This window comes from Oncorhynchus mykiss, chromosome 3, assembly GCF_013265735.2.
Source record: "Oncorhynchus mykiss isolate Arlee chromosome 3, USDA_OmykA_1.1, whole genome shotgun sequence".
NCBI classification, from domain to species: domain Eukaryota; kingdom Metazoa; phylum Chordata; class Actinopteri; order Salmoniformes; family Salmonidae; genus Oncorhynchus; species Oncorhynchus mykiss.
In genome coordinates, this window is record NC_048567.1 from 27,759,877 (window position 1) to 27,816,536 (window position 56,660).

The 56,660-nt window shown below is 45.3% G+C and overlaps 1 protein-coding gene across 1 annotated transcript; it reads right to left on the reverse strand.

Moving 5' to 3' along the window:
• Positions 1-10,007: 10,007 nt before the first annotated feature.
• Positions 10,008-27,604, reverse strand: si:ch211-107n13.1 (FAM110_N and FAM110_C domain-containing protein). The gene is made up of 2 exons (XM_021595258.2): positions 27,338-27,604; positions 10,008-14,005 (listed from the first exon to the last, which is right to left on the reverse strand). The coding sequence occupies exon 2, from the start codon at positions 13,236-13,238 to the stop codon at positions 11,853-11,855; it is 1,386 nt and encodes a 461-aa protein (XP_021450933.1). The 5' UTR covers positions 13,239-14,005; positions 27,338-27,604; the 3' UTR covers positions 10,008-11,852.
• Between the last annotated feature and the right edge of the window lie 29,056 nt (positions 27,605-56,660).

Consider the following 56,660-nt stretch of genomic DNA (forward strand, 5'->3'; position numbering starts at 1 on the left):
TTACTGTTTTCTCTTGTTTTTATCTCCATTTCTTTAACCTGCACTGTTGGTTAGGGGCTCGTAAGTAAGCATTTCACTGTAAGGTGCGTCACACACTACGCATGTGACTAATAACATTTGATTTATTTTGAATCCTACGACCCCTTTAGGTATATAAAACAATTTTGGGATAAAATATTGATTCAGGCCTTTAGAGAAACGCATTGAATAACATATTCATAAAAAGAAATCAAAAGCAACAATGTTTTGAAGTGTTTGTCCTTGTATATGAGATATAAGAAAACTCAGGAAACGTTTGTGTTGGAACAAAACTACCTTCATACTCCCATTCATTTAAAAAAAAAAAAATCAGGTACCGGTTACCTTCAGACGAGTCCTGTGATACTTGTGGGGGTCGTAGAGCAGAACGGATACCACCATCGTGCTCGCGAGAGTCTCCCCTTTCCATAGAGTGGAAGTCCGGATGTGGCGGATTGAGATGGCAGCAATGCAAAAAAAGATATCTCTAGTTTAAACTGACGGATTTTGATGGGGATTTTTGTATTATATTACTTAGATTAACGCACCGCTGCGTTACTCTTAAGGGGAACAGCTGCTCTTTCTATGACATAGACTGACTGGTGAAAGCTATGATCTCTTATTGATGTCACTTGTTAAATCCACTTCAATCAGTGTAGATTAAAGGGAGGGGACAGGTTAAAGAAGGAATTGAGACGTGGATTGTGTACGTGTGCTATTCAGCGGGTGAATGGGCAAGACAAATATTTAAGTGCCTTTGAATGGGGTATGGCACACCTGTTTGTGTCAAGAACTGCAACGTTGCAGAATCTTTCACGCTTAACAGTTTCCTGTGTGTATCAAGCATGGTCCAAAGGACATCCAGCTAACTTGACACAACTGTGGGAAGCATTGGAGTCAACATGGGCCAGCATCCCTGTGGAGCACCTTGTAGAGTCCATGCCCCAACTGACTTGAGGCTGTTCTGAAGGCAAATGAGGGGGTGCAGCTCAATATTAGCATGGTGTTCCTAATGTTTGTTATTCTCGCTGTATATTGTTCTTAACCAGACTGTAAGCCCAGTTTGACTGGGCCAAACATTGGATAGAGCGACTGATCTCAGAGTTAAAAGGCCTGGATTAATGCTGTGCATGTCCCTTCAGTCAAAATCCTTAGGTGACATCATGCAGGTGACTTGCTTTGAGGAAGGCCAAAATGAGTCACCCAAGAACTTTACACCTGTCTGAGTGACAGGTTAATTGACCAATTAGACACCTGGGTTAAGCCCTGGCCCCTCAGGGCGGTCTCTAGCCCAGCCCTCCATGTCATTTGAGTACACCACAGGACCACACAGAGCCCAGCCTGTCCGTACTCTGCCTGAGGGTCATTTGCAAAAAAGGCCTATATTAAGACAAAGACAAAGTCATCTCCTGTCTGTAATTTGAAGACTTAAATGTCCTATATTCATTTTAGAGGGAATAATTATCTTTGGGCCACTTTGCACTGTTGTTTGCTCATTTGGGTTTGCCATGGAGCACGAACATCACAGGCAATACATAACTTTTGATTGAATAAACATTTGCTCTCCAATTCAAATGAACGATTCTCCTGCAAAGAGGAACGTTTGTTGTTATTTACACGTTAATGAGGGATATTTCTCAGCCAAGCAAACAAAATTGCTCAGAGGGTTGCATATAAATAGACTTCCCTGCAAAGCATTATGCATCTCCTCTTCCTGTCCTCTCTGTGCTGGTTTCCTCTCAATACCTGGAGGTTCGGGGTGTACAGTTCTCCTACAGTACATGTTCTCCTGCCGATCATTGTATAAGTGCTGTATATAAATGTAGAAGTAAAAATAATCTGATGTGGTTACTCTGAAAAACGTGATAATTATACAGTTACCCTCTATATGACACCGTAGAGCAGTCTTCACTGGCCATCCAGGAAAATCTAAAGTAAAAAAATGTTGACTTCTAATCACCGATACACAGTAATTAGACAGGAGACTTGACTCCGCTCTATATCAGGATCCTACTCCTCCCTGTCAGTGCCTGCAGATGTTCAGATTGTGCATCCCTATACATCACTCATTCACACACATCACTTGGTCATCAATGACTTATGACGGACAATTGGAGTTTTGCCTGAGAACTGATGACTTCCTACTATGCCATATACCGACTCTAGCTAGTTTCAACAGTGGACAGAGTGGTGAGCAGATATCCTCTAATATTATGGTCACCATATTTGGCTGCTATCTCAGGGGAGGTCCTGAGCAGCATGGCGCCGTGGTGGAGGGCCGTTCCTCTCCCTGCCAACCAGACGGGGGTTAAATAAGGAACTGCGAAACCCCGCAGCAGTGGGCGACTTTGGGCGAGGTCACACACACAAACACTGGTCTGGTCTGTTTTGATGTTGGTCAGTCGGCGCTGGAGCACAGCAGGCAATCCCACAGGAGCCTAAGGAGAAACCCCATTCGGGAGGCGTGACACTACACTCTGCTCTCCGTCTATACTCTTACTCTCTTACCCATGGGGATCATACGCAGAGCCACCTCCACTACCTGTCTCTAAGTACATCTTATTAAAGGGATACCTGGGGATTTTGGCAATGGGAACCTTTATCTATATCCCCAGAGTCGGATGAACTCATGGACACCATTTTTCTGTATCTGTGTTCAGTGTGAAGGAGGTTAGAGGTCGTTTTGCGAGCCAATGCTAACTAGCGTTAGACAATGCCTGGAAGTCTATGGCATCTACTAGCATGCTAGCAGATACCCATAGACTTCCAGTTATTGCGCTAACGCCAGTTAGCATTGGCTCGCTAGGAATCCTTTATCACACCTAGATTTCGAGGCTTCCTCACATTTGTTTGCTCCAGAAGCTGAGTAATTCACTTAAATTGGACAGTGGACAACAGATCCACTTCCCTGTAAAAAGCCTGGGAGTTGTATGTTTTTAGTCCGACTCTCTAACCCCTATCCTGGGCCATAATTTGGTCTAGCTTCCTGCTTCGTGGGAATATGTGCCAACTCGTCCCATGCGGATAAACAGTCGGCAATTAGAGGGAGAGAGACAGAAGACAGTAAATTACTACCAAATCCTCCCTGCCGGCCAGTCCCCTGAGTCTGTCTGCTTTCTAATCAGGACGTTCCAGAGTGGTTGACCTCCTTTCTCTCTCACACACACTGCCCCAAGGTCACAGTCTTAAAGAGATATTTGGAGAGTTTGGCAATGAGTCCCTTTATCTACTTCCCCAGAGTCAGATGAACTCGTGGATACCATTTTTATGTTTCTGCGTGCAGTTTGAAGGAAGTTGTTATCTAAGAGTAGTGCTAACTAGCGTTAGCGCAATGGCTGGAAGTCTATGGTATCTGCTAGCATGCATCGCAAAACGACATTTAACTTCCTTCATACTGGACACAGAGACATAAAAATGGTATCCACGAGTTCATTTGCCAAAATCCCAAAGTATCCATGTAAGTCTAGACGGATTCTCCTCTTATGAGCAAAAATATTGTTGTTTTCCCCCCCCCATTTTTTTATAGGAAGACTTTATATTACAGTTTCTCAATCAGACCTGTTTCATCTTTGTACATTTCACAAACAAATTGACCGGCTTGGGCAACACATCAAAGCTCAAACCAAGAAAAGGAGCAAGTCACTCACTAGTTATAGCTGGCCCATATTGTGAACACATGGGGATAAGAGACAGTTTAACCCGTCTCTGAGAAAACATCAAGAACTGGAAGTGAAATAGAGTAAACGAAAACAGCGGGAATACAATAAAATGGGCAATAAGTAAGATTGTATTGTGAGGGTTTTAAGTATGAACTTTAAACTCCCCAGGAGTTGAATGTCAAAGCATGAAATGTCTAGTTGAATGTTTCTACTAACACATCTACAGCAGCTGTCTGCTGATGTTTTCTCCACGTAGGTTCCCACATGACTAGGAATAGATCAGAACATATGATTAGCCAACTCTCCTCACCACAGATCCTCTTTTATAAACAATTAGGTTTAAGAATGGTGCTGTATATTTTAGCATTATACTGTATAGTAAACCCAAGTTGCAATGAATATAATAGTTTTTGTATGTCTCATAAAGAAAATGTATATTATTGCTGACAATTTATGTGTGAAATAACCCAAACATAGCAAGAATTAGTACATTTAAATAATATTGTTTTTTTCTTCCGAACATTCAGTTGTTCATGTTTCATAACCAATCAATCAAATGTATTTATAAAGCCCTTCTTACATCAGCTGATGTCACAAAGTGCTGTACAGAAACCCAGCATAAAACCCCAAACAGCAAGCAAGCAGGTGTAGAAGCACGGTGGCTAGGAATAACTCCCTAGAAAGGCCGGAACCCAGGAAGAAACCTAAAGAGGAACCAGGCTATAAGGGGTGGCCAGTCCTCTTCTGGCTGTGCCGGGTGGAGATTGTAACAGAACTTGGCCAAGATGTTCAAATGTTCATAGATGACCAGCACGGTCAGATAATAATAATCTCAGTGGTTGTAAAGAGTGCAACAGGTCAGCACCTCAGGAGTAAATGACAGTTGGCTTTTCATAGCCGATCATGCAGAGTATCTCTATCGCACCTGCTGTCTCTAGAGAGTTGAAAACAGCATGTCTGGGACAGGTAGTACGTCCGGTGAACAGGTCAGGGTTCCATGGCCGCAGGCAGAACAGTTGAAACTGGAGCAGCAGCACGAACAGGTGGACTGGGGACAGCAAGGAGTCATCAGGCCAGGTAGTCCTGAGGCATAAGTGTTGTCATATAAGGTTCCCGTCTTCAAAAAAATCCCTTTTGACTTCACTGTACATTCACAGAGCCGATAAACCCAACACACCCAGGCTACCCCAGGTTAGATCCACGGTTGGTTCCAGCATTGTTTCCACTGACCCACTCCCTACCCTGTATCAATATGCTTTAATCTGCCATGATCCTTGGGTCTTCTCAGTCACAGTAAAAACATCACCGAAACAACATGGAATTAGATGAAATTAGTCAAAATATCAGGCCACTTTTATATGACGTGTTTTGGATGACTAAGTAAACTGTTTGTATTGTACTTTGACTCTTGAGGCTTTCCTGCTGTCACTAATGTCATTATCACCTTCTCACAGCTGACGCAATGCAGCGAGTGTGAGGGGGTGTTACTGAGTCTGAGTGGGACATTTTAACTAAGGAAGTCTGTAGCATACTAAAGTTTCAGAACTCCTGACCGCCACCAAGCCAACACCACCAGCATCTCAATAACCGTCGGTTTCGGTTTCAGTTCAACAAGAACTAGTCAACCCTTGCCCCACAATGGGCTCCGTTGACCTCGCCACCAGACACAGAAAATACAACTCATACAACTCGTCTGCTCTTCCTGCAAGTTTCCACCCGCGCCAACCCATCCCCCCTCCATCCCCCATCGTTGTTGTCTTTCCTGACGTCAATTCGTCTTGTGGAGAGGAGCTAGCCGTGTGTGCTGGTGTCTCCTGGTCAGGTTTCCCACAGGGGCGCACTATACCTCCTCTCCCTGACCCCAGGGAGTGAAGGTCGCATGAGAGAAGGGAGTGAAAAGAGCTGTCTTCTGATTTATGGCCCGGTGGAGCCATTGGATCCCCCTGGTTGCTCCAGCATCCCATGGTTTTTGTTAGGGGAAGGGGCACACTGAAACTGAACCACCACCCACCCCCACTCACACCCCATCTACGGGTTAAGGGTATAAGGTTTCAAACCTCCATAGGGACAGGGTTGGGTATGGGGAACGGGTGGGTGGGTGGGTGTGTTTCTTACTTTCTCTGTAGGTGTACAATGTAAGTAGTTTGGGGTGTTGGAATCAATCTGATCAGGTTTTGGGAGCTACATTATATAACCCTTGGAATATACTGTAGCCTACATCACAGCATGACTCGTCAATCACATAAACCCAGGGACGTGCACAGACCTTTCAGGGGCAGGTGCTCAAAATGAAAAAGCTGACTCACCCAATGACGTGCAGCTCACTTGTAGGCTTGGCCGATGTGCTCGTGCCAAAAGCCTCCCAACGTAATTTTGTTGAAATGTGGAAAAAACGTTGATTCAACCAGTGTTTGCCCACTGGGCTATCTCTCTGTTGTAAACAATGTTTGCACAATAGGTCTATTTGGAAGTTAATCAAATATTGTTTTTTACAGCAGACAGATTAGAGTCCTTTCTTTCAGCCGGGTCCATTTGCTTTCCAACTTGTGTTTTCCAGCAACTTTATTTGAAATATTGTGAAAGGCATGTTTGTCTCCATGCTGTTCACTGACAGATTTTCTGTGCGTTCCCGACTGCTATGCCTTGTTATTGGGTCACTCACAATCCAGAGCTAGGCAATAAAAAATAAAAAGCTATTGATCCTTACAAGCCATGCATGTTTGGATACTGGTCACGCAAATTCTACATAAAGGGCACAGAGGGAGTAAGGTATAACCGGGCTCACGTGAGCTCCGTACAGGGCAGACAAACAGATGGGGTAGGGGTAGGGGTGGGGGTTGGGGTTGGGGTGTGAACTTGACGACGTCACAATGACTTGGGGACAGTGGGTTCAGAACAACAACAACAAAACTGCATACACATTTTTTCTTTATTATACCACCACCCAAAGTGGCACTTAGTGAGTGGGAGGGCAAAGGGGCAGGTGCTGGGGCACAGGTAGACCCCTATCTGTGCACGTGCCAGCATAAATCCCAGATAAATCATTGCAGGAAGTCATCATGTGTTTGAGTTGTTTCTCCCCCCTGTTATGGAGTAGTTTTCCGTCAGTCGGAAGTTTGTCTCAGGTTTGTGTCACCGGGTACTCGGGCCTGAGCTATACCGGACTGTGTGGTCATGTGTCGACCCCTCTGTTCCCAAGCTCTCTGACCGTCTGACCGCAAGGACACACACACACACACACACACACACACACACACACACACACACACACACACACACACACACACACACACACACAACCATTTGAGGCCTCCAACTAACTCCCACCATTAGTTTGTATGTTGTTGTCACTGACTAAGACATCCCTTAGGAAAACGTGCCTCAGGAATGCCTCTGGTCTCTGTGCCATGTGCTAGCACTATCATAGTGATCCTGTGCCCCTGTGCCCCTGTGCCCGTGTGCCTGTGTGTGTGTGTGTGTGTGTGTGTGTGTGTGTGTGTGTGTGTGTGTGTGTGTGTGTGTGTGTGTGTGTGTGTGTGTGTGTGCGTGCGTGCGTGTGTGTGTGTGTGTTTGCATGCTCTGGTGTAAGTGTGTGTGTGTGTGTGTGTGTATGCTCTGGTTTAAGTGTGTGTGTGTGCGCGCGTGTGTTCATCCCTCTTTCCCTATATCGCTCTATGAGTCACGGATCGGGCTTCACTCCAGCGTGCTGGATGGTTGCAGCACGCTGGAGCTGCTGGCCCAGAAGAACTAGGCCAAATTTGACACACTTCACAACCCTTGCTAACCCTGACACACATTTCTATTCAGAGTGCAGGGAGGGAAAACAGAGCAGGAATCGCTATCCAACAGTGCAAGAACACACACAAATAATATCGGCAGCAGTAACATACAGTATGTCTTTTTGAGGGGGGATACTGTACGATGTAAACCTGCCCGAGCAACTTGTGACCATGCCTTGGCGCCCCCCTCGGGTTTGTGCCGTGGGGGAGATCTTCATGGGCTATATGTAGCCTTGTCTCAGGGTAGTAGATTGGTGGTTTGTGGATATCCCTCTAGTGGTGTGGGGGCTGTGCTTTGGCAGAGTGAGTGGGGTTACATCCTGCCTGGTTGGCCCTGTCCGGGGGGGGTATCGTCGGACGGGGCCACAGTGTCTCCTGACCCCTCCTGTCTCAGCCTCCAGTATCTATGCTGCGATAGTTTATGTGTCGGGGGCTAGGGTCTGTCTGTTATCTCTGGTGTTATTCTCCTGTGTTATCCGGTGTCCTGTGTGAATTTAAGTATGCTCCCTCTAATTCTCTCCCTCTCCCTCCCTTCCCGGAGGACCTGAGCCCTAGGACCATGCCCCAGGACTACCTGGCCTGATGACTCCTTGCTGTCCCCAGTCCACCTGGTCGTGCTACTGTTCCAGTTTCAACTGTTCTGCCTGCGGCTATGGAACCCTGACCTGTTCATTGGGCGTGCTACCTTGTCCCTGACCTGCTGTTTTCGACTCGCTCTCTCCACCGCACCTGCTGTCTCGAACTCTGAATGATCGGCTATAAAAAGCCAACTGACATTTACTCCTGAGGTGCTGACCTGTTGCACCCTTTACAACCACTCTGATTATTATTATCTGACCGTGCTGGTCATCTATGAACATTTGAACATCTTGGCCATGTACTGTTATAATCTCCACCCGGCACAGCCAGAAGAGGACTGGTCACCCTTTAGAGCCTGGTTCCTCTCTAGGTTCCTGCATTTCTAGGGAGTTTTTCCTAGCTACCGTGCTTCTACATCTGTATTGCTAGCTGTTTGGGGTTTTAGGCTGCATTTCTGTATAGCATTTTGTGATATCAGCTGATGTAAAAAGGGCTTTATAAATACATTTGATTGATTGATTGATACAGTGTCTATATCAGGACAGCCTCAGTCTCAGCAGGACTTCTGCAGATAGATAGAGACGGGTGCTGGAGACTACATTTTTAGAGGTCTCCCATTTCGAGACAAAAGGGATTTCTGATCTAGCCTGGTCCCAGATCTGCTTGTGTCATCTTCCCAATTCCTATGGTCATTGGCGTGACAATGACCAAAGAAGTTGGCAAGACAGCACAAACAGATCTGGGACCAGGCTACCTCTGAAGCAGTCCTCAAATAAAAAAATGAGGGCAGCTAACAGAAAGGATTTGGTGGTGCTGGGTAAACACATGGAGGTCTGGTCTGGTTCTCTGCAAGGCCCCCTGACGTTTAACGTTAGGAAACACTCACATCAGCATCAAAGCCGTGGATGGTAGATCCCTGCCAGGTTATCGCCTACTTTCCACAGGCCAGCCACATTTTTTTAGAAACCCTTTGATGTCTAACAGGTAGAAACCTTTCATTTGTAGTATTGTACATTTGGAAAAGCAACATTTTGTGGCAGTGTATTTCCATCAATATAACTTGATATCATCCAATTCAAACGGACTGAAACTAGGTGTTTGGTTTGTTTATCCCAGAAAGGAGAGGAGCAACCGAAAACGTGAACATGTGTTAAAAACCTGGTCCTACGAACCAATAACAGGATGTAACAGCAGGCTCTGTAGTCAGCCCTGACTGACACACACAGACAGACAGGATACCTATTGTTCTCCTCAGAGAGAGAGAGAGAGAGAGAGAGAGAGAGAGAGAGAGAGAGAGAGAGAGAGAGAGAGAGAGAGATAGTTGGATGGGAGAAGGGTTTGGAGGAAAGAGCCAGGCAAAGACAGAAAGACAGAGAGAGGGGGAAGAAAGGTAGACAGAGAGAGAATTAGAGAGAGGGAGAGAGAAAGAGATAGGTATACAGGCAGAGAGAGAGAAAAGAGAGAGAGGGAGACAGAAACGGAGAAAAGGAAGCAGTTGTCCATGGACGTCTCAACCTGACCACCCAGACTTAGAGCATCAGGCCACAGTCTCCTTTGTGTTGTCTGTAAACAGGACCTGTTGCAACTCCCTCAGGGTTCTATATGCTCAGGATGCTAAAATTATTACCACAGGCAGCCTCTTGAGCTAATGTGAAAAATGAGATGTCTGTCAAAGGCCAGACAACATCAAAACACTGACTCACTCACTCTTTTCCATCAGACATTCCTAAAACAACTATTTACAGAAGGTTTCTTTCTTCTCAAAAGTAGTTGTTAGCCTACTGTAAACAACAGGTTGCCTGTACCCATGAAATGGTTAGCTAAGTTTGTAAGAATTAAGACTACACTTATGCAATGTTAAAGAGTGGATGAAGTCATCATGTACTGTTTCTGTGAGACAGAAACAGTCCATTATGGTATACAGAAATGTGTGCTGCTTAATGGAGCCAAAAAAACTATAAAAAATGAAACATTTTTGTTGCACAAATATGACTTTATTCTTAAAATGTTCGGTGTACAACATCATACACATTTCTCTTTGGAATAAAAACGGAACCTCTCATATATGGAAAATAGAACATAGATCAAAAAATGTACAGAGCCGTTTTGTAAACATGCAAGAGAACAGTTTTCTCCGAGGAGTTTCCAACACGAGTCCAGTTTAAAGGGGTGGTCCAGTTGGTTTGGGCGCAATGCTACATACAGAGAGAAAATGCTATGGCTCTAAAAGGGGATTGGTTGTTGATTTATTACATAGCCCATCATGTGACCCTCCTCAGGTCCAATATTACTCCACCCAATGCCTCTCTCTGTCTCTCCGGGTCACATTCTAACCCGTACATACCACCTGTGGACCTTCAGTTAATTTTTCAGGGGTATCTCTGGGAGAACTCTGATCAACGTGACATTTTCATTTAGATAAAAGGGGCATCAATGACAGATTGATGAAGTGAGGTAGGATCTATGGCTATTAGAGGTAGAGGGGGAGAGAGGGAGTTCTTACCCCCCTTTACCATCCTCCCTCAGGCCTGGGGTCTCCTGTGGGGGAGAGCCAGATGACCATTGGCCCCAGGGGGAGATGAACCCCAACCCCCACCCTCGAGGGAGTCTGGGGGACTCTGTAAACGTCAGCTCTGTGAAGGTGTCACTCTCAAATACTTGGCAACCTGATAGATCATGGTCCCTTAGACTTTGAACACCTACTAAGGTGAAATCTGTTACATGAAAATAGAAACAAAATAATCTTTGTTTGGTGAGGAATTTAAAATGCCCTTGAAGTTAATATTTTGTGGAAGCGAAGTAAAAAAGCAACTTTATTCCACAAGGAATTGACCAGTTATCCAGTAAAAGAACACTTTATCACACTTTAATTTCTACCTGCAATGGCAACAAGGTAGCTTACACAGTGGCAACAGGGGTGAAGGCAATGCAGAGTTTGCTGCCAGCCAATTACATAGCAGTAGCTGTCAAATAACAATTGTATCACAACTAACGTATCAGTGGTCAGTAGCTGCTGTGTCAGAGTTACCTCTCCTTGGGGTAAGGTTCAGGTGATGTATGATCAAAATAACCGACCCTGCGTCCCTCCTTGTCAAATACCACTGTCCCGGCATTACTGCCTCTAGAGTATTATGCTCAGTGTTTAATGGGTGAGGATTCTCTCTAAAAAGTCCAAGCTGTTTCTCTTTCTCTCTCTCACTCGTTGCCTCTCTCTCACACTTCTCGTCCAGTTCAGTGCATTAACAACCCCACAGGGGTCCCTCGCGTGCCTGTTCCAACGCCTGCGTTTTAAGAAGGAAAAAAAAGAAAAGCTACACACAAACTAAACTGGCACAGTTCGGAATGAGGTACTCACGGTTCACTCCAGTTCAGAAAAAAACCCCTCTGTGGTTTTCCATTCTAAATTATTGATATGTTCGAGAGAAGAGTGTAGGGTTGTGTTGTTGCGCGTCCACGGCACTAAATACAGCCTCATCTGTGCCTGTTCTTTTCTCACTGATGCGCCTTATTGTTGGTTGTAGAGTCAGAGCGGAGCTTAGGGGGGGCTGTCAGTCACTATAGATCCGACAATACCTACTGGTTAGGATAGGGAGTGGGTGGGACAGCCGTATCCAACACAATCACACACTCACTGACAAAACGTATGCAGGGGTAAATGATTCCACTTGAAAATAAGGTGTAGGCCATCCACACCCCTCACACTTCCCATAGGACCTATAAATACAGCATATCAACCTGGGAGAAGACTAAGGATTACGGCACAATAACAAAGTCTCTGTCCTTCAGGGGAACATGTCTTCTTTTAGAGAAGTGGTGTCTAAACAGTGGACTCTTTGGGCCCCTCCTGTGCTGCGTTCTTGCAGCTGTAGAGCCACTTGATGACACGGGCATTCCTCTCGATGATTGACACCCCCGTAGTCAGCTTCTCGGCCACCTCCTCCTGGAAAAGCCCTGCCTCTCCTGAGTGGCGGGAGAATTCGCTGGGCTCCGAGCCACCGCCCCCTCCCCCTATGCTCCTCAGCACCAATGAGAGTGTGTCTACGTCGCTGATCCCACCCAGGAAGTTCTCAGGCCCCAGCCGGTCCACCATGTCCAGGTCCAGCCCGCAGTAGTCAAAGAAATGCTCCTGGTCAGACAACGCCACTGAGCATCGCAGAAGTAGATCTGACTTGGAGCGTTGTAGTCCTGAACGCAACCGCGGTGGTGGTGGTGGCGGCACCCGCTTCCAGATGTCCGCCTCGTTGTCAGTGTGGTCACTTACATCATTGCCCTTGGTGATGCCATTGCCGTTTCTGGTACCATTGGTAGTGCCATTGCTAACACAGCTAACACCATTCTTAGTCCGCTCCGATGTACAGCTGAAGCCAGGGCTGGGAAGCGGTGAGCGCTCGTGGTCTGTCTTACTGGATCTCCGGCTACCTGGCCCTACCTGTCCCCCGTCCACGGTGTCCTTGTCATTGGTCCAAGACATGCGTGAGTCACCATCCCGCGACAAAGCCTTCTCCTCGCTGATCACCATCTTCTGGGTGCCCCCCTCGCCCCCGCCACTCTTCTCCCGCATGGAGCCCTGGAAGAGGCGGCGGACAAAGTTGTACCCCTTTATCTCCATGTTGGAGTTCCCCAATATGATGCCACCACTAGGCAGGATTTTGCACTCTTTCTTCTGCCGGTAGATGACCAGGGAGTCAGGACGCAGCATGCGCTTACCGGTGCTCCTCCTCAGGATGGGGGCACTGTGAGGGGCTACCAGGGGTATGGAGGGTGGAGTCCAGGGGTTTCTGGGGCTGGGTGGGGTCACCTCGTTGGCGTTACTCCTGTTCCGTGCTTCCACATCCACCGACGTCCTCCGATTCTCCTTCCTCGAGTCATCATTCTCGTTCTCATCTCGTACGGTGAGGGGGGCGGTCAGGGTGGTGAAAGGAGCAGAGGATCGGCGGGGTGGCAGTCGTGGTGTGAGGCACCCAGGCACGGTGTGGGGACGACGGTGTGGAGGAGGTGGTGTGCAAGGCACCAGGACTGGCTCCTGTTTGGTGTTAATGACCTGCTGGCTCTTAACATACTTGGCCTTGTCTGCCTCGAGTCTCTCTACAGCGCTGATGGAACGGCCCTGGCCCCCACCCTCCATCTGCCTACGCAGGTAGTCTGGGCCCTTGTTGAGGAGCCTCAGAGGTGAGGGGGATCCTATGGGTGTTAACGGCTTCATGGTGCTCCACCTTTCTGGGTAAAGACATCAAAACAGCAGCCCCAAAATGGCTGCCTTCTCCTGCTGCTAGTTGCCAAAGGTGTTCCCCCTGAATCTATTGTTGTACCTTTCAAGTTCTAGTCTGGTGTGAGCTTTTCAGTAAGCTTTCTGCTTTAGAACTAAAGCATAGCAGCTCCCATCCTCACTCACAGTTCCTGGATCTCTCTACTGAGGAAATAACTAGGTGGCAATTCTGTGACCACAGAGGCCAAGTTTGTTGTGGAGCTTTCTATAGATAGCTTATAGTCTCTTTCTGGGCACTATTGGAGCCCAGACAAATTGATATCTCTATCCAGTATTTACACAGGAATTTGGATAAATGGGCAGGGTGCAGGGAAATCCTGTTGCCATTGGCCAACAGCACTCCCAAATGGGACGTTCTCCTGCCCACAGCGCAGCAGAAATAGCAGGCAGAGTTCACTTTGAAAGGGTTACTATTTTTCACCCCCCCCTTACTTTCTTGTTCTCTCTGTCGGTCTCTCTCTGAGCGATCACTCCTTTTCCATTGATCTTTTCTCTGAAGGTTAAACCTGGGAAATGAGATATAACGGCCACAAATATTTGCTTGGTGAAGGCAGGCAGTCTGAGGGACGCTGGGTCGAGAGATGCCTATTTGTTCGGCCGCCGTCGTGGTTGAGGTGACCTGAGGGTGGGCGGCACCGGGACACTTCTGACGTTGACGGACGGATGAAGGACTTGCCCTTGTCCTCACCTGCACCCACAGTCCCCTGAGAGAAAAACATCAAAAAAGAGAGGTGTTAGCACGGCCTGCTTTTCTCCAGGGCTGCAGAGACGGAGAAACAGAGAGAGACCATATGGCAGAGAGGGACAGTGTTCTCTAAAGCTCACTCTGAGCTCCTTTTGCACTCTGGAATGAGTCCTGTGTCTGCCAGGAAAGAGCTGGGCCAAGCTCCCACGCATGCACTGAGCTGACTGCTATTGGGAATACACAAAACATGCCAATCCAAGTTTTACGAGGAATTGAATATCTTGAAGGCTACAATAGGAATAGGAATCATACTTCTGCATTGATATTCACAGCACCCTGTAGCTGTGAGAGTGTGTCTGTGTGTCTATGTGCTCAAGGGGAAGGAGCTCAACACATCTCCCGAAACGATTTCTCCTCAACATGCAAGGTTGACAGAAAAGAGGCATCGCTCCTAATATAAAATTGCATAACCAGCTGTGATGAGTTGAACCACATTTGCATTCCTAAACGGTTGTACGGATTGCTTCGCTAACGCAAGACCATCAAACCAATACACCTCCAACGCAATAACTCTCTCACAGTTGCGGTGAGGCAGCTTGTTCTCCAAATTAGCGAGCCCCAATGAAAGATACATTCAACTTTAAAACAAAAGTAACTGGAGTTGTTTGAAGTGGTACATATCTCAGTTACATGTTGCATAGAAAGAGAAGTCTGTTATTTTTAGGGGAACGCATTGCGATGACTTGGGAGTAAGGAAGGGAGGGGTTGTCTATAGGTTGTGTGTCTATAACGGGATGGTGTACCTAAACCAAGGAGGGTGCTCTCTATGATTAACCTGTGTGCATGTGTGTGTCAGCACGTGGCAATAAGGCCCTGCCCAGTAAATTAAAATGTTTGTCTGCAGAGTTGGTTTGCAGATTATCCGGCCTTTTGGAGAGCCCACATTCTGTTACTTTTCATATGTAAAAACAGAAGGCCCATTTAAAAAAAAAATCTTTATTTAACTAGGAAAGTCAGTTAAGAGCAAATTCTTATTTCACAATGACGGCCTACCCCTCCTCTAACCTGGACGATGCTGGGCCAATTGTGCACTGCCCTATGGGACTCCCGATTACGTCCGGTTGCGATACAGCACGGGATTGAACCAGGGTCTGTAGTGACACCTCCAGCACTGAGATGCAGTGGCTTAGACCGCTGCACCACTCGGGAGCCTACATAGGCTACCATGTGGGGTATAGCAGTAGAAAGACCTCGTCTGTAAACCCCAGAACTGCAACAAAAACCTGGGGGCACAGGTGGTGACTGTTTTTCATTTACTTTCCTTCAAAAAGTATTAAGAAACTGTCCCAGAGAACCAAACATGCTCCTTCTGCTGTGTGACAGCTGAAGAGTCAGAGTGGTATTGTTCTCAGAGTGGCCTGAGGTGCGATACAAATAAGTCTATTTTGGCACTTAGTTTTTATGAGGCAAAACAATGTGTGACCTCCTGGCAGGAAAAGGATCTATGTCTGTGGTTTTGTGTACACATTGCATAATAGTATAAGGTTAGTATGTTGGTACGGTTCAATAGCAAAGAAACAGAGGCACTTTGCAAACAGCAAGTACTTTCCATAAGGATCCTAGCCCTAATGATCACCAAAACAAACCCTCAAGACTTTAAACTAAGTCCTACGAATTTGTGAAAAAGCTAACTACTGGCAGCATGACATGAAAACGGGGCTTACCTCCCTACCTCTGTCGTTTAAGTTGGCTCACTACCGTTCAACCTCCACACCTAGATGGCCTACTACTATAAATTCCGTCTAGAGAGGAGGGGGGATGGCTACACTTTCCAGATGTCAAGCAGGCAAGGCCCGGGAAAGGTACCCATTGTTTGGAATAAGACAAACATCAACAGGTGTCAGAGGAAAGAGTCTAGACAGGGGTAAAAACAGGGGTAAAAACAGAAAGGGTAACTCTTTATTTGTATGGTCCATCTACAGATGCTCTGCAGACGATCAGTGACCTTTCAACCAACTAACCCAAATTCTAAATCTAACCCTAACATTAGCAGGCAGTTGCCTAGTTTGTTGATAGTTTGACCATCTGTATCTACAGATGGACTATCCAGACCGTCCAATAAAGTGTGACTACAGAAAGTAAGAGGGGATGAAAAATGTAGCGTAACTAAGGGTAACGGTGGTGGAGGTGGTGGGGGCGCCATATTTACTACACACCGTTCTTCCGGAGCATATGTGCTCCATCAGACAGTAGGATTGCCGTTTCAACTGGCAGGATCAGGACACTGGAGCGTAAAGCAAGATTAGTGCCTGGCCTAGGAACTCAAACATGGGGTACTGATGACAGGCAGCCTCTAACCCTCCATGGAAGTGTGAGTTCTTCAATCCAATCTGAATACGAGTTCTATAGAGTTTGTGGCATGGAGTAGATCCTGGTTTTAGTGATGACCAATGGAAGACAAAAACGGGTGACCACAGGATGTTGGAGTCAAGAGTTAAGCAAATAGTAATATTATATGACAAAACAAGGGAGAATGTTCCGTATATGAAAGTATAACTCCAGAGACCATACATCTTTTGAAAACCACTGTCTTTTTACCACTCAGACCAAGTTCAAAAACCGTGTTCCCCGCTGAGATTGACTGTGTTCATTTGAATGTTCTTCTGTTGTTTGAAATGTAAACGTCTTCTGAAGGCATTGTATTCATTGGATGGGACACGAGCCATTTAAAGAGAGCCAGCCAGTCTCTGATAAGAGGTTATCTCTTGCTCTGAGCACTGTGAGTAGTATCACAGAGAATAATTCATAGATCAGTGTGAATCACAACGCTAGCCGTTGGTTGTTTGGGACACTATTTATTACTTACAAGCATAGTCCATGCAGACAGTCGCCCAAATGTAAGTTTGCTCATATTTCTTCTGGACACACATGGTGATTGATAACTGAGAGAAGTAGTAGAAATACACAGGTTTCAAGCCACAGAGTAAGAAAACAGGTTGGATCTGAAAACACAGGGTGAGGTCAGTAGACCAGGTTGACGCTTTCGCACGTGCGCACACATACACCGTGAGAGTGAGGGGGTGATCCCAACCTGGATTTACACACAGACAACAGCCTCCAGTAACTCCATTGACTCTTATGAGACTAATTAGTACCCAGCACCCTTTACCGTGATCCTCCCTCTTTTGAAAAGCGTGTGACGGCCACAGTAGAACGTTTCTCCCATTACACTGCATCGCCCCTGCTCCCGCTCTGGCTTCCCCCTTCTCTCACAATGGGTAAATATGAACCTCTTCTGTACCCCTCTCCTCTCCCTGGCTTTCATACGTCACTGTCCATCTCTCATCTTTTTCTACCCCACTCGCACTCTCTCTCTCTCTCTCTCTCGCTGTAATTGTCTCACTCTCCCCCCCTCTCTCTCCTGCTTTCTTTCTCTCTGTTTTTCCCTCCCACCCTGTCATTTCCCCCCTCTGTCTGCCCCCTCTCTCTCTCTCTCCCTCTCTCTCTCTCCCTCTCTCTCTGTGAAGCTGCTCGCCCGCCTGCAGGGAAGGCTTAACCAGGCGCCCCCATGTAGCCTATAAGAGGAAGCAGATGTTTTGTGTCATGCTGCATCTGGGCCGGACAGACAACTGTCCGGCCCAGTGCGAGCGCGAAAAGGGTCCGACGTTCCGTGATCACCAGGGTCGCATTGCGGTTGTGTGCACAACAAATGGATCCGGCTCACTCAATTTTGCTTTTAATCAATGCTATTATTTGGGATACTTGGTTGATGAGTATGACCCAGGTTAGATAAACCAAAAGCAAAGGTCATGCCTATATGTCTCTCACTCCAGAGCTCAGAGGACAGACCTAATAAAAAAATTTAAAAAATTCAATTGATTGTTAATTTAGCTACTGTTTCAAATACAAATGGTGCTAGAGGTTAACTATATGAGTTAGCAAAGACATTCGACTAGGAAGGGTTAAAGGGCGCTGTTGATTACTCTGGTGGGGAAGATAAGGCTCCAACCCAGAGAGTGTTTGTTTGGTTCATGAGGACTTCCTCGTCTACCCACCAATGAAACAGCTAGAGTCCAGAGGTAACAAAGCATATCCAAAGGAAACCGGCTGTCCTCAGTTTAGAAGGTTAAAACAAGTTCCACTTTGAAATATGCATTCAGAGGGATAAAACACAAGAGAAGAGGTACATCAATTCTCGGAGAGACCCCCTTTGAAGCATTTTAAAAATGTGCTGACCCTCTTTACACCTGTCAAAGAAATGAGGGGCATCTGCTGTGAACTATCTATCAGCAGAAGGGTAATCTCTCAATCTTCACCCCTATATTTTCTGCTTTCTCTTTCTCCTGTATTCCCCTTTTCTTTCTGTCTTTTGAAACACCTGGCTCCTCTCTGTAGGTTGAAACAGGCAGAAGCTGGAAGACCATCACCATTGGACTCCAACTTTATAAAATTGTAACATTTTAACCAGGACCTATTCAGGATTCTCTTGCGGCATCTGTAGATTCTATGGACGCACAACACGCCCAGGTTGACAGCGCCATGTGTGAACATAAAGACGATGACTATTAATGGTCCAAATTAACGGTTCAACCCTGTTCGGTCATTAACCAGCACCACAGAAACATCTCTAGAGGGTATGTTCTGAGGATGGACAGAGAATTGGCTCTTCTAGGGCCGCAGACATTGGATTATTAATGGCTCTAAACAATGGCTCTCTCTGGGTCTGGTAGATAAGAAGGGAAAGACCTGGACCACTCCATCTCATTAGCTGGGGGAGGACAAAAAACAACAACATGACAATAAAAAATAACAGAGATGGAGCCAGGGGGACAAACACCCCTCCACTGGCCCAACAGACAAAGCCAGTGACACACCGTAAATCCAATCACAATTGTGAGGCTTCAAGTGCCATCAGGCCATTAGCTACTTGATGTATGGTTGTGGGGCAGGAGGTGGGGGATGTTGCAGGGTGGGGTGGGGACCTCAGACCCCTCCACTGTCATGCAGGGGGGCATCAGGTCACAAGGGGGACGACTTAAGGGACCGCCACCTCAATAGACCTCCTCCCAACCATAAAATAGATGAGATGGCCACTTAACTCACTGAATGTGGCTCTTTTGTCATTCAAAGTTAATCACTGGAAGACAGTGAGTGGAGAGTCGAAGCCTATAAGTGCGAAATAGAGACAGCCTGTACAGACGAAAGCAATCTGTCCTGCTCTGTATTATTTTATTTTTTTAAATGAACCTTTATTTAACTAGGCGAATCAGTTAAGAACAGATTCTTATTTACAACGACGACAGTGGGTTAACTGCCTTGTTCAGGGGCAGAACAACATATTTTTACCTTGTCAGCTTGGGGATTTGATCCAGCAATCTTTCAGTTACTGGCCCAACCCCCTAACCACTAGGCTACCTGCCGCCCCCTTTACAGTATGTACAGTATGTAAGTCAAATATTTATATTAGCCTATTCAAGGTTGGGAAAGTCCTACAAGTCTTAGGCTAATTACAAAAACCTGAAGTACAGAACGTCGCTTTAAAAAAAAGCGTCCTTGATTAGCTACTCAAAGGACCACACAGACTACGTGATTGTGGCACTGGAGGTGCAAGACTGCCGGCCCTGGTCAACCTCTTATCAGCTCTCACACCCCTGCAAAACTAATAAAGGTTGAAACGGTTGAGATAAGACGGCCAGACTTCCTCGACTATTCTAACTTCTAACTTTTTTTCCGACAGCAGGAGCAGGCACCCCCTCTGGTTGAGCTGATAACCACAGCACACTTGACCTACAGCATGTAACCCAATGACTCAATACGGACTGTTTGTGTGTTACACATTTTAGGCCTAATGCATGGAAAAAGACAATTAAGCATGCGTTTTGCCCACATAGACAATTCCACAGATGCAGAAAAAACATAGCTCTCTTCATTGGCCTTTCAGTATTACATACATTCAGATATCTTTCCATGTAACTTTGATTTGTGGTGAGGGACACGTCCCCCCTGTCCTTAGTGGAAGTTACTGCCATGGATGCACCCCGTGTTCCACTCTGGCACCATCCCCAGCCCCGGACTCCCTAGTAACCCATGCCACATTATAGTGACACCTGATCCACTCTCTGTCTACAGCTCAGTGGTGGAATGTTAAGCCTCTGCTATGACGACTCACGGTTGACGAGTGAACCACTGAAGGGTGAGCTCATACACACGGAAGGAGAACATGTATACTGGGAACCTATCAAGAAAATGTTGGGAAATGTATTACATATTACAATAGTCCTTCTGGTCAGGAACTTGGGGGATGCAGCTGAGGTCAAAAGGGAGATGGGAGAGGTTGGGGGGGGGTGTGCATGCTTGCTTGTGGTTATGTGGGGCCTCCATCCCAGGTCTGGATATGTTGGTGTACATATTCTGAGCAATGACCACCACTATTACACCTATAAATGCCAACATGTCTTTATGTAACTAAACAAAACAAACCCTCTGTCAAATATACTGCTGAATGCTGTATATGAGAAAGAACCCTTTTGAGTAGCAGAGAGCATCCCCCCAAACCTCCCAAATACACCATCCTGGGGTTGTATACACAGTACTGTACACACACATACATCTGGGCACATCCCCTGGAGTGTTAAATTATGAAGGCTGTTCTGCCGGAGTAAGCCCTCATTAAGCTCTCAGCTGGTGTCAAAGCTCTATCTAGAGCTCTTGCTGGAGACGAGCCAGATGTTTGATTTCAACAAGTCGGAAGAATTCGCCCTCTCTGAAGCAGCAAATGCCAGTTTCTAGTGGTTTCATGGGGTTAAAAGAGAGTTTGAGGCATGCGGCCCATTTGCAGAACCCGTAAGGGAATGTCTAACAAGATGAGAGGTTTCATGTCTTTTCTCTTTCTACTTTGTGTCAGTACACAAAATACACTTTGTCAGTGCTGCAGTTGTTCATGTAACCATGTATCGACTTAATAAAAGGCAGACTATTTAGATGCTACATTATATAATAAACAACTAAGTTTAGCACAGCTGGGCATCTTGTGTGTTAGTTCTGTCGAAACGTTGAGGGTGTCTGCATTTGCAGCCTCTTAGCACTCTAAATAGAAAATAACGGGGACCACAAAACATTCTCACAGAAGTCTTACAATGTTGCTGGGATGTTCCCACTAGACCTTTTTCTCTGTAAAAGCATCATCCAAGTGTTGAAGGGGGGAGTCCTCCAGCTATGCCTCCCTCCCCAAACATCAAGTCATCTCCGAACACACTGATACATCCTAGCCAACCACCGTGCCAGAGGGCACCCCCTACCACCCCTCACAGTCTCACACTTTCCATTGATTAGCTATCTGTCCCCGTATGGATGAACCATGGCCTGAATACGATGTACCAACCTACAATGTAGGCTACCAGTCACTTATCACCAACCCACCACCAACGAGACGGCCACAGTTATCAACTGAACGGAAAAACCAATACGACTCGATTAGCTTACATTTCAACTTACCCGGGGGAAAATAGAGAATGTCAGCTAATGTGTTTTTCATATTTCCCTGCGAAAACATGCCACATTTACAGAGGCCCACCAAGCACTGACCACTTACGACTTGCCCTACTTTTTTGTATTTTTCGGATATTTCCGAACCGAATAAAGGAGTCAACCATGGGGAAAACTAGATGAGGCTTAAACCTCTCAAACACAGTCCCGGAACAAGGCCCAGTGTTTTCCTTCCTGTCATATGTACTCTTAGTGTGTCACCTCTACTGAACCTGCCAGCTGTCTTCACTCATTACCCAGTCGTCAGCCTACGTCTCCACAAACAGGCCCCAAGTGCCACAGAAATAGACCCCTCGTTCCTCCTCCTTGCCCTGTCAGAGTCACCAAGACTCCCCATAGTGAGTCGGATGGAATGGATGGCAGTCTCGGAGGCCGTATCCAGCACTGCCGTGTCCTCTTAATTGAAGGGTCCAGACTGTCATGCGTCAGCGACTGAGTGAATATTACTATGGGTGATTCTGATCACTATGGGTGATTCTGATTGGATGTGGCAGAGCCACCGAGGTACCCAGCAGGGCTGTGAACAATTACAGGGATGTGAGAGAGAGAGGAGCTCCCACAGCTGTCACCACGACACAGGGGACCAGTAGGAGATGGAGGGGCGGACCACCTTTCATGATTTAGTTAGCAATGATTCATTATTTATTGGGTTAGGGGCTGATAGAGATGGGTCTATGGATGCTACAGTGGGAGGGTGGTTGAGAATCGTGAAAATTACTAGATTCATAGGTATAATTATCTGATTTGTGCCTCCGATGAAGATTCTGGAGGGGCACTTTTAGCTAATGCACTCTTATAAAAAAGGGTCCCCATAGGAGAACCCTTTTTGGTTCCAGGTAAGAACCCTTTTGGGTTTCATGTAGAACTCTCCGTGGAAAGGGTTTTACATGGACCCCAAAAGGGTTCTACCTGGAACCAAAAGGGTTCTATCTAGAACCAAAAAGGCTTCTTCAAATAGTTATTCTATGGGGACAGCCAAAGAACCATTTTAGGTTCTAGATAGCACCTTTCATTTTTAAGAGTGAAGGGCTGGGAATTGCCAGGGATAGGACATTTATCGGGATTTTCAGGATTCTATATGTATTGTAATTAGATGCTGCGATTTGACTGCGATTCGATGATCCAAACATATTGCTCATCATATATCTGCAGTAGGGGGAGCCATGAGGGATTTGTTTTAATCAGTTATGGAAATAAAATAGCTGAAAACAAATTGGCTCACTATTTAAAAAGGAGATGGAGAACAAGCCATGAAGGAAAAATACAGGAGTTCTGGAACAGGTGCAGCCCAAAACACCAATGTGGTTTTTGAATAAAATAGTTTGTACATGTTGTGGAAATGACTTACTGAAAGAAACTACAATAAATAAGCATCCTCAAGGAAAGATGAAGCCCCTGATGAAACTTTGTGCACAAAGTCCTCTGTTAGGTGCATTTCTAGTTTAGCTTCGGAGGAAGCTAGCTGTCTCAAAAGCACCTCCTCAAACACAACACATTTAAAGGAACAATAAAGTCAAATTATAAGCTCCGATTCTGACAGTTTGTGTGAAGACTGAGGGTGTTTGAAGTCTCACACAGCAGTGATTGTCAAATGTCTCACAACAGCTGCCTCTCATTCTCTCATACACACTCTCTCTCCCTCACATACACACACACACACACACACACACACACACACACACACACACACACACACTCATAGTGCCAGGGGGAAGGTGATGTCACTTACAGGACCCTTTACCCTCTAATTAGGAACCTGAACTTCCCTCCGTAACTAGGGGGCTTCACCTTCTGTAACTAGTGGGCTGTACATGGCAACCATGCAACGGGAAAGGGTTTTGGCAAAAAAAATGTCTTATTTTTATTTTGGAGAGTACAGTATGACTGACACACACAAACCAATGATTTTCATTTGGGGAAATTACTTGATTACAAGACTGGTCTGTGAGAGAAAACATAAAAGTTCAGTGAAAAGTTTCATGAACTTTAAGTGATAAGAAACACATGAGGGGCCTATTGTGAACTAAAACCATGAAAGGCCCTGAGGCTTCCACTATATTGCAGCAGATCAGATTGATGTGGGTCAACACCAATGAGATTATACATGTGGGGAGTCTCAAAAAAGAGTGTAAAGATAAATGACAGAGAGAACTGAAGAATGAGACTGAAATAATGCAGAAATAATAAGAGCATGTGTCCCATAAGTGGCTCAGCCCGGTCCTACACCAGGGCATACATGGGTCAATGGCATACCGCTGGTAAGTTTAAACTGCTATTTGTCAGTCTAGAACGCAATGTGTGTATTTCTACGTAATGTGTGTGTGTGCTGCTGTATGAACACGTGGCTATGCATTCACACACACAAACCTCCAGAAAAGGTCACTGTGGGCAGTGTGACATTTTGGGCCCTGACTCGACCTGCTGCTGCCACCAACACCGCGGGTGATCTGAGCCGTTTAACCCGCGGAGGCCCGGCCCATGTTATATTTAATCTTAGTCATCCTACTGATGTCAGGGCTCCTGTTGGAGGTTGGCTTTGCCTGCTCTCTGCTCTGTTTGTGCCGCTGGGCCTGCCGTAGCAGAGCACAACTTCCTGCCTGTCTGCTCTGGTGGGATCAACTTCAAAGACAGACAACAGCCTTATTACAGCGGCTAAATTAGCAGTGTGTGAACCCACTGCCATAGGTGAAAAATACACTACAGATGTTTACAACTGTTCCATGATGCCAGACTGTTAATTTGCAGGTAGTCAGTCAGATCACTGCTGGTTCCCGCAGACTGAAAGCCATGAGCATAGGAAGAGATGACGCATACTGGTGTTCTCATACATGACAGATCTCAAAGGCCAATTACATCAAGGAACTACACAGTTATCTGTATGATGGGACAAGGTTGTCTATGGGTTATAACCTTCCACAAAACACTGGTGAATGTCCTAAATCTGCCAGGCTCCTGTCCTCACAGCCAACAAAGATCACCTCATCTCCAAAGAGCGACCGGGAATAGAAAATGCCACTGAACGTGAGAGACTACTGCCATGACTGTGTATACAATTGCTGAGGAGTCACATTGAGCTTAACATCACGTTAACTGCATTGTGGTGGGGCAGATCATGTCGGTTCACTAGCGAGGAAGTAAGAGCACATTAGCATCATCACTACTGCATGATATACTAGCATAGCTGTCCATGTCCGCATCTTAAAACATGCAACAGCCTGTCAAAATGGAACAACACCACAAAGCTACCACAGTGCATGATTAAAAAATACCTCTGCTGCTTTTCTTTATAATCGGAAAGGGAAACAGACTGCTCTATGGACACGCGTGCGCACGCACACACACACGCACACACACACAAACACACCACAGCACGTGTGTTTGTGGTTGCAAGACAAAAGAGTGCCCTTTGTTTGGTCCAGAACTCCATGTTATATGGACTGACCTTCAGTGGTATATGCTAGTGACTCCACACTAATAATCTACTATCTCCAAATATCAGAACGAGATGGTGGGGGATGAGTAGAACATGGGCCACACAATGCTCTGGCCCAACCCTAGTCTAAGGGAACTTGAGCATCACCCAAGACTTGACTGTGAGATACAATAGGTTTTGACTTTTATCTGGTAAGATTGCATAAGAACCTTGTTGAAGAACCACTGGTTGTGAGATCTCAGGTAGCGCAGTCTTCTGCCCGATGTCTCACTTTTTAGGGCACTTACTTGGCTCATCAGTGTCTATCTAATATCTTCCCTATAGGTTCATTGCCATTGGCCTAATGTCTAAACCAGGTTAGATTACAACCTGAGGCCACATAAAATGTTGCCATTGCAGGTAAACAGATTGCCACACAATGGCTTCAAGGCAACATACACTGAACAAAAATAGAAATGAAACATGTAAAGTGTTGGTCCCATGTTTCATGAGCTGAAAGAAAAGATCCCAGAAATGTTCCATACGCACAAAAAGCACATTTCTCTCAAATGTTGTGCACAAATTTGTTTACATCCCTGTTAGTGAACATTTCTCCTTTGCCAAGATAATCCATCCATCACAGTTAGTGTGGCATATCAAAAAGCTGATTAAACAGCATGATCATTACACATGTGCACCTTGTGCTGGGGACAATAAAAGGCCACCCTAAAATGTGCAGTTTTGTCACACAACACAATGCCACAGATTTCTCAGGTTTTGAGGGAGTACGCAATTTGCATACTGACTGCAGAAATATCCACCAGAGCTGCTGCCAGAGACTTTAATGTTAATTTCTCTACCATAAGCCACCTCCAATGTCGTTTTAGAGAACTGGTCTCACAAAAACAGACCACGTGTATGGCGTTGTGTGGGCGAGCAGTTTGCTGATGTCAAAGTTGTGAACAGAGTTCCCCATGGTGTTGGTGGGGTTATGATATGGGCATGCATAAACTACGGACAACGAACACAATTGCATTTTATCAATAGTACTTTGAATGCACAAAAACACAGTGACGAGATCCCGAGGCCCATTGTGAGGCCTATTTTTTTTAAAGGTATCTGTGACCAACAGATGCATATCTGTATTCCCAGTCATGTGAAAGCCATAGATTAGGGCCTAATTAATTGATTTAAAATGAATGATTTCCTCATATGAACTGTAACTCAGTAAAAATCTATGGAAACATTGTACTCATTCATGGAAAATTCCAGGACTTTACAACGAGATCAGATGTTTTGAAGCTCATCCATAATTTCTTCTCATGCTTTAGTTTTTATCGGGATGAAAATGTGATGGTCCAAGGTAGTATGCCTCTTGTCCAATCAGCGCGCGGATGTTCAATCTTATCAGGAAGTAATTTTACCCGATCTCACTTTTATCTCGACCGTAGTCACAAGCAGTCGTGAAACGGCAGTCTTAACGACTAGAACAGTTCACGGTCGAGTCAGAGGGGCCTTCCTGTATAGGTTACACGTCATATGATGAATTATAGTGCATGTCAACTTCTCCAACAGCGCTGGCCTCAGAGGCTGACAGTTAAACTTTAAAACGCCATGTAGCACTACACAATCCACTTTATGCGCAAAAATACATTACTGGTGCTTGAAGTTTATATAAGGCATATTACATGTGAGGGTATAGCCTATCCATCTGGAATCACAAACTGACTGGCACACTGCCTAAAATAGATGCACAATTATGCTCATTCAAGAATACCAACAGGCAGTGCACCCGGCTTGAAAGTAGCCTACTTTGCGTTTAGTTATGGTGAGGAATTATGGTGCATAATTTTGTATACTCCCGTTTCCAACATGATAAAACAGGCATAAATAAAATGTTTCTCTCAGTGAGGTATTGCTGACCCGTTAGCAAAATAACCTCTCATCCGAGTAACACACCGCCAAGATGCACTGAATGCACCTTGTCACATTGCCCAGGGTTTAATTGTGGTGTACTTGTTAATCACACGTGTCCAAAGTGCGCTCGGCAATTACCCTTAATATTCAGTAACATATATAATAGTCTACAACAGAGTTATACACAAGCTAAGTCCGAACCTATTCTCCCATTTATTCACATATGATCAGGCATAATTTATTGCATTATTTACAGCTCAGATCATAGTTGATCAAACCGTAAATAATATGGAAGTAATTATTGTTAATGCTCAATGTTGAAGGTTATTAATTCACGACACTGATGGAAAGCACACACAAAACGATGGAGGCTATTTTGTATTTAATTTACCTAGTAATAAGATCTACAGTAGGCTAATAAACGGGCATTATAACTTTGTGCTACCCAATCCGTTTAAAAATACATTTCATGCTCACCTTGTGTTGTGTTGCTCTTCATGCATGTGAAGGTGTCCTATCGTTTCTTTCTGTTCTTTCAACCGCTGGGACGGGACATGGATATGTCCGAGTGGTTATCTGCTCCGCTTCTTGTGTAGCCTAGTTTATTGGGCAGATAGTCGGACTGACAGACCGCTAGTGCTGCACGCTTCTTGTCTGCTCTGCTGCGTCCGCTTCTTGCGCAGACTGCCAGAACACGTAGTTTACGTTGTAGCAGCCGTGCGACTCCGTGGCACAATGGTGAGTGGGCAGGTAGGGCGCTGTGCAAACTGACTCCTGTTCAGCCTTTATGTGGGGGTGGGTGATTGGAGGGGGAGGAGATAGACCTTGATTTCATTTTCAGGGCCAGTCAAGTCTTAATCAGAATCAAGATGTTTAGTTAAAGTACTGTACATACATCATCACCGATGATGGACAGGAGAAAGATGATAGGCTTTACCTTACCTAATGTACAATATTGAAGACAAAACAGAACTTGGTATCAGACATTTTTAGATTTGTATGGCTAAAATAGATTTGTGTATGGATGGGCTACTCATTATACATTAAGTGTTATATTTTTCAGAAAGCTACATGATTCACAATTTGGTACTTTACATGTTTCACTCAATATATTTTTGATTAAAGCCACATCCTTGGGTTTGTGTTGGCTGGGAATCCCAAATTCAAAGATAATTGCAGTCATACAATTTAGGGTGGTAGCAGACTGTCTAGACGGCTTCAGAAGATTATATTAAATTAACAAAAGTCACTTGGGACTGGGACATTTACTAAGCAAACAACAATAAATATATCAAGGGATGTCCCGAATCTCTTGTCTCACTATCTTGAATTAATTTGGGGTTTGAGGTAACTCTCCTCAAAGTACTCCTGTGGTGGATTTTTGTCTATATCTAATGATGATTGGCTTACTAGCTTATAATGTGATTAATTGTTGTATAACAAAAGGCTTGCTGGGATTTAACACTGCACTGTTCTGGACACTCAGATCTGACTGTAGGGGACAGTTAAGATTTAATCCAGGGTGTGGGATAAGAGGTGTGGTTTGCCACAATCTGCAATCATCATTGTTGTTTTTTTCTCTCCTTCTGTGCTAGTGCTCTATCCGTCTGTGCCCGTCCCCCCTTCCTCCCTTTCTCCCCCCAAAAAACAGGCAAAAGTGCCAGACTCCAAAAGGTCGGGTGACCGGGGGGAGGAAAGGAGAGAGATAAAGAAGAGATCCACACATTTCACACACACCTGTTTTTCATTCCTGTGCTCTCGTCACTCTTGACAGGGCGAGTGAGGTAGCACAGCACATTGTAACTGGAAATACTCTGCAGGCAGAGGCGTCATGCCCATAAGGGGCACAGGGGCACATGCCCCCTCAGATTTAGCCTGTTTCAATAAGAAATGTATATATATTGTACAAGTCAAAAGTTTGGACACACCTACTCATTCCATGGTTTTTCTTTATTTTTTAAAACTATTTTCTACATTGTAGAATAATAGTGAAGACATCAAAACTATGAAATAACACATATGGAATCATTTAGTAACCAAATAAGTGTTTAACAAATCAAAATATATTTTATACTTGATGACAGCTTTGCACACTCTTGGCATTCTCTCAACCAGCTTCAGCAGTGGCATATATATATATATACGTAAACTTGCTAGGTGGCTAGTATTATTACAGAGAAACAACAATAACAAAATGAACACATATATACAGTGCCTTGCGAAAGTATTCGGCCCCCTTGAACTTTGCAACCTTTTGCCACATTTCAGGCTTCAAACATAAAGATATAAAACTGTATTTTTTTGTGAAGAATCAACAACAAGTGGGACACAATCATGAAGTGGAACGACATTTATTGGATATTTCAAACTTTTTTAACAAATCAAAAACTGAAAAATTGGGCGTGCAAAATTATTCAGCCCCTTTACTTTCAGTGCAGCAAACTCTCTCCAGAAGTTCAGTGAGGATCTCTGAATGATCCAATGTTGACCTAAATGACTAATGATGATAAATACAATCCACCTGTGTGTAATCAAGTCTCCGTATAAATGCACCTGCACTGTGATAGTCTCAGAGGTCCGTTAAAAGCGCAGAGAGCATCATGAAGAACAAGGAACACACCAGGCAGGTCCGAGATACTGTTGTGAAGAAGTTTAAAGCCGGATTTGGATACAAAAAGATTTCCCAAGCTTTAAACATCCCAAGGAGCACTGTGCAAGCGATAATATTGAAATGGAAGGGGTATCAGACCACTGCAAATCTACCAAGACCTGGCCGTCCCTCTATACTTTCAGCTCATACAAGGAGAAGACTGATCAGAGATGCAGCCAAGAGGCCCATGATCACTCTGGATGAACTGCAGAGATCTACAGCTGAGGTGGGAGACTCTGTCCATAGGACAACAATCAGTCGTATATTGCACAAATCTGGCCTTTATGGAAGAGTGGCAAGAAGAAGCCATTTCTTAAAGATATCCATAAAAAGTGTCATTTAAAGTTTGCCACAAGCCACCTGGAAGAAACACCAAACATGTGGAAGAAGGTGCTCTGGTCAGATGAAACCAGAAAAAACCAAACATTTTTGGCAACAATGCAAAACGTTATGTTTGGCGTAAAAGCAACACAGCTGAACACACCATCCCCACTGTCAAACATGGTGGTGGCAGCATCATGGTTTGGGCCTGCTTTTCTTCAGCAGGGACAGGGAAGATGGTTAAAATTGATGGGAAGATGGATGGAGCCAAATACAGGACCATTCTGGAAGAAAACCAGATGGAGTCTGCAAAAGACCTGAGACTGGGACGGAGATTTGTCTTCCAACAAGACAATGATCCAAAACATAAAGCAAAATCTACAATGGAATGGTTCAAAAATAAACATATCCAGGTGTTAGAATGGCCAAGTCAAAGTCCAGACCTGAATCCAATCGAGAATCTGTGGAAAGAACTGAAAACTGCTGTTCACAAATGCTCTCCATCCAATCTCACTGAGCTCGAGCTGTTTTGCAAGGAGGAATGGGAAAAAATGTCAGTCTCTCGATATGCAAAACTGATAGAGACATACCCCTTCACTTCATGATTGTGTCCCACTTGTTGTTGATTCTTCACAAAAAAATACAGTTTTATATCTTTATGTTTGAAGCCTGAAATGTGGCAAAAGGTCGCAAAGTTCAAGGGGGCCGAATACTTTCGCAAGGCACTGTATATATATATATAAGTTTATGAAGTTGACTTCCCAACCTCATAACCAGCTACCAAGAGCCTTCAGGCTATCAATTAATTTAGAGTCGCTAGCTTGTCTAACAATTTTAGCTGGCATGCCACCAATCAGGAGGATACAGACAGCTCAAGAGATATGCTTAGATATGCAGAAAAATCAACATACTTTAGACATAGAATGAAGCATGATGACTATGGTTCTAGGAAATTGCAGGACAAAAATCCTCACATCCATTGTGCCCCCTCAGATTTTGGGGTTGCATGATGCCCTTGCTCTGCAGAGAGTATAAACACACTCAAAGATACACACATGCACTCACACGTACAGAAAACAGAAACACAAACTCACTGACATGCTCAATTTCACACTTATCTTCACTCGTTCCTCTTTTATTTTTTTAATTGAACCTTTATTTTACTTCTCCAGTGTGTGAAGAAACTAATTGAGTAAAAGAGATTCTCTTTCCGTTTTTCTCTAATCAGAGGTCGACCTGTCAGTCACACTGCATTTTGGGTACCTCCGGACCGGTGCCACTGCTCCATTCTCACATCTGTGTGCTGTAACATGATCTGCTGATCCCATTGGCTGACCTCTGGCCCCAAACCCCGGCTCAAGGAAGCCCCACTTCCTGCTGTGGGCACTGTGTGTGAGGTAGAAAAAGACACCAACCTTGTTTGACGCCATCTTTTCCCCTATGAGGGAGTTAGTGCACATCCTGCGAAATGCAAATCACCCCTCATTGTTCCTCACTATGCTCGCCACCTCAGTTGTGAGACTTCATTATAGCAGGTGGCTAAATCCTAGCACAATTCCTGGAGCCAGTCAGCTGTTTGAGCTCCTATTAACGTATGGTGATAATCCCTAGAAAGCTGTGAACAGTCATGTATCGAGGGGCAGGGGCGCCGGGGAGACAACAGGGTTGCCCTGGGGGTCCAACAAAGTTGTTCCAGATCCCGCTGCTGCCACCAAAGACGCCCAAATGTAAAGTAATCCGGCCTGGATCTGGGCAGCGGAGGCCACTATCTGACAGTGATTGGCTCACACAGACAAGATGTGAGTGCCCCAACTCAAACCTGTCTGCCCTACCTTTACCAACCTGAGTGCAGGGCACACCCAGTGTTAATGTTCCTAAAGGACAGTATAGAGTATATAGTGTCTTTAAGAAGTGCCTACTATAGATAGTTCTGACTTTCTCTTTGCACAGGTTTTATTTCACTAAGACACCGGGTACACGGGAAGGAAGCAAAGAACAATGACTTATACTGTATGTCGGGTTGTCAGCGTTTTTATTTTAAACCTACCAGAAATGGTTTTGTTTTACCTCTGGTCCTTGCACAAAGGTAATCATGTAATGGCATGAGGCCCGTTGATGTTTAGTTGGTTTGTCTTTCATAAGAAGTGAGATTGCACGCTAAGCAACAGAAAAGAGGCGCCATGGCCCATGGATCTGTCTTTTGTGGCAGTTCTTGTCCAGTTGTTGTCCGGAATCAATCAATCTAACCAGCAAACCAAATGAAGGTTGCTGTACATTTTCATTGAGTTGTTGGTGAATTGAGGAGAAACAAAGTTGACTTCACCTTCTGGGCATTTTCTGGATGCAGACCCTTTTCCTTTCACTGACACAGATATGATGTGAAAGGATACATGGCTTGGCATCAGGGCTTTCCTGATATGCATCTCTCTTAGTCTGTCTCCAACTGAACATCTCCACCCTACTGTACAGTATATCCTCCCTCTTGAAACACAACTCTTATCTGCTAACCCATAACACTAAGCAGAGAGTATAGATCGTATCCGACCCATTGTTTTATGTATGGGAACTTTTCCCACTGTATACATCTAGGCCTAATGGTCATAACCACCATTCCCTCTGTGTCCTCTATTTTACAGAACTTTAAATCGTTTAGTTCCATCAGCATGACCTGGCTATTCATTTCTCTCGGCATGTGTACATAGTCCAGGCAGCCAGGCTCCAGAGCCCAGACCTGGTGGCATTCTGTCCGACCTTAGCATGCCCCAGATACCTCCACTCTGTACTTCTACTCTGACCTCTACTCCCGTCCCCTGCCCTCTCCTCCCAGTCACAACACCCTTTTTTTGTTTACATCTGCCGAGGAACACCATGCCTCCACGTTGTTTTGTTAAACACACGTAATCTCACCAAGAAAAAAGAGCGAGGGAGAGAAAAAGAGACAAAAAAGGAGGGAGAAGAGGGTGAGAGTTCCCAGAGCCCTAAAGACGTCGGGAATTGTTGACGCTAGTGGCAAGGTTGTTTTGGCTCACCTGGATAGCGACTGGGGGGTGGATATCTGATTGATGGTTGGGGCTATGGCTGAGGCCTATCGAGATGCTAAGCTCTGTGTTGTGGGTCAGAGCCATCCTCTCACTGACTCATCTCTAGACAGCTCACTCTTTCAGCCCCATTGCTCGGCTGAGGAAAACAGTCACAAGGTGCTGGGAATCCAAATCGTGCGATGAGAAAGACAGGAATGTGCCATGTGTAATATTTTTTATCTTATTAAAGAACAATATTATTGTAAGAAGTGGAGAAAAAAGGAGTCGAAGCATGGCAGAGGATGGAGGATAACATTCTCTGAAGGCCTAGGTATTTCCAGTTGGCTCAGGGAGGCGTAGCCTCTGGGTGAACAACTGAATGTCTTTGTCCCCTTAAAACAATGCCAGACATGGCTTGGCCGAGCCAGAGGACATACCATCGTAATGAAAAGAGTGTTGGAGTCTAGCGGCAGAAGTCCTTCGGCCTACAGCTCAGCACACAAACAACTTGGAAGCAACACATTCAGGCATTCGGCAAAAACAAACAGTGGAAACTTCAGGATAAGTGTCCGTTTGTAGGTCAACGGGATAGCTGAATAGCAAGTCAAAGCTAAGTGTCAATACGGCCAACTGCAATAATATTGAGAACCGTCAATGTGGGAGTGTTTGTTGGAACAGTCATGAAAATTAGGCCTTTTTGCTTTGATGGCCCCTCCCTCCATAGTTTACATTATCATAATGAAAGTGGATTTAATTAACCCTCACATTTTCTTAACCAACATAGCCAGCTGCTACCTACTGCAAATATTCTCATTTTCCATGCTTATGATATCATTTTTCTTAAGTAGCTTTTGTAAAAGAGGTCTTTCTCTGTCAAGGGAGGCTATATTGACTTTTGGTCGGAGGTTAGTACCTGTGGATTATACAGTCCAATATGACTGACTTCTCCCTCAGTGGCACACAACAATCCCAAACTTTGACTTAGTACCCTACACCGAAGAGTGTTCAATTCAATAAACTATTTTTTGGAAGTAACATAACTTTCCATATCTTCACTGCTCAGGCTGTATTTATAGACTCATGGGAAGGAACCTTGAAGGCCCGTGGGCGTGTTTGTCTTCCTGCATTAGATACCTTTGCCAACAGAGGGTCTGGGGAGCTCTACAACAGAGGATGAAACTGGACGGAGCTTGTGGGAAGTGGCAGACATCAAAGGTGTCTTGATCACAAAGGGGAAGGCAGCCAAGAACGCTGCTCATGGACATGAGGAGGGATCTGTCAAATACCTGGCTCTGGACGGATGTCGAGAAAGATCCAGGCGAACTCACTCACACGGGAGGGAAGCCTCATCTAGGCTTATATTAAGTCTACTGCGCTCCCTTCAGAAGTTCATAAAATTCTCCAATTTCACCTTGGTTCTTCTAATCTTCACCATCAATTAGTCCATATGGTGGAGGTTTTCGTGGCCCAGGCAAGCCACTCTATATACCCTTTGGCAACATGCTTAGCCAAAATAGATTCCATATGTAGCCTATACTGGTTTACAGTTGATACAGTATATAACCCTCTGAATACAATGTAACGACCATAGAAATAGACTGAATAAGACATCATTCAAGTCAATGATGGTATAATGGGTGGACTGGCAGACATAGTGAGTGTACCCATAGGAGCAAAGCAGGAAGTAAAAGCAGGAGGTGTACCCATCAAAGTGTGCTGTGATTTGTTGAGTCAACTCAACTGACATTACAAAATTCCGTTCCATTGCATGAGCCACATACGTTAACATAATTTGAGTTAACATTCTACATTACCATGAAAATGATTGCATCACAATACAAGGCAGCCATTGCAAGTGTACCCGTAGACGGGGTGGTTGCTAGCAACAAAACCGAGGCATGCGCAACTATGGGACAAAACAGACTGGTTTGGCTTGGATTGTTGATCAAATGTAAGCTATATTTTGTCTCCACTGTTTATTGAAAACATACATTTGCACAATGAGCACTTGTTGTCTCTCAAATACATATTTACAGTTGTTGGTTAACAAGCTAGCAAATTTTAGCCATATTAGCATTGAAATGAAATCAGTCAAAACACCTCAAAACAAGACATGGTATCAATAACAAGATGAAATGAGCCACTTACGATTCCCCACGTGGCAGTTTCTTGTCCTTTTTGCTGGCAATCTGGCCATCCAGAATCACCAAAACACACTGATTACTTCCCCATGGAAGCACGAACATCATTTCCACGCCGCTCTATTCATTCTATTACTATGGTAATGACTTCACCAAGCATTGGGTAAGATGCCTTGCTAACCGAGCCCACACTATCTGAGAACCCAAACAAGGCATCAACCACCTTGCCTTGGGAGACTCAATGACATGCATCAATGCTCCTCCTAGCTTTTCCTGTTCAAATTCACTCTCTACAGTACCTACAATGAAGTCGACAAAGGGAGGACACTGCTTGTCTGTCCGTGGTGCACCGGTTCCCACTCTAACCCAGCCCACACCCTCATCCTCATCTCCTAGAGGAAGACGCCGGAAGGCGAACGTGCGATGGGGCGTCACTTACCACCTGTCCCGTGACAGAGGTGTTGAGGACAGCGAGTGGCTCTCTGACAGGCCCTATTGTCCCCACGCGGCCTAGGCGGTCTGGCTACCATTTGTCTGAGTCCTTCACCTGGAGACATGGTCCTCTAACTCTCCATTACCCTCCACCATTCCCTACCTGCAGTAACATGCTTGGGTCTACGCTTCCTTTCTGTGGCGGTTTGCTCTGTTGTTATTTCTTGGACAGTGGGATGGTCGGATGTGGCTACACAGAGGCCTTGTCAGCACTTACCTTGTCCCACAACATGGGACTAAGTGGACATGTCTTGTAGGGACAGGAGATGTGGAGATATGTGTTTGCAGCTCGACTCAACCTTTCTTTCATTCTAACACGGGTAGTTTTCTGAAATCATTGCGTATTGAGATGGTAAAAAGTACAGATTTAAGAGTGGCAGTATGCTTTAAAAGATTTGCAGTGAATAATTTAGTGCAGAGGCCAAAGTTCTTAATTTTAGCATTCATCTTTAACATTACGGAACTATTATAATTCCGACATACCTCCTTAGGCTCAGAACAAACATTTACTGTACATGGAGATCTCTCAGTGGAGGCCTGCAGGCATCTAGTCAACATGTGCAGGGGAAACAGCACTCAAAACACCAGAGTGGGTAACCAACATCAGTCCCAAAACATCAGTTACAACCTGACTAGTGTTCAAACGACGATGAAACCACAAAGGAGAGAAGACATGGTATAATGTCAGGGGAAAGGATGTTGGCTTCTGGATTCATTCAACTATTTTATTCTCTTAGGCAATGTTTGATATACGCAGCCTTTTAATTCACAACATTCTATATTTACTGTGTTACCTGATCGTCATTTAATCGAGAAGTGCTTGATCGTTTGTAATAAGATTGCCGCTGTGGGGAAACTAATTCACGGATGCTGATCCTGTGTACTTCCTAAGGCCCAAAATGTCTTGAGAAGGAGAGAGGGCAATGAGTCTTGTTTACTCTGTGCTTGAGAAAATGCTGCACTTATGGGTGGCTGCTCAAAAGTAACCTTGTTCCCTGGCTAGCCTGTCAGTCACAGAGGTGGCCTTAGTTTGGAGCCTTGTGAGGTTTCAAAGAGCACAAACTCTCCCTGGTCCCCAACTGCTCAACCTAAATTACAATTGTCTGTAGTCCTCGCCCACGGCGATACCTGGAGGCTTTTCACCTGAATTAAATGTTGATTGGTCAGGCTCTTTTTAGATTGAGTTGCCCATATACCGCAGTGCTCTCCTATTGGAAACTTCAATCCCCATAAGCAGCAGTATGTGGACCATTCAAGAGCTTCCTTGAGTGGTGCGTGGTGTGGAATGACCCATATCGTGAACACAGAGTGGGAGGTATAGGCTGAGGGGAATAGGGGCCACATAGGCAGCCACTAGCTCCACTCTTGTATAACCCCAGGCTATTCTAAAGTATAATGTCACACTTTCATTAAAAGAAGGAGCCTCTGTCCATCTTGCTTGCTTTCGATGCCACAGTCCAAAACACTGACACCTTTTATGTGACCATTACAGTCACCGTTGGCCAGAATAGGGCTATTGACATCAAGAGACCTTTTAAAGTGCTAAAATGTACCAACCTCCCTGGTCCACTTGGTCTGACCACTGGGGTTAATGGTACCAGACCATGCCACCATTTTATGTGGACTTTTCCTCATAGCTCTTCCATTTCTGAAAAGCCTGGATTGATCATCTACCTAGCCCTGAGCATGGATTTTTAGAGCCAGGTTTAAGTTAGGCATTGGTAAAGAACTGTTGGTCTCTTTATGACCTTAAAACAATGTCAAATAAGCTTGACCCTGTCTTGACCTTTGCCACGGATCTCCCAGTAACATGTTGTTGTCCAGGGAAGAGGTGCGGTCACGCTAATGCTATGGTCAGTGTCTGCTGTCATTTTATGGGAGATAGTTGGTCAGGCTTCACCCATGTCAGCAATGGAGTTTGGCGGCCTGTAGGTATTGTTTTCCTCCGTTAGCGCATCTACTTTCTTACCAGATACATTCCCAATGTTTACAAGATGAATTGTCCGATTAACATTTTACCCCGTACTGTTTGTATTTTTTGCCATCGCAATAAGCTTTTGGAAATACTTTAAAATAACCAACAGAGCTCAGAAATCCACTGACAATGTATACCAATGGTAACAGGTGGTCACCATTTTATTTATCTTAACATTTTGTTACATCCCTGTGAGAGATCCAGATAAGCAATTACCCAAACTCGCCTAAAATAAGGCAATCGGAGACACCTGGTTTACAAGTAGCCCATGTCTTTAGATATCAGAACAGGCCTAGTGTTCTGATACCACTAGTAACAGATGACCTCTTGTCTAATTATGCCACCCAAGCCTAAATTCTGTTTATCTCAGCCTGTCTGTTCATCCTTAACCCCTGTCTATCCTTATCTCTCCATGCTTTCTGTGTGTGTTAACAAGGCGGTTGCTATAAACAGGAAGAAGAGGCCTATTACCGTTTCCTCTCGTTTCTCCCAGGAAGAAACAATCCCTTATCAATGAGTAGCACAAAACAGAACAGGCACGCTTGTGCGCGCGCACACACACACACACACACATACACACACACACACACACACACACACACACACACACACAAACACACACATCAATGCCAGCTCAGGTTCGGCTTTAGTCTCAAGTATCCGTGTTTATTTAGTATCAGCGTTTATTACCTGTATTGCCCACTCTTCACTGTGTAAGGAGTTGGGAGTGGGACACTCTATAAGCTGGTAATTGTTAATTGCTCAAGATTTGATAGGAAAACAGTTCCAATTCTGACGCCAAACCTGTGGTAATCCAGTCCATTGATTCATGACTGGAAGAAAAATAACACTAATACAGACAGGCCCCGCCCCTTGGCGAGCTCACTTCCTCCCTGCCATTCCCAATTTGTTGGTTACTGGAATAACACTTTCATTCAATTCCCTGAATCTGGAATCAACAGAGTGAGTTGCCAAGCAATAACAGCAAATTCACCGAATGAATGTGAGTACCGGCAAATGAACAAAGCACGTGAATCACTAGACAACATTCCCACAACATTCTGAGGAAGGATATGATGGAGTTCCACTCCTGCAGTAGTGTTGGGGAAGTTCATTTGACCTCACCGATGCGTTTTGCAGCCATTGAAATGGACTGCTTGTACTGGCATATTGACAGTGCAGTTGTCATTGACGTGGATATGAGTCATTGAGTATCGGCATTGAGTTGTTCACTATGTGCAAGATTATTGCATTCCTCACCAATCTCTTGCACACAAACACAAACCCACGGACAGATGAAGTTTGAAGTTTGTCAGAGAGGGGGCCGAGTCTCACAGACGTGCAGCTGTGTCAGCTAGCGAGGTGAAAAAAATCTAGGAGAAAATGAGAGCGGGATGAAAAGAGATAAGGAAGAGCAAATGCTATGTACACGAGGGGGTCGTGTTTGTGTTGGACTGCCTCTTCTCTTCCTCCCCCTATCACCCCATCCTCCACACCCTGCTCCCCTGGGGCTTTACAGGCCAGGTTTGAAGTGTCTGTTTGTGTGTGTGAGACTGCGTTTCTGTTTGTATGTGTGTGTGTGCATGTGATTTTTTTGTGTGTCTTTGCCATTTGAAGTGTGTGTGGCTGTACCTGCATGTGATCCTGTGTGTGTGTGTGTGCGTGTGCACCCAACAAGCTCTCATAAACGTCACATTTCGAAGGTTAAGTTTAGACATTCATTCCGAATGGTTAAGGTAAGGGTTAGGGTTTGGGATAGGGTTAAACGAGTGCCTACCACTGGGATTGAACATGCAACCCTCTGAGCCAGAGCTCACAGCTTGCACCCATTTGCCAAACCCCGAGTGGCGCAGCGGTCTAAGGAACTGTATCTCAGTGCTATAGGTGTCACTACAGACCCAGGTTTGATTCCAGGCTGTATCACAACCGGCCCTGATTGGAAGTCTCATAGGGTGGCACACAAGGCCGTCGTTGTAAATAATAATTTGTTCTTAACTGACATGCCTAGTTAAATAAAGGTTAAATAAAAAACACCCTAGATGGTCCGGGTGGGGCCCACCCGGGTGGGGCCCACCCAGTGGGAGTAAGGCCCTCCCAATCAGATTGAGCAACAACAAAAAAACATTCTGAGATTTTCTTTGAATTCTCTCTATTTGTCAGTGTTCCAAACGGAACATTATTTGTCTTTTGACCTAAACATGCGAACACCATCAGATAAAAATCATAGCAAGCAGTTTACTGGAATGGCATTCAGATTAACTGGAATGACATTCACTCTCAAGGGATGGTTGGCCCAAAATAACTAACTTAAAGCCACATCCCCCAATAAGCTACAAATATGACTGCATTGAGGCATATGTCACTGTGCTTCTATGGCTGTATGCACCATGCCACTGCCTACTTCATTTGTTCATTTAGACAATTTTTCTCATGGTGAAATGTGTAGCATTGCAGGAAGTTAGCTGCACCCCCCCCCCCCCCCCCCCCAAAAAAAAAAAAATTAGAAATATAATGAATATAATGGGCCCATTGAAGTAAATAATGGCATAATGGGCGCCCATTGCAAGTGTACCATTTGGAGAAAAGCAGGACGTAAAAGCAGGAAGTGTACTCATCAATTATGTGCTGTGATTTGTTGATTCGGCTATTTCAGCCACTATTTCAAGCACACAGCCATGCAATCTCCATAGACAAACATTGGCAGTACAATGACTTTGTGACTTACTGTGTGGCACCGTCATAGGATGCCACCTTTCCAACAAGTCAGTTCGACATATTTCCCCTCTGCTCGAGCTGCCCCGGTCATCTGTAAGTGCGGTTATTGTGAAGTGGGAAGGCCTGAACCATGAAGGGAAATCTTAACGGTTAATGGGAAATCTTAATGCTACAGCATAAGATGACCTTCTACATGATTCTGTGCTTCCAACTTTGTGGCAACACTTTGGTAAAGGCCTTTTCCTGTTTCAGCATGACAATGCCCCCATGCACAAAGTGAAGTCCATACAGAAATTAAATGTCAAGATCGGTGTGACAAATATTGACTAGCCGGCATAAAGCCCTGACCTCAACCCCATCGAACACCTTTGGGATGAATTGGAACACCGACTCTGAGCCAGGCCTATTCGCCCAACATCAGCACCCGACCTCACTAACGCTCTTGTGGCTGAAAGGAAGCAAGTCCCGGCAGCAATGTTCCAACTAGTGGAAAGTCTTCCCAGAAGAGTGGAGGCTGTTATACCAGAAAAGGGGGGACCAACTCCATATTAATGCTTATGATTCTGGAATGGGATGCCAGACAAGCAGGTGTCCACATACTTTTGGTCATATAGTGGATTTTCCGTTGCATGAGCCAAACATTACCATGGAAATTATTGCATCATAGTACCAGGCAGCCATTGTGAGTGTACCCATGACTTTACAGGTCAAATTGCCAGGGTTAGAGGTTCCAAGCCCATTCTATTCCTTCTATTTCTATGGGCCCAACCACCAACGAATGTATGGCTACGCTACTGGTGTGTGATCATAGATGTGTGTTGATGACTAAGATGACTGATGGAGTGTGCTGCTCTGGCAGTTCCCCGAGGGCCTATGATGTGAGCAGGAAAAGTGAGCCCTGTAGGCATCAAAGGGCTGTGGAGTGAAGGGAGCCGGCCTCACCTCTTTAGATTGGCGTTTAGCTGTCTGAGCCTCTTTCTGTGCTCTCTCTGTCTCACTGACTTTATCCTGGCATTCAGCTATGGCGATGACTACAATGAGCCAGGGTATTTAGAGGAGGTGCTTGCGTCTACCCCATATCACAAGCCTGGATATACAGGTATTATTGAGATAAGAATACTGTCGTATTCAGGACAAGTTCATTGCAATTCCTCCCCTCAGTCTCAGTACAGTAATAATCCACTTCTATCCATGTTAGCATTTATTCCAAACTCCACTTACATGCCTCTGTGTGTGCTGGTCACATGACAATGGCCACAGGAACAGGCAAGGTAGCACATACAGATCGGGGGCCAGGCTGATGTCTGTCTGGCCAGGTGTTTGGCCTGCATGACCTAAGTTTGATGCCCTTCAGCCATTTAAGCCTGTGGCGTCACTCCCCAAACTCCTCCGCTGTGAATGACCTGCACAGGCACACCAGTAGGGTTAGTTTACACTAAGGGAGGAGGAGAAGCTTTGGCATGGAGTCAAGGTGAAATAAATCCAGACAGATAGTCTATCTTGAATGATTACAAAAAGTCAGCAGGTCTGGCACATTAAACCAAGACAGCTCACAACCTCACTCTAAAGCTGGACCTGAGCTGGAATGAATATGTGTGTGTGTGTGTGTGTGTGTGTGTGTTCCTATTTGTTCCTACTTACACCTCAGAAGAACACTACAGCAGTAGCCAGCGTAACAATTAGCTTAGATCTCAAATGAAATTAGGAAATAATGTGTCAATATGAGAGCAACAGAAGCAAGACTGGCAAAGTGATATTCTGTGAGCAAAATAGGTACATATTGTAACCAATGAGGCGATTCGATTAAGCTGCCCCAGGTTGAACCGGGGTAATGGCATGTCAAGTGACCGGGCGACGCCGGTGAGGGAGTTGTGCACTGCTCAAATCGAACGCTAATTTGTGTTTTTTGGCTCCCAGAGCTGCTGAGGCATCACCCAAGTGGGTGCTACAGAGAGCTGAAGAGGAGAAGTCTTGTTTAATAACTTACTATTCTAATAATTTAAACCAGTCGTAAGTATGTTTGTATATGCCTATCAACTCACAACAGTAATTGACAGTCTTGTGTGGAATCTAATCCCAAAATCATGAAATACTTTATTCATGTCAAAGTAAAAATATTACCCACACTCTAGATTAAACTGCACTGAATATTTCAAAAGCCATTGTGGAGAAATAAGTTCATATCGAATGGCAGGTTGGATTTGCATCACCTATAAGAGACAGAGCTGGCAGTTCTACATGTAGACATGCTTGTTAATCATTTTGATCTGTCACCATGGAAACTACCACTAACACTTTATAGCCTGGTCCCAAATCTGTGTGTGTTGTATTGCCAACTCCAATGGTCGTTATGCATGACAATGATCATAGGAGTTGGCTATATAGCACAAACAGGTCTGGGAATAGACTAGGAAAGTTACTGTTTAGCACAGTAGACTGTGTTAGCCTCCCATTACATAAGTGATGGTTATTATTAGTAATATCCATAAAAATATACAACGAGTCACGATAGTTGATAGCATGATAACAACTATCTACGGTATGGTAGGCCGTCATTGTAAATAAGAATTTGTACTTAACTTACTTGCCTAGTTAGATAAAGCTGAAATAAAATAAAATATGTTGGCCTTAAGCCAAGGACATGTAGAATACTACACAGATACAGACTAGAGCACAGCTAGACGTTCTACCATATGTTTCATACTATACTGTACATGAATGGTTCAGTACATGTGATATTCAGCTACTGTACAACCTTTCCAGCTTTTGATGTATTCTGTAGTGTAGGCTACTGTCCGAGTATATACATACTCCTGGTTGCCAAAGGACCCTAAATGTGGTTCATTTAAATACATCATCATGAAGCGAGAGCTCTAATCTTGGCTGGCCTACTCTCCACACTAACATGCAATGTTCTCATGATGTAGTCTGCTGGCTAAGGCTAATCTCTCTCTCTCTCTCGCTCTCTCTCTCTCTCTCTCGCTCTCTCTCTCTCTCTCTCTCGCTCTCTCTCTCCTTCCTTCCTTCCTTCCTTCCTTCCTTCCTTCCTTCCTTCCTTCCTTCCTTCCTTCCTTCCTTCCTTCCTTCCTTCCTTCCTTCCTTCATTCCTTCCTTCCTTCCTTCCTTCCTTCCTTCCTTCCTTCCTTCCTTCCTTCCTTCCTTCCCTCCTTCCTTCCCTTCCTTCCTTCCTTCCTTCCTTCCTTCCTCCTCTAGCTCTCTCTCTCCCTCCTCTCTCTCTCTCCTCTCTCTTCTGATGGGGCGGCAGGGTAGCCTAGTGGTTAGAGCGTTGGACTAGTAACCGGAAGGTTGCAAGTTCAAACCCCCGAGCTGACAAGGTACAAATCTGTCGTTCTGCCCCTGAACAGGCAGTTAACCCACTGTTCCTAGGCCGTCATTGTAAATAAGAATTTGTTCTTAACTGACTTGCCTAGTTAAATAAAGGTAAAAAAATAAATAAAAAGTAACATCACACAAACTAGTACACACTTTTCTCTCTCTCTCTCTCTCTCTCTACCTCCTCCTTCTCTCTCTTTCTGATTACTTCAGACAAACCGCACAGAGGTCCCAAGCAGCTAGCCACTGCGCTGAGACCATCAGGTTCCTACATTAACACAATGGGTAGTAGGGTCATGGGATACAGTCATTAGAAGAAACACACTGTGTCAGGATCGCTTCAGTTGTCTAAACGTTGATATCATAACGCAAACTGAGATGAATTAGAAACTGGAATTGTTATGGAGCGTCACTTCAAAGGGATGCCTGTGTATTTGGAGCTACCCAAACGTACACAGACACATGCACCGGCCCACTCCTCTCTCAGATATGAAGGGAGGCGGGATTATCACTAGTGTCTTTGTTTCTTCCCATCCCCGCCCCTCTCCTTATGATCGCTGACATGGAGAAACTTCACAATCGCCCACTTCTTCCTTCCATCCCCAAAAAAACGAGTACAATTGTTATTTGTTTTCGCTCGTCTTTCCTGATGATGTTATTTTATTGTGCGGCTCAGAGTCAAACAAAGGCTTATTGAGGGGAGGCTTTATGAGTGCATTCTCTTGTACTATCTTAGAAGATGTCTGTTACAAATGCCAATGTCCACAACCACCCATAGAGGAGGAATGGTCTATGCTGTGTGCACTCCCAACAGAGAGTCAGTCTGGTGCGGAGCTTGACCCTAAACTACCCTTTGGGTCCACTTCTATATCCATCCATACCATAACCTCATAACAATTCACTCAATAGTCTCTCTTATAGTAGAACTCAATAGTAACCTTGAAACAGCCTATTTCAAACATTATTATCTCTAGATTCTACGACGATTGCAGTCTACCACAGAGATTTGCATGTTTTGCACTGGAGAGGCTGATAGCGGTGAACCTATCCCTTCTTGCATCGTTCCTTTGGTGGTTAAACAGAATGTGTCTTGGTTTAGCTACTGATAACACACTGTGGTCGGTGTATTATCAGTGAGGGCCAATCTACTGTACGTGTCCGATGAGTACACAGCTTGGTATTGTTTCACACGAGTCCTGCTTAGCCTGTCTGTATGGGTCTGTAGTCAGGTCTCTTACTCAGCCCACTGTTGTTCTAACACAGTTCACTGATAGTCTGGTTAGAGCTCTGCTCTGGTGTAAACAGGGCTAGTGACTCACGCCCTTTGTGTCCAGTCAGATCAAGTGCGGCCGCAACTCAACCAGGAAGCCAGATATGCCTTATATATTAATTTCAGTTCACTTTTCGTTTACCTTTTCAGAGTCGGTCAGGCATGCACAACACCACATGTTAAGCCTAACTCTCTCTCTCGTCTTTTTTCTCTGTTATACATTTACATGCATTTCTACTGTATTTTCTCAATGGCTCATTATGCACTTTCTAAAATCATTTTCCTACTATCTCTCTTTTGGCCTGTGTGTTTTCCCTTTCTCTCTGTAATAGGGTTTATATTTACAATTGACTCAGTTAAAGGCTCAGTTTATTTTCTTCTTTGACAGTCCTTCTAAACTCCCATTCACTTGCACTTTCTCCTTGGTGCTAATTCCATTTCCCCCAACTCCTTTGATAGTCTATATTTATCTCCTGCTTGTGCTTGCACCAATCTCCCTACACCGGCCCTGTGGTTTTGGGTCCAGAATGAGTGTTTGTGGTCAGGCTCACCTCAGTCAGCCATAGAAGAGCAGGAGTCCAGTTTCCGCAACCCTGCGGTAGCAGCTAGTTAATCCTGTCATCACGTTTACACCGACACACATCCGCCGCCTGGGGTTAGCAGCCCTTAGTCATGGGAAAAGATGAATCATCTGATCGTTAGAATAATAAACGGCGTGTTAGAATTGTTAGAATCAACTCAAGCTCCCTCCACAAGCTCCAAATAGCTCTGCAGCCTGACTCACCCACTCTAAGTCCTGGCAGCACATCACCCCTGCCCTCAGGGAACTCCATTGGCTCCCGGTCTCCCAGCGCATTGATTACAAGATCCTCCTTTTGCCAACTTGTCTCCCTTACCTCTCAGACCTTCTTCTCCCCTATCACTACATTCCACCACAGCAGGACACCTTGTCACCCCCAGGTTGTAGCTCCAGAGCCGATGTGACAGGGGCTTCTCCAGGGCTGCTCCAAGTCTCTGTAACGCCCTCCCTCCAGTCATCACCATCTTTCAGTCTAGCCGTACCCCCACCCCCACAAACACGTACAAGCAAAGCAATAAACTATTAGGGGAAAAAAGGTGCTCACTTGAACCAAAAAAGATTCCTCAAACCCTTTTGGTTCCAGGTAAACTCCTTTTGGTTCCAGGTAGAACAGTGGGTTCTACATGGAACCCAAAAAGAGCTCTATCTGGAACCAAAAGGGGTTCTTCAAAGGGTTCTCCTATGGGGACAGCCGCAGAACCCTTTTGGAGCCCTTTTTTCTAAGCGTGAACACTACAAAGACACTCTTCTCCACCATACTGTGCACCACCTAACACAAACCCTTACCCTACCCCTTACCCTAAACCGGGTTCGTATCCTAACCCTTACCCTACCCCTTACCCTAAACCGGGTTTGTATCCTAACCCTTACCCTACCCCTTACCCTAAACCGGGTTTGTATCCTAACCCTTACCCTACCCCTTACCCTAAACCGGGTTCGTATCCTAACCCTTACCCTACCCCTTACCCTAAACCGGGTTCGTATCCTAACCCTTACCCTACCCCTTACCCTAAACCGGGTTCGTATCCTAATCCTTACCCTACCCCTTACCCGGGTTCGTATCCTAACCCTTACCCTACCCCTTACCCTAAACCGGGTTCGTATTCAAACCCTTACCTTACCCCTTACCCTAAACCGGGTTCGTATCCTAACCCTTACCCTAAACCGGGTTCGTATTCAAACCCTTACCCTACCCCTTACCCTAAACCGGGTTCGTATCCTAACCCTTACCCTACCCCTTACCCTAAACCGGGTTTGTATCCTAACCCTTACCCTACCCCTTACCCTAAACCGGGTTTGTATCCTAACCCTTACCCTACCCCTTACCCTAAACCGGGTTCGTATCCTAACCCTTACCCTACCCCTTACCCTAAACCGGGTTCGTATCCTAACCCTTACCCTACCCCTTACCCTAAACCGGGTTTGTATCCTAACCCTTACCTTACCCCTTACCCTAAACCGGATTCGTATCCTAACCCTTACCCTACCCCTTACCCTAAACCGGGTTCGTATCCTAACCCTTACCCTACCCCTTACCCTAAACTGGGTTCGTATCCTAACCCTTACCCTACCCCTTACCCTAAACCGGGTTCGTATCCTAACCCTTACCCTACCCCTTACCCTAAACCGGGTTCGTATCCTAACCCTTACCCTACCCCTTACCCTAAACCGGGGTTCGTATCCTAACCCTTACCCTACCCCTTACCCTAAACCGGGTTCGTATCCTAACCCTTACCCTACCCCTTACCCTAAACCGGGTTCGTATCCTAACCCTTACCCTACCCCTTACCCTAAACCGGGTTTGTATCCTAACCCTTACCCCTTACCCTAAACCGGGTTTGTATCCTAACCCTTACCCTAACCCTTACCCTAAACCGGGTTCATATCCTAACCCTTACCCTACCCATTACCCTAAACCGGGTTCGTATCCTAACCCTTACCCTACCCCTTACCCTAAACCGGGTTCATATTTAAACCCCAACCTTACCCTCCCCATACACTCTCTTTGTTCATGTTTTTTTTCTAGTCTCTTTTGTTTGGATTCCTGTTTTATGTTTCATTTCTACAATTGTAAAGCGACTTTGGGTCAGCCGCAGAACCCTTTTGGAGCCCTTTTTTCTAAGCGTGAACACTATAAAGACACTCTTCTCCACCATACTGTGCACCACAGCCGGGTTTGTATCCTAACCCTTACCTTACCCCTTACCCTAAACCGGGTTTGTATCCTAACCCTTACCCTACCCCTTACCCTAAACCGGGTTCGTATCCTAACCCTTACCCTACCCCTTACCCTAAACCGGGTTCGTATCCTAACCCTTACCCTACCCCTTACCCTAAACCGGGTTCGTATCCTAACCCTTACCCTACCCCTTACCCTAAACCGGGTTCGTATCCTAACCCTTACCCTAAACCGGGTTCGTATTCAAACCCTTACCCTACCCCTTACCCTAAACCGGGTTCGTATCCTAACCCTTACCCTACCCCTTACCCTAAACCGGGTTCGTATTCAAACCCTTACCTTACCCCTTACCCTAAACCGGGTTTGTATCCTAACCCTTACCCTACCCCTTACCCTAAACCGGGTTTGTATCCTAACCCTTACCCTACCCCTTACCCTAAACCGGGTTCGTATCCTAACCCTTACCCTACCCCTTACCCTAAACCGGGTTCGTATTTAAACCCCAACCTTACCCTCCCCATACACTCTCTTTGTTCATGTTTTTTTTCTAGTCTCTTTTGTTTGGATTCCTGTTTTATGTGTCATTTCTACAATTGTAAAGCGACTTTGGGTCCATGAAAAGCACTATATAAGTCCCATGTATTATTATTATTATTACGTTACATGTTACACATTTTTAATACTGGTATATCGTTTCACCAAGCACATTTTACAGAACATGATTTTGGGGTTACATTGTTTCAAAATAAACATTCTGGTTGTGGTAGGCTGGAGATGAGGGCAACAAGAGAATGGCCATAACCTAGTCTCAACAAGTCAGACAATTGTTTCTGAAATACAACCTACAACTATGTGAAAGACTGGAAATCGAGACTAGTCATAACCCAGATGGTGTCTATTCTCTCCCTGAGCTCCACAGGTTCCAGGCTCAGGCTGCACCACACGGTGTCTTCCCCCAGTGAGAGAGAGAGGGGTTGGGTTGGGCAGGGCAGGAGCTCTGCTGCAGTGCCTGCAGGGTCCTGGATGTTCTAATGCAATATTCAAATGTTGCCTTGGTCTGATGCTGCAGTGCCCTGCTGGCTGTCGTAAAACCTGTCTGCTCTCATATCCGTCCATATTGACTCACACATCCTCAGCTCTGCTCGGGGCGTTGTGGAAAGAACTAGGACACGTGCAAATATGGAGATGTGTGTGGTGTGTACAAATACACACTGAGGGTACAAAACATTAGGAATACCTGCTCTTTCCCTGACTGACTGACCAGGTGAATCCAGGTTACAGCTATGATCCCTTATTGATGTCACCTGTTAAAGTTACTTCAATAAGTGTAGATGAAGGGGAGGAGACAGGTTAAAGAAAGATTTTTAAGACAATTGAGACATGGGTTGTGTATGTGTGCCATTCAAGACAAAATATTTAAGTGCCTTTGAACGGGGTATAGTAGTAGGTGCCAGGCACAACCCATTTGAGTGTGTCAAGAACTGCAGCCCTCTGGGTTTTTCACAGTTTCCCATGTGTATCAAGAATGGTCCACCACCAAAAAGGACATCTAGCCAACTTGACACAACTGTGGGAAGCATTGGAGTCCACATGGGCCAGCATCCCTGTGGTACGCTTTCAACACCTTGTAGAGTCCATGCCCCCGACAAATTGAGTCTGTTCTGATGGCGAAAGGGGGTACAACTCAAAATAAGGAAGGTGTTCCTAATGTTTTGTACACTCAGTGTATGTGTGTGTGTTCTTGAGATTGTGAGAGACTTTCTAATTGGTGATGTCAGAAGCTCATGTTTCCTGAAAACAATGTCCAGAGGAGTGGTGAAATTCAGCTCATATATAACCTGGGAGCAGGCGCGACTGAGGTAAACTGTCTCCCCCTCATCCTTGGCCTAGAGGATGAAGTCATAACTCCAGCAGATGTTCCTCAGCGAGCCCATCATGACAACAAGGGGGTCAACGAGGCCCTCTAGTGGATGTTAGTCAAATTCAACGTCTCAACATCAAGTTGGCTAGAAAACTTTCCGCATAGAGATCACTGAGAAATATTCCCTATTTTATACTCCAAATCCTTGGGGGCAGAAAGAATACACACCTATATATCCCACGATTTAGAGTGAGAGTCCAATACTTTCAAGTTCCAACTTACATGGAATAGAATGTGAGGCATACAGGGCTACAATGGCTCTCAGCACTTCTTAGCCTACCTCCCGTTTTAAACTTCAAAGCCTCAGCTCCCTCCCTCATCTCTGTAGGGATACCAGATGTGGCCTTATTGCAGAATCGCTGAGCGAGCACACCTCTCACGGTACTGAGGAAAGAGTTATGGGTCACCCCCGTAGGCAGAGGTCTGCCTGGAGCATAAACTGAACAGAGGAACACACTGGGAACCGCTGTGTTACGGTATCCATATTCAAATTTCAAATTTCAGACCAAACTCTATCAGTTCTCAGACCAAATGTCCTTCCTAATATGGATGCCGTACATGGCTGACTGACAAAACACAGCCTTGGTTCAGCAATCACAATGGATTTTATTCAAACGTGAGAAAAGTGCCACAAAAAGGCCTTGCAATATTTCATTTTCAGTCGGGCCACACATCTGAAACTTGTTTGCACAGTTAAGATATACAGCACGCTTAAATGGTTTTCCTCAGCAAATTGAGTCCCCCACTGTTACGTCCTCGGTTTTTGAGTTTTTGAGAATGAGCTGTAAATGTACACTACGGGTCAAATGTTTTAGAACACCTACTCATTCAAGGGTTTTTCTATATTTTTACTATGTTCTACATTGTAGAATAATAGTGAAGACATCAAAATTATTAACTAACACATATGGAATCATATAGTAACCAAAAAAAGTGTTAAACAAATCAAAATACATTTTATATTTGAGATTATTCAAATAGCCACCCTTTGCCTTGATGACAGTATTGCACACTCTTAGCATTCTCTCAACCAGCTTCATGAGGAATGCTTTTCCAACAGTCTTGAAGGAGTTCCCACATATGCTGAGCACTTGGCTGCTTTTCCTTCACTCTGTGGTCCGACTCATCCCAAAAAAACTCAATTTGGTTGAGTTTAGGGGATTGTGGAGGCCAGGTCATCTGATGCAGTACTCCATCACTCTCCTTGGTAAAAGTGTCCTTACACAGCCTGGAGGTGTGTTGTGTCATTGTCCTGTTGAAAACAGATGACAGTCCCATTAAGCTCAAAACAGATGGGATGACGTATCGCTGCAGAATGCTGCGGTAGTTATGCTGGTTAAGTGTGCCTTGAAATCTAAATAAATCACAGACAATATCACCAGCAAAGCACACCCACACCATAACACCTTCTCTTCCATGCTTTACGGTGGGAATATACACATGCGGAGATCATCTGTTCACCCACACCGCATCTCACAAAGACACGGCAGTTGGAACCAAACATCTCCAATTTGGACTCCAGACCAAAGGACAACTTTCCACAGGTCTAATGTTCAATGCTCCTGTTATTGGTGTCCTTTAATAGTGGTTTCAGTGCAGCAATTCGACTTGGTCTTTTACCAAATAGGGCTATCTTCTGTATACCAACCCTACCTTGTCACCACCCAACTGATTGGCTCAAATGCATTAAGAAGGAAAGAAATTCCACAAATTAACTGTTAAGAAGGAACACCTGTTAATTGAAATGCATTCCAGGTGGCCAAAAGTTTGCAATGCTGTCATCAAGGCAAAGGGTGGCTATTTGAAGAATCTCAAATATAAAATGTATTTTGATTTGTTTAACACTTTTTTTGGTTACTACATGAGTCCATATGTGTTATTTCATAGTTTTGATGTCTTCACTATTATTCACAATGTAGAACATAGTAAAAGTAAAGAAAAACCCTGGAATGAGTAGGTGTTCTAAAACTTTTGACCTGTAGTGTATACTTCACTTGTTCTCTTGTAAGGGGCAGATATGATGATAATTTACTATTACTACACACAATATAACAATATAAATATAACTTAACTAGGAAGCTTTCAGTTTTTGAGTTTTCCTTGAGTTCAAGCAGAGATGTGAAGAGATGTAAACGGTAGTAAAACGACAGTTCTGAAGTCACAGATGAGAAGTGTAGCCTGCTTGGGCAGGTAGTGCCATCTTCAGGTCGAAATATGCAAGTGCACATATTCACATTGACATTTGTTGGATTTAGGGAGGCAGTGTTAACAAACCAGTAACAACCATTGGCATTTAAACTGTATTGGATTAGAAAATGCCCTTTTTGGGCCTTGAGAATTTGAGAATCCACACCACAGTACTTCTTGTTCAATTGTGTGCATGATGTGTGGTCATGAAAAAATGTTTGTGTCTGTGTTAATGTGTGCGTGTCTGTGTGTGAGAGAGAGAGAGAGAATAGATGTGTATGAGATTAGAAATGGGGTGTTGAATCGAGTCTCTAACAGCTGTATTCCATGCTGCAGTGGAGAGCAGAGCCAGTGGGCGTGTGACACATTTTGCAAACAAATTAATGCCAGAATGCATCAGAATCTGGCTCATTCAGTTAGGGGCTTACGCAAAGGTCATTGTCTTTCTATCTGCTGCCATTGTCTAGCATAACCTGCATTTCCAGTTAACCAGTCAGTGCAGTGCAGTATTGAGATAGCTCTTGATATGAAGAACAAGGAGATCAATTGACATTCATTGGTTTCAGTGAAAGGAAAAAGGTGGGCATAACAACATACAGAAATTTCTCCAAGCTGTCCCAATTTGTGCTTCATTGATAGACAATGATCAGTCCACATACACCTTAGTGCTAATACTAACCTAACATATTACTATGCAACTCTAATGCAGTAGCTTAGCTGCTGGCCCTGAGCCAACATTACATTTGTTTATTTAACCTTTATTTAACTAGGCAAGTCAGTTAAGAACAAATTCTTATTTACAATGATGGCCTAGGAACAGTGGATGAACTGTCTTTTTCAGGAGCAGAACGAAAGATTTTTACCTTGTCAGCTCAAGGATTCGATCAAGCAAACTTTCAGTTACTGGCCCAACACTCTAACCGCTAGGCTAACTGCTCTAACCGCTAGGCTACCTGCTCTAACCGCTAGGCTAACTGCTCTAACCGCTAGGCTAACTGCTCTAACCACTAGGCTACCTGCTCTAACCGCTAGGCTACCTGCCACCCCAACATATAATAAGCCCTATTGTATATGTATACTGAACAAAAATATAAATGCAACATGCAACAATTTCAAAGATTTTACTGAGTTTCAGTTCATATAAGGAAATCAGTCACCTGAAATAAATTAATTAGGCCCTAATCTATGGATTTCACATGACTGGGCAGGGGTGCAACCATGGGTGGGCCTGGGAGGGCATAGGTCCACCCACTTGGGAGCCAGTTCCACTAACTGGGAGAATAGGCCCAGCCAATCAGAATGAGTTTTTCACCACAAAGGGCTTTATTACAAACAGAAATACTCTTCAGTTTCATCAGCTGTCCGGGTGGCTGGTCTCAGACGATCCCGCAGGTGAAGAAGCCAGATGTGGAGGTCCTTGGCTGCCGTGGTTACATGTGGTTTGCGGTTGTGAGGCCGGTTGGATGTACTGCCAAATTCTCTAAAATGACATTGGAGGCGGCTTATGTTAGAGAATTAGAGATTAGAGATTCTCTGGCAACAGCTCTGGTGGACATTACTGCAGTCAGCATACCAATTGCACACTCCCTCAAAAGCTGAGACATCTGCGGCATTGTGTTGTGGCAAAACTGTACATTTTAGAGTGGCGTTCATTGTTCCCAGCACTTCAGCACCTGAGTAATGATCAATCAATCAAATGTATTTATAAAGCCCTTTTTACATCAGCTGATGTCACAAAGTGCTAAACAGAAACCCAGCCTAAAACCCCAAACAGCAAGCAATGCAGACGTAGAAGCACAGTGGCTAGAAAAAACTCCCTAGAAAGGCCGGAGGAACCAGGCTCTTCTGGCTGTGCCGGGTGGAGATTATAACAGTACATGGTCACGATGTTCAAATATTCATAGATGACCAGCAGGGTCAAATAATAAAAATCACAGTGTTTGTAGAAGGTGCAACAGGTCAGCACCTCAGGAGTAAATGTCAGTTGGCTTTTTATAGCTGATCATTCAGAGATCGAGACAGCAGGTGCGGTAGAGAGAGTCGTAAAACAGCAGGTCTGGGACAAGGTAGCAAGTCCTGTGAACAGGTCAGGGTTCCATAGCCGCAGGCAGAACAGTTGAAACTGGAGCAGCAGCACGACCAGGTGGACTGGGGACAGCATGGAATCATCAGGCCAAGTAGTCCCGAGGCATGGTCCTAGGGCTCAGGTCCTCTGAGAGAAGAGAGAAAGAGAGAGAGAATTAGAGGGAGCATACTTAAATTCTCACAGGACACTGGATAAGACAGGATAAATACTCCAGATATAACAGACTGACCCTAGCCCCGACACATAAACTATTGCAGTATAAATTCTGGAGGCTGAGACAGGAGGGATCGGGAGACACTGTGGCCCTGTCCGACGATACCCCGGACAGGGCCAACCAGGCAGGAAATAACCAACTTACTACCCTGAGACAAAGCCGAGTATAGCCCAGAAAGATCTACATCACGGCACAAACACGAGGGGGGTGCCAAACCTGGACAGGAAGATCATGTCAGTGACTCAACCCACTCAAGTGAGTTGAGTGGGTTGAGGGACGGCATGGAAGAGCACCAATAAGCCAGTGACTCAGCCCCAATAATAGGGTTAGAGGCAGAGAACCCCGGTGGAGAGGGGGGAACCGGCCAGGCAGAGACAGCAAGGGCGGTTCGTCGCTCCAGTGCCTTTCCATTCACCTTCACACCCCTGGGCCAGACTACACTCAATCATAGGACCTACTGAAGAGATGAGTTTTCAATAAAGACTTAAAGGTCGAGACCGAGTTTGCATCTCTCACATGGATAAACAGACCATTCCATAAAAATAAAGCTCTATAGGAGAAAGCCCTGCTTCCAGCTGTTTGTTTAGAAATTCTAGGGACAGTAAGGAGGCCTGCGTCTTGTAACCGTAGCGTAAGTGTAGGTATGTACGGCAGGACCAAATCGGAGAGACAGGTAGAAGCAAGCCCATGTAATGCTTTGTAGGTTAGCAGTAAAACCTTGAAATCAGCCCTTGCCTTATCAGGAAGCCAGTGTAGAGAGGCTAGCACTGGAGTAATATGATCACATTTTTTTGGTTCTAGTCAAGATTCTAGCAGCCGAGTTTTGCACTAACTGAAGTTTATTTAGTGCTTTATCCATGTAGCCGGGAAGTAGACCATTGCAGTAGTCTAATCTAGAAGTGACAAAAGCATGGATGAACTTTCCGCATAATTTTTGGATAGAAAGTTTCAGATTTTTGCAATGTTACAAAGATGGAAAAAGCTGTCCTTGAAATAGTCTTGATATGTTCGTCAAAAGATAGATCAGGGTGTCAGGGGTGCGTGAATGAGGACCCAAAAGCGAATTAACAAAACAGAGTTTCTTTAATGACGAAACACATGTAGGCTCAGATGGACAGGCAGATTCCGACAGGACAGGACAAGGTTAGATGAACAGGCAGATTCCGACAGGACAGGACAAGGTTGCAGCAAACACGACGATAGTCTGGTTCAGGCATGAGTAACACAAACGAGAATCCGACAAAGACAGGAGCAGGAACAGAGAGAGATATAGAGACCTAATCAGAGGGAAAAAGGGAACAGGTGGGAAAAGGGGTGAACGAGGTAGTTAGAGAAGACAAGGAACAGCTGGGGGAAAGAGGGGAAGAAAAGGTAACCTAATACGACCAGCAGAGGGAGACAGGGTGAAGAGAAAGAACAGGAACAAGACACAACATGACAATACATGACAGTACCCCCCCACTCACCGAGCGCCTCCTGGCGCACTCGAGGAGGAAACCTGGCGGCAACGGAGGAAATCATCGATCAGCGAACGGTCCAGCACGTCCCGAGAGGGAACCCAACTCCTTTCCTCAGGACCGTACCCCTCCCAATCCACTAGGTACTGATGACCACGGCCCCGAGGACGCATGTCCAAAATCTTACGGACCCTGTAGATAGGTGCGCCCTCGACAAGGTTGGGGGGGGGGGGGGGGAAGACGAGCGGGAGCGCGAAGAACGGGCTTAACACAGGAGACATGGAAGACCGGGTGGACGCGACGAAGATATCGCGGAAGAAGAAGTCGCACTGCGACAGGATTAATGATCTGAGAAATACGGAACGGACCAATGAACCGCGGGGTCAGCTTGCGAGAAGCTGTCTTAAGGGGAAGGTTCTGAGTGGAGAGCCAAACTCTCTGACCGCGACAATATCTAGGACTCTTAGTTCTACGCTTATTAGCGGCTCTCACAGTCTGCCCCCTATAACGGCAAAGTGCAGACCTGACCCTCTTCCAGGTGCGCTCGCAACGTTGGACAAAAGCCTGAGCGGAGGGGACGCTGGACTCGGCGAACTGAGACGAGAACAGCGGAGGCTGGTACCCGAGGCTACTCTGAAAAGGAGATAGCCCGGTCGCAGACGAAGGAAGCGAGTTGTGGGCGTATTCTGCCCAGGGGAGCTGTTCTGACCAAGACGCAGGGTTACGAAAAGAAAGACTGCGTAAGATGCGACCAATAGTCTGATTGGCCCGTTCTGCTTGACCGTTAGACTGGGGGTGAAAGCCGGAAGAGAGACTGACGGAAGCCCCAATCAAACGGCAAAACTCCCTCCAAAATTGAGACGTGAATTGCGGACCCCTGTCCGAAACGACGTCTGACGGAAGGCCATGAATTCTGAAAACATTCTCGATGATGATTTGTGCCGTCTCTTTAGCAGACGGAAGCTTAGCAAGGGGAATAAAATGAGCCGCCTTAGAGAACCTATCGACAACCGTAAGAATAACAGTCTTCCCCGCTGACGAAGGCAGTCCGGTGATAAAATCTAAGGCGATGTGAGACCACGGTCGAGAGGGAATGGGAAGCGGCCTGAGACGGCCGGCAGGAGGGGAGTTACCGGACTTAGTCTGCGCGCAGACCGAACAAGCAGCCACGAAACGACGCGTGTCATGCTCCCGGGTGGGCCACCAAAAACGCTGGCGAATGGAAGCAAGCGTACCCCGAACGCCAGGGTGGCCGGCTA

What these genes read in the sequence shown, in the direction of transcription:
- si:ch211-107n13.1 (XM_021595258.2), bottom strand. Translation starts at nt 13,238, where the DNA reads ATGAAGCCGTTAACACCCATAGGATCCCCCTCACCTCTGAGGCTCCTC.